General features: G+C 30.7%; 1 protein-coding gene and 1 long non-coding RNA gene across 5 annotated transcripts; one reads left to right on the forward strand and one right to left on the reverse strand.

Moving 5' to 3' along the window:
• Positions 1 to 29,447: 29,447 nt before the first annotated feature.
• LOC104646969 (uncharacterized) lies at positions 29,448 to 35,515 on the reverse strand. 4 transcript variants are annotated; one of them, XR_741129.4, is made up of 7 exons: positions 35,290 to 35,515; positions 35,060 to 35,191; positions 34,625 to 34,751; positions 32,561 to 32,661; positions 31,630 to 31,794; positions 29,868 to 29,939; positions 29,448 to 29,740 (listed from the first exon to the last, which is right to left on the reverse strand). It is a non-coding gene; the product is annotated as an uncharacterized lncRNA (long non-coding RNA). The 4 variants fall into 4 exon arrangements; XR_741130.4 differs by having other exon boundaries at positions 31,630 to 31,791; positions 35,060 to 35,194; XR_741126.4 differs by having other exon boundaries at positions 35,060 to 35,194.
• Positions 35,516 to 42,869: 7,354 nt separating this feature from the next.
• Positions 42,870 to 46,493, forward strand: CURL3 (brassinosteroid LRR receptor kinase). Its single transcript, NM_001309251.1, has one exon. The coding sequence runs from the start codon at positions 42,870 to 42,872 to the stop codon at positions 46,491 to 46,493; it is 3,624 nt and encodes a 1,207-aa protein (NP_001296180.1).
• Positions 46,494 to 72,089: the final 25,596 nt, after the last annotated feature.

Genomic DNA, 72,089 nt, shown 5'->3' on the forward strand with positions numbered 1-72,089 from the left:
CAAGCATACAATTAAGCATATAGAAGGGTTTACAACACTACCCAATACATATCATTCGCTATTAAGAGTTTACTACGAATAGCATAAAAACCATAACCTACCTCCACCGAAGATTAGTGATCAAGCAAGCAAATTCCCCAAGGCTTTGTTTTCCTCTTCGTTTCTCCTCTCTCTCGATCGTTCTTATCCCTCTCTCTATTCTTTCTATTTTTCTTATTCAACCCTCTTTCTTTTATCCTAATTAGCATATAATTAAGTATAAAAGATGATGAATTAATCCATTAATTAATTCAAGGTTATCTCCTTTAACCCTCAAGTAGTTAAATTATTAACATTAACCCACTAGATTTATAATTATAGCAGGAATAGTCCGAAACGCCCTTTAAAACAATTAACAGAAATCCGACCCAGCCTGGGATTACGCAGTCTGTGACGGCCCTTCGTGCCTGCGACGGTCCGTCCTGCTGCTTTCGTCACAAAGTTCAGAGACTCAATTTTCACCAAGGGTCTGTGACGGTCCGTCGTGCCCACGACGGTCCGTCCTGCCATGTCGTCACGAAGTTCAGAGAGTCGATCTCAGTGCCCAAATTTCAGAATTCTAAGTGTTTTGGAACGAGACCCCCTCGACGGTCCATCGTGCCCATGACGGTCCGTCGTGGGATCCGTCGACCAAGACAGTTTTTCCAGAATAAAATCTGCTGCTCAAAACGACTAAACAGGTCGTTACACTTACCATCATATTTAAGAGTCATACGTGACTCAGCTCGAGCATTGAAAGAGGAAGCATCACTTTTATTTCCTTTCCTATTAAAGGAATTTTGATAGAGCCTAACAAAATATTCATGTGTGTGACATTCATTCTTCCAATGGCCTTTCATTGCACAACAATGACAATTACTTCTTGAGGGGCTATTTTGAGAATTCATTGCTCTTTTATTTTGACCACCACCTCGACGATTGGTGTATCGCCTCTTATCTTTGCCACGTCCCCGTGCATTATTATTGCCCCAATGATCATCTCTTTTTTACTTCAAATTGATCACATGCTTCCACCACATTTGCTTTCTGTAATGGAGCAGCTCCAGTGGGACGATTGATTTTTTTTATTAAAAGGGCATTATGTTGCTCAACCACCAAAAGACTTGAGATCAGTTCATAGTATTTCTGAAAACCCTTTTCACTATATTGCTGCTGTAATATCACATTTGAGGCATGGAAAGTAGTAAGTGTCTTTTCCAACATGTCCACATCTTTTATAGTCTCCTCATGTAATTTCAACTGCGAGGTTATCCTGAATACAACAGAGTTGATACGGTCTTAAAATCTTAAAACCGTTAATAACGAGCTCTTCGCAACATTGTTGCCTTTAGGTGGTCATATCTCCCCTTTAAATCAGTCCATAATTCAAGTGGATCTTTTACCGTCAGATATTCTATCTTCAAGCCCTCATCAAGATGATGACGAAGGAAAATCATTGTCTTGGCCTTATCTTGGCTCGATGCTTCATTTCCCTGAGTAATTGTGGCATCAAGACCTTTAGCAGCTAAGTGAATCTCAACATCGAGTACTCATGAAAGATAATTATTTCCAGAAATATCTAATGTCACAAACACAAGTTTTGATAAATTCGACATAATGAGATTAAGAGAGAATATGTAAATTCAATAAAAATATTTATATAATACCTTTGCAAGTAGAAGGTTTGTGCTGATAACGTATTATAAAGAAAGCTCAGAGTAATATAGTATAATAATAAGAAGAAGACAAGCAGCATAACATGGAGGAGAGAACTTTTCTTATTCAAGTGTGTCTTCCAAATGGTGAGTGATTCTCTATTTATAGTGTTGAGATAACACTCCAAATCTAATTAATAAATACATAGTCATCTTAAAAGTTCTTATCACCTTGAAAATACCTATACATGAATCTAATTAATAGTTGAATAAATATTATGAATAATTCATATATACTATATAATGAATTTATGACAAATAATATTTTACTAATCAAAATAAAAATAAGTAAAGAATTCATATGAAAAATTATCTACAGGCATATAATTAATAGGTACATTTAGTTGATGTAAAAAGCTTCTCCCGATGAATGCTGACATTCATGTTTGGTAAACATTAAATATGATAAATATTCTTGTATTTTTATTGTTGTAATTATTTAGTGGTCCTTTAAATAAACATGGATGCATGAATTTGACAAGTGATGAAAATAGCCAAAAATAAAATAAATATGTATTATAAGAATCAAATTCTCATTCAATTTATACTCATGTGTGATTAATGCTACCATTTAATGGTTTTAGCAGATAACATACGCTCCCTCACTCCTTCGATTTTCTTTTTATTTCAATTTTTCGCTAGACAAGTTTTTATATTATAAGATTAAAAAATATTTTTAATATATTTTGTATATTTTAATTTAAGATTATAAGATTTAAAAGTTATTTTTACATTCATATCAAATCAAAATGAACTAGAGTGAGAGACTGTTTCCTTATTTTGTTTATTTTCTTTATGATATACGAAATATATGTATCAAATTTGAATTTATTTTACATGAATGAGATTTAATACAATTTGCATATAGTTAAAACATAATATTCAACTTCAAAATATCGCTTGATTACTCCATCTACTTTCAGAATGAACATTTTTTGCTTAAAATTCATAAAACTATCAAAAAAATTCCTTGTATATAATTTGCTTATTATACTATACCCAAAAAAAAAAAAAAGGAGAACACAAGAAGTTCAAGAAATACTTGTACCACTATACAACTTAAAAAGTTCTAACTTGTTAACTTATAAATATTTCGAGTATTATCAATGAAGCTAGAAAGTTGATCAACTTATAAAATTAATCAAACATTGTTTAATGAGTAATTTCTTGGAATAGCAAACACAAAAGACATTCTATAGGTTATAGTTTTGTTATTTACAATTCATAGTAAACGTAGTTTGTTATGCATTTGATTTGTATAAATTACGGAGATTCGTATAAATTGGACGTCTTTGACTATGAAAGTTGTGTTTGTATATGTATATGTTCTTTGTGTTAAGCTAGATGACGAATAAAATTAGGAGAGAGGTGAGCGAGAGAGAAGAGGGGTGAATTTTATATAATCTAGGTTAGATAATTGTATATATGTAATTACTATGTATATGTATCAATGATTATGTTTGTATATCTACATAAATTTGAGTTTATATACAATTGAATCGAATGACAATATTTGTATTTGTATATCAAATTTCTCTCTCATTTTATACAAACACAAATTGTATATTGTATTCGTATAATTTTTGTTTGTATAAAGCGAGAGAGGCAAAGGCAAAAGCGGGGTAGAGAAAGATTTGTATTAGAATTATAAGTGTATAGGACGGTGAGATATGTATTTATATTTGTATATACAGTCTCTGTCGCTTTATACAAACACAAACACAATTTATACATTTATTTGTTAAAAGAGAGAGAGAGACAAGGGAGAGAATTGAGAATGGCGACCGAGATTCTGGAGAGAGAGAAGAGAATGATAATATGTTTGCTACAAATTAGAATTAGATAAAATTATAGTAGAACATTCATTTCAAATTAATAATTTGTTATAATCCATAATTTTCCCCAAACTTAATTAGCGGTCCAAAAAATATCAAATTGCCATTTTCTTCCTAGATGAGATAAATTTGGGCCATGGGATTGCGTTGGGCCTGCAATGTTCTAGGCTTAAGATTTTGGCTATTTCTTGCTCAATCTTCAATAATACGATTCGATCAGTTCATGCTCATTTGTTCATATTTATATGATTCATGTTTTTAACAAGTTTAAAAAAGAATGATTTGACTTTAAAGTATTCATTTACTCTCACTAATAAGATTCATAATCAAATAAATATCTATTAATTATTTTAGACCATAAATTTCAGAAGTCCTTCTTTTTTTCTTAAAATTACACATATCAATTGAAAAGGAAGAAATATAAATCATCTCATTCATTGAAAATGAATTAAAATAACTACTAATAATAAATATTAAAAGTATATAAACTGATTAATTTTTCTTTTAAATGTTTTAATATAATAGACATGTAAATATGGACGAACAAGTATACTATATTGAGGAGAAATGATGTATAAACTGAACCAACCTTATCTTTTTCTTCTTTATTTTTTTTTAAAAACATTTTTTTTCATTTTCCTTGAAATAAATTATTTTATTTTTAGTTTAGATAAAACAACCAAAAGTTTAATCTACTTCTTAGATTGAAGAATATAATATTACATTTTGTCTTTCGATTATTGACAAATATATGATCAATTTATTCAATTTTTAGATAATAAGTTGAATATATGTTATTAGTCTCTTTATGAAGAAAAATTTTATAGTTGAACTACTTTTAAATATATTATTGTTAAATATTGAAATAATATTACAAGGTTAACATATAATATGAGTAATTGAATAGTAGAACGGTTAATAATTCTAAAAATTTGTTAGAAAAAATTAAAAAAACACATTTTAAATGATTAAAGATTAATATACTTAATTATATATCACAAAAAAATTAAATTTAGATATTTATTTATAACGAATCGACCAAAATCACTATAGCCCTACAACTAAAAGGAAATACAACATATTGATAGTAGGGATGAGTAGTGTCTAAGTATTCATTTGAGTCCCCTAGACAAAAAAATTACTCTCTATATATATTCGAACTTTGATCGAAATTGCTGTAACAATCTCAAATTTTGAGCAAAATCTATTACCTCTGCATTATCTGATAGTGTGTTCTAAAGCTACATAGGTGTCTACATGGACATCATAAATATTAGTATATCGTTATAAAGACAACTATATATTTTTAAAATATAATATTAGATAGTGTGAATAATAAATTCTGCCTAAAATTTAAAAATATTATAATATTTTCAATTAAATTTAAATATATTTCAGATATTTTGTCGATTATAGAAAATAAGATGACAATAATTCAGTTATAGAAATGACAAGATAAGTTAGGTGTGGAGGCAAAGACACAAGGGGCTACAGCTGCAAAGGGAGCCCACTTTTTTAAATTTTGTTTACATGCCATTATATTATATAACAACTAATTTTTAGTGCTTACTGAAATTCATGGAAAAAGTGAAGTAATCAAACTGTCCATTTTTTTTCCAAAATATAATAATAAAAAAAGGACTGTTTTTGGCTGTATATTGATTGGTTAAAAAAGTTAAAACCTAATGCATGCTTTATTATAAGTTATTTTTGACCTATATATGAAAAAATAAAATTACTTTGTATCATAGAAACTAGTTTTCTAGCTCTCTTTAGGCTCTTTTTTATCAGTTTTCTTTTCCATATTTTGTTTATATGATCATTTTTGAATTGGTTTTGTTTCCATATGTGACACATAATTCATCCTCTAAATTACTTTTTCCTATTCATAGACTAGTCATTCACCTATGTGTTTTCACATCATGAACAATTATTTGTGAGTGAATAACATTTTTTATTTTAACCATTTAGGGATCATTTGATAGGAGGTATAAAAAATATATTTAATAGAATGTTTAATTGTTAAATGATAATATTGAAATCAGTAATGTAATAATTAGTTATATTCATATTATTTCTTATCTAATATTTCTTTGTTCAATAACATTTGTCCATTTTATGAAATCAATTGATAATTTTATATTTACTTTTTAATTTATTCTTATTATTAATTATAGTTCTTTCTCTATTATATTTTTCAAAACATTGTATTTATGATATTCAAAGGGTGATATAGTAAAATTATTCTTTTATTTATAGTTTCTTAAGAAAATGTAAAGTCAATAGCAGACAAACATTGTTATACAGAAATAGTACGCTTTTGATGTGGTTTATTTAAAATAACGTCTAATCATGTATTATATAATTCTTTAAAGAAATATTTGCTTATAAAATACCTTCTACATTCTTTATATATTTTCGGAGATATTTATATCTTTAATCATTTAATATATGTATTACCAACCTTGATATTGTTAACATCGTAGCTTGATTTTTTGTCAAAGAAAAAGAGTCTTTTTTTTTTAATAAAACAAAATATGAAAGAACAACTATTTGGCTAGAGATAGAAGTAATTTTCACTTTAAATACTTACCTATAAATCATCTCAATTTATACATCACCAATGCACAAATAAAGAATACATTTTCGTTTCAATTTATTTATTTAGTTTTAACTTGATGCACAATCTTCTTTCATTTCAATTTGTTTGATTGATTTTGACTTGATACAGAGTTTAAAAAAATCAAAAAAAAATTTTGAATCTTGTGTGATCTTAAACTATAAGAATATATAAAGTATATCAAATTACCATCAATTTTATAATGTTAAATATATCATCTGAAAAGTTAAAATAAAAAGTTATCAAAAAAATAAAAAGGTCGGACTTTAAAGAATTAAAAATAAAGACAAATAAATTAAAATTAAAAAGTGATTATCTTAAAAAGTTGTGTGAATCTATATAGCATTTGAAAGTCAAATATTTTAGGCACTTAAACTTTTATCTTTAGACTTCAACAACAAATTAGTTGTTATTTATGTTCAACAACTTTTTGATATGAAGTTATATTGTTTGTCTTTTACTCTTATTTTTAAAAAAAATAGTAGCAACATATTTATTTTATTTTTTAATATAGAAATTCACATATTAGGGAACACGTTAAGGTCCATACATTACCAAACAAATTGAAATAAAATTACTGTAACCACATAAATAATACAGTAATTAAGACTTTTTGATATTTGGTTGTTTTGTCAAAATATTAGGCAATAAATAGGAGACCTAGTGTTGAATTTAGAAAGAGACAAAAAAAATTCCAAAAAGAAGAGACAAGAATATCGAATTTACTATAGTCTATCTATCCTGAATTATGTGAAATTATTATTATTATTTTATATATATATATATATATATATAATATTTTAAATTTTTTTATCCACCTTTAACGAAATATGAAGAATTCTATGATGGCTTCAAGTCATTAAGGAGTAAAAGAGACCTAACGAAGAGGAGTACAAGAAATTTAGAAAATATCACTAAAACATAAATTTAAAAAATATCACTAACAAAAATTAATATTATTAATAATTAAAGATGACTATCCATATAAAAAATTAAATTATTTTTCTTATCTCACTCCACCACCTCCTCCATATATTATTAATAATTAAAGATTACTATCCATATAAAAAATTAAATTATTTTTCTTATCTCACTCCACCACCTCCTCCATGTACCTCCCCCTCCCCCGCGACAACTCCATCCTTTTTTTAAAAAAAAAAAATTATTTATAAAATATTTTTAAAATTTTCATATTTCATCCTCCCCTCTCCCCTCCTCTGATAGAAATTGATATTATTTTATTTTAAAAAATCTACCCCATTATATTTAATTTTCCGCTCCTAATTTTTTTTTATATGCACATGTATATATTTTTAGAAAAAAAAATTCTATTAGTATACTGAATATAACATAAATAACTAAAAAATATAAAAAGTCTTGTGGCGGAAAGTAAAAGATATTTTCAATATGTATATCTAAACACTGGGAAAAAAATTGAAAGCGGAGGGTTAAGTGGGATGGGTAGAATTATATTTTCAAGAAAATAAAATAATATCTAAATTAGTAATTGGGGGGAGGAGATGAAGTAAAAAATGAAATATTTTTATAAAAGAAATTTAAACAAAATAAAAAACTTAAGAAAATGGTGTGAGGTAAGAAAAATATTTCATTTTATAAAGAAAATATTATTTTTTAGAATAGTTTTTAAATTTTTAATTTTTCAAGGTTGAATGTTTTGTCCATGTGAAGTGTGACGTGGAAATTCTTCAAAATAAAATAGAGAAAATATATTACACATACCATGATGAGAGTGGTATAAAAAAGACAAGTGTATTTCTCAAACTAAAAAGTGATAACTTAGGTATGAAACTCAAACTTTCAATAATTTAGGTATGGAACTAAAAAAAAAGGTATACTTTAGGTGTATTTTTAACACTTATCTCTATAAAATTTTACAGGTTTTGTCTAAATTTATATAACAGATCAAAAAAATAATGTCATCTTTCTCTATATGACTTGTTTTATACCATAAAACAACAATAACAAATTGATTGAAATCCCAGAAGTGAAATTTGGACAGAATGTAGATTTTATCACTACTTCGTAAAGATAAAGGGATTGTTTCAAAAAACAATTAATTTAAGTGCAACAAATCCTGAAAATGACAATGAAGAGAAATTGAAACACAATAAATTTCTTAAAAATCTTCTTTCTTTTTGTTCATTCAAACACCGTCAAAATAATATATTTAGAATAAAAATGGATTAAGTAAAAGTGAGAAACTGAATTATGAAGTTCGATGCTACTTGTAATAAATGGTTATTTAGGTAGTGAGCTGCATACAGGCTGGGCTTTGTTGGTGGGATGCTATTAAAATCACAAACAGGCCTCTCCCGGCCCTGAAAAAAAGGACAATGAGTTTCAGTACATGTTCATGTAGGCCTAATACAAATGCCCCCCACCCCCACCTTTCGTTTACCTATTTTTTCTATTTTAAACAAGATTTTATTCGTTCGATTACTTTTCAAGAATGGAAGTTTACATTTCAAAAAAAAAACTTAAACGATTGTATACAGGTCTAAATAATTTTACTCTCAAAATGTGAATTAAGTCATATAAATTGAGACGGAGAGATTATTTGAAATTATTTGGTGGGCCCACGAAACTCTCTCATGTCACTTCTTCTCGTGTGGCATTGATTTTCATTCTCATCTTTATCTTTTGTACTTCCTCTCTTAAAAGAAATTATGGCCCACTATAATATAAGCACAAAATTAGTGCTACTAATTATTAATCTTTTTCATTAAACACTACTAATAATATCATCATTAGCTAAATGATCATTTATAGTGAAGGTTTTTATATATCATGTACTACTCTTTTCGGCTTTTTCCCCATCTAAAAACCCTACCACCTCTTTTCTTTTGTTCATTATTTTCGACTGACTTCTTTTTTAAAATTATTAATGGAAAAAGGTTAAACATATACTTAAACTCTGCAAAATTAAGTAAATATATTTTTGTCAAATACTTTAGTACTATTATATATTTTGTCAACAATTATTTAATTTATTTGCATGTTTTATGTTTAAACGATTTATAAGCTAAAAATACTGACTTAATATATTCTTTAAAGTACGTAAAATTGAATAAATATTATTGATGGCCCACTTAATATAAGCAAAACTTTAATTATAAGGTACTTTATTAATCACAACTAATAATATCATCATTAGCTAAATGATCATTTAAATGGAAGTTTTTTTTTAATTATCATATAGTAGTACTTTTCTTTTTGGCTTTATCCCCATTCTAAAAACCCTACCACCCCTTTTCTTATGTTCACAACTATTTTTTTCTTAAATTCAGCAAAAATAATTAATCAAACTAGTACTCAATTAAGTAGGGCCCAAATTACTTTCTATCTCAATCATATAATTATTTCTTCCTTTATTATTTGGCTTTTTATTTCCTTTTTTTTCATTTTCCTCTCTCTAATAATTACATTTTTCTGTAGTTTTATTTTTGGTGATTGAGTTTGTGCACGTGTGATGTTGTTTTAAGTTTCATTTATTTCAATTTGGTAATAATGAGTGGTTTAATTATTTGTTTCGACATACATTTCGCTAAGTAATTTGTATTCGTATTCGTATAGTAATGATGGAAGGGATAAAAAAATTCTCATTTTTCTGAAATATTATATATTTTGAAAATAATTTAAGACAAAAGCATATGTTGTCAATTTCCTTTTTCAATCTATTATTATCCTAGGAAATTACAATGAAATAATTTAAACAAAAAGTGTTTTTTGCTTTGTTCCTTATTTTGCAATATAACAGTCATTCTTCTCTGAATGTCTCTATTTTTATAAGGATTGTTATTATTTTGTCGTGGTTATTTATTTTTAATAGTTAAATTATCACTCTTTAATTTTATTTTTCTTATTTAATAAGAAAATTGCAGGTTAAAATATCTTTAAATAGAATCAATCAAGAAAAACTTTTGTCTCTATGATATAGATTAGAGTTATGTAGTATTAATTTCAATGTTAAAGAATAGTCTATAAGAAATTAATATTTCATGATTAGTTAGAACAATTTTTTTATAATTAGAAAAACAAGTTATTTAAATTCAAGAAAATTATTTTTTCTATAGTAAAAAAAAGGTTTCATAAATAACATATCATATCGATTGTCTCTCCTCTTCATCAGTTACCCCGTGTAGACAGGGGTGGACTCACATGTGTTTCAGGGTTCACCGAACCCCCTCAATAAAAAATTACGATGTATATATAATGTGAATTTTTGTATTTATGTGAATATAGATATTTTGAGACCCCTTAATGAAAAGAAAAAAGAGATAGCTCATTGGTAGGTCTCTTTAAAATTAAGTGTGACGTTTAGGGTTTGAATCTCTAGACTAGTTTTACTTTTTACTTTTTTTAGTTTCAGTTTTTTTTTTAAAGCTCCAGTTTCGCTTTTTACATTTTTTTTATACATAAAACATGCCAAAAGTGTGGCTTTAAACTCAAACAAATTTCAACAGCCCCATTACTTGAAAAAAGATTATTAACTTATTTACACAATTTTATTTTTTAAATTTTTAAATGAAAATTATGAGTCTGTCACTGCATCCTGCTCCAACCCAAACCCTAACCACACTATCATTCCCCATCATAATATTTTTTATATATATATATATATATATATATATATATATATATATCTTAAAAATGTTTTTCATCAACTATATTTTTTTTTAATATTTAGGAAGTTACCTAATTTTTTTGTTCCATTTTTTTTTTAAAAATCATTTAAACAATAAAATAAGAATTTTTAGATAGTTTATCAACTAAATTGATTCCCCTATTACTAAGTAAGTTACACAAGAACGGTAACAATTAAATAAATCAAATTTCGAGGCCTTGAGGTTTTGGAATCTCAAGTTTAGCATTTTAAAGCAATAGAAGATGTTCAAGATCTTAACTTCTTTCCTTATTTTTCTTTCATATTTTAGTTTTTGATTTATCGAAAACAATCTCTCATTTTAAAAAGTTAAAACAAAATATGTATGCACACTATTCTCTTCTCATCTTGTGGGTTAGAAATGTCATATGTTCAATGACATTTCAATATTTGCAATGGTATTAACTTCTTCTTTTTTTCCAGATAATGCACAAGTATCCTTTTAATTTATATCCGAAATCTTAGAGAGACATTTATATTAAATTAAGGTTTCATTACCCCTGAGTTTATTTTATCAATAATTTTCTACCTTTTTCAGCCTACGTGAACACTATCTTGTGGGATCAATGGTTGACCTTTTTTTCAAGCATTACTTACTCTCTCTGTTTCAAAAAGAATGATCTAGTTTGACTTGGAACGGAGTTTAAAAAAAGAGAGAACACTTTTTAATCTTATAGTTCTAAATTAAAGTTATGTCAAATGTGTCAAATAATCATGTGGTTTTAAATATGCCACGTGGAAAATTAAAGTTAAAGTGTTACCAAAAAGGAAAAGAGTCATTCTTTTAAACAAACTAAAAAGGAAATAGAGTTATTCTTTTTTAAACGAAAGGAGTATAAAATAAGTTCGGAGGGAATAATAAAACTTTAGTATAATATAAATATGTCTCTAAAATTTTGAATATAGTATTAAGGAGATACTTGTGTTTTCTTTTTTTCAATGGTGTTATAGTTTTGGATTTGGTTGTATATTTTACAGTTTTATTGCAGTAATTGAAATTAATAACTCCCCTTCATGTTCATTCATACATTTTAAATAAATGCAAAATGAAATTGTTTTTTCATAAAAGAAACACTGGTAGTTTTGGCAATATTCAATCCATATATATAAATAGTGACATTTTGGACTTTTGTCGGCGAAGAGGTGTTGAACTTCGTAATTGAATTCGAGTCATAAATATGATTTTTTTTTTTTATAAAAAGTGTTATTCTTCGGATGAAATTTTATCCGATATAAATATAAATTAATCAAATTTTAATATAAATTTAATAAAAAAAAAAGAGAAAACACAAATATCCGTTTGAAATTGTGGGGCTAAGGGTATAAATATCCGTTTTTGGAATCATCATTTTAATTTCTATTTTTATTTTATAATATTTTTTTTTTTTTGTAAATTTACTTGTTTGGAGAATAATTTCATACGAACACAATTGAAAAAATGAAACGGTTTCTCTGTTTTACAAGATGAGAAAATAAAATTGCACATATGTTTATCTTCTTAAATTTTAATTACAAAATTACATTAAATATATTATTATCGACTTAAATCAAAAATATTTATTGAATACTTTCTTATTATTTTTTTCTTTTTAGAATTTGTTGACAAAGGCAAGTGTAATTTAGGGTTGGTGGACCCTTCAACCCCAAGAAACAAAGAAAATTTGGAATTTCTTTCCCCATATTTACTAGTTTTTCAGTGACCCTGTTTTTTAATAAATGCTCTATTAAGTTCATATATTGGCCTTTCATTTTAATTTAAAATTAATAATATTTTATAAAATAATTAAGAAAATCTATCCTTATTTATTACATATTTCGAAGTAGTTTCTCTCCAATTATATATTTTTATTATTTTTCCACACAAATTTGATAATGCATATCGTATTAATAATTACTATACTTATAATGATTATCACTTAGAAAGATACGAATAATTAAGAAATGCATATGATTTTTTCTTGCATATTTATTTTTTTGATTTTTTTTTTAAAAAATAATTTGACTTTTTTTATATTTACTTTAATCTGGTCATATTTTAATGTTATTCTCCTTTTAACCTCATTAACCTCTCTCTTCATTTATTCAATGAAAATACAACTACAATAAAAAATTTCAAAATATGACTATTATTTTGGATCAGCTATTCATAAATACAACAAACTAAAATAGACCAGACAAAATATATCAAAGACAAAAACATCAAATAATATGAATCAAAGATAGTAGTAGTACTCCCTCCATTTATTTTATTTGGCTCTTATATTAAAAAATTTATTATGATAAATTTTGAAAAAATTATTACATTCTAATATTATTTATAATTTTAAATAATTATATAAAATAATAATAACAACTAAATTTAGAAAATTCAAATATTAATCATATAAAATATACTCCCTTTGTTTAAAAAAAGAATGACGTCCTTTTTTTTAGTTTGTTTAAAAAAGAACAATTTCTTTTTTTTTTCTGTAACAACTTTTTACGTGGCATGTTTAAGATTGCACGATTAAAAGATAATTTTACATATTTAACATAATTTTAATTTAAGATGACATAATAAAAAATCTTCTTTATTTTCTTAAATTTCATGTTAGATCAAATTAAATCATTTTTTATAAAACAAAAAGAATAATAAACCAACACGATGAAATAATATAAAACAAAAGGAGTAGGATAACAAAGAAATGAACAAAGGAATTGGTTGAATTAATGTGAACACTCAAGTAGCACATCAAAAAATTCAAAGCTACTCACTTGGGAATTGTTCTGTGGGCCACGTAATACTTCTTCGGTCCAATAATAATTGTTCATCGTATTATTATAAGATTTTAATTTATTAATTTTATGAAATTAATAAATAATTTTATAATTAACGCTAATATCCAGGAAATTTAATAAACTATAATATATTTTTTTTTAAAAAAGTAAATTGATGTTTTTTTAATTAAAATGTTAAAAAATTTCTAAAAGGTAAAATAAAATAGGTGAAATTCCATTTCGGTCAAATTTTCTAGCCAAAAGAATTTTGCAAAGCGAGGTGAGATTAAGGCCATGCAAGTCGGGGCGGATTGAAGTGGGTATATTTTTAAAACTAATGTGAGGCGGGGTAAGTTGTGGATGTACATAATTTTATGTGGGTTCAAACTTAATTTTAACTATTTACATTTTATAAGAATGATAGAATATTATTTATTAAAATAATTTCTTTAAATTTACAAAAATATTCAAAATAGTAAACGAAAATAGTTCAATAAAAAATAATAATAAATTCTTAAATGTTTTCCAATTGACCTGTAAAAAATAAAATTTTAAGTCAACTATCCAATTAAATTAATACAACTTAATGAAAAATAAATTTATCATGAGTATCAAATTTAACTAGAAAAAGAAAATATTAAAAAAAATTATGCGAAGCGTATTCACGCGAGGCAGGTTAAAAATGAAGAAAGTTATTATGCGGGGCGGGACAGATTAAAATTTTTGCAGATTAAGCTCAACCACCCTCACCTCATTGCCATCCCAAAAATCAATATCTTGAAAAATGTAATAGCACTATATAAAAAATGAAGCGACAATTAATTAACGATAATAACTTGATTGTCACTACATATGATTTTTAGCGACAATTAACACTTTTTGTATATGTCGATAAATCATTTAGCGATATTAAATACAATAGCAACTAATGTCGATAAATAACACTCTTTATTTGTGTCTATATTTATTGCCGCTAAAATATGTTTTTATTGTATAATGTAAGAAAATAATTATAATTAGCAACTAAATATAAAATTATGTATTAATCTTATAAAATGAATAAATACTTAAAATAGTACGGTAGAAAAATGTTATTAAATAGAGGAAATATTTAATTGAATGAAAAAAGCAGGATATTAAAGTAGTAAGAGAAATAAAAAAGACAAGACGAGAAAGGAGAGTGTGTGAGACATAAAAACTAAGATGGAAAAAAGTGGGGTAAAAAGAAAAAGGGAAGAGTGATATTAATTGAAATCTAAGAAGAATCTAAGGAAGTGGACAGTTTTTTTTTTTTTTTTAAAAAAAATATAGGTGACATAACTCACTTTTTTTATAATAAAAAAACTTTAAAAAGTAAATATCCAAAATAACTGTAAAAACTAATCAAACAAGCCTTTCTTTAGAACTATAGAGTGGACCCTATGAAATGTACTATCTATATTACCCTTTCCTTTTCCTTTTTCACTTTTTTTTTAATGTGTCCTAACTTTAGTATTCCATGCGTGCAAATTCTAGTATTGGCATTCATCCTCAAATTCCAAAAAGTAATAGAATGATGAAGACTTGAGAGATATCTTTGTAAAGACGTGAATATATTTACGATCAATAGATATAGTGTCGTGAATGAAGTTATTTCTTTTTTATTTAAAAGTTTTGAATTTGAGTTTTGGATATGAACTTTTTTTGGTAGGGAGCGTTGATGAAGCCCTATTTAACGCAAATTTGATTTAGTCAGCCTCAAATGCGAGTACTTACTATCAAATGGAAAATTAAAAGAAAATATGTATATCTATATTCATTTGAAATTTCAAAATGAGTTCTTGAAATGAAAAGTAATTTTTGTTAATGTGTTTTAAAGTCAACCAAAATTTAAGTTGATCAAATCAATAGATTTTGAATACCAGCTGATCAAATAAAAAGAGATATATGAAAATGATGACTTGATGTTGTTGTTTATATTTCATCCATGTTTGTAACCTCAGCTTAAAATTATTTGTGACGTGAGGTTTAGGAAATAAATTTTTTTTCTAAATGTTGTGATTTTAAATTAACGATATGTAGAATATATCAAAGTATTCTTTAATCTTATATTTTTAAACATGTCTCGAATAAAATTAGAATTAAATAGTTATTAGAAAGGAAAAATACATTTTTTAAAACAAACTAAAAAAAAGTAAGGTGAACATGAATAGAGAAAGCACTATTTAATTGATCACAAGTTATATCAAATATGCAAATCTGATTTGTAATGTTCATTTGTTCACAAGTTCTACGGCAGTTTTTGTATTTTATAACTATAATAGTATTTCCGCCACTAATTTTAGTCAGTCTATAATGCCTATTAATTCATTGTGTTTGTACTGATACTATACATGTACTTCCTTTTGAGTGCACACTACGATCCAGAGATGTCTACCAAACCTTGCATATAGTTGAGTTTGCTCTAGATCTCAGGGTGAGCTACATTCTTTCGAGCTGAATAACAAATCTTCTTATTTTCTTATATATTTTTTTTCAGTTTTTAAGACTTCTTATTTATTAGGTCTTACCATTCTTATACTTATTAGTTAAATGTTTTAGTATGGTGACTTTTAAATTCTAGATTAAAATAGTCATATTTTTGCTTATTTATTTATTTATTTGTTTAAGATCCAGATTTTACTATGGTGGCCTAAACTATGAAAAAGTATGGCCTTTGATAAAAGATCACACTTTTTGATTTTAGGCCACGCTTTTTCGGGGATGACCGAAAGAAGTGTTACCCTAGAGTTTAGTAAAAACTTTTCACGTGTTGCCTTATCAGCTACACTTAAAAGCGTACCCTAAAATATAAAAAGGCCGCACTTTTTCAACTACGCTTAGAAGTGTTGCCTTATAAGCTACACTTAAAAGTGTAGCCTAACTTTTGCGGTTACGCTTAAAAGTGTTGCCTAATCAGCTACACTTAAAAGCGTAGCCTAAAAGGCAAAAAAGGCTACACTTTTGCAGCTTTGCTTAAAAGTGTACCTTATCAGCTACACTTAAAAGTGTAGCTGAAAAGAAAAAAAGACCACACTTTGCAGCTACGCTTAAAAGTGTGCCTTACCAGCTACACTTTCAAGTGTGGCCCTTTCTTCCATATTGCCCACAATTTGAAAGTGTTGCCTTTTCTATCTTATGTATGACAACATTTTGAAATGTAGTCCTAACTTATATGCATATCTTTCAATTTACACTCCTTTGGCTACACTTCTAAGTTGTGCTAATATTATTTTGGCTATAAAATATTTATATGCCACAATTTCTAATTAGAAACATCATTATTGTTTTGCAATAAATAATCTCAAGCATCAAATTAGCTCATAACTAGTTTAAATATACAAATTTGCAATAAACTTCAAAAGATAGCTTGTGTACATACACATACTTATAAAGAAATATTCTAAATATATGTATACACGTGAATAGTTCAAAAAGTATTCAACCTTTTGCAATAGTTCAAAAACTCTTCATTAATCATCCACTTTCACTTCAATGGATCAAATTAACTTGTGGTGATACTTCAAATTTGAGCACCTCTATTCCCCTATACACATTTAAAATGAAATATAATTAACAATCAAAACAAACCAACAAATCAGATTGCAACAATTTATATCAGTTAACTTTAAGAAAACACCAATAATTTACTATAATAAGAGCTAAGAATGCATCAGTTTGTATCACTGCACATTCAACACCAATATTTACTCTACACATTCACGTCTTTTCCCAGAGTTTTCAACATTTCAAAACACCATGGTGTATAAAACGACGACAATCCAAATCATACATGAAACAACAAGAATTGTGCAGTATATGACTCACTGCTTTTGTCACATCTGGGAAGCACCCCTAGAAGCAACATGGCGTACTTGACCTCTCGGAGGTCCTATACAAGCCCATAGTTATCATTCATAGTTGTGGAAAATTTAAAACTATCTTAGCATATCATATGCTAGAACAACACTTTTATTATATATAAAATATTGCCATCCTAGAATCAACATCATAAGAGTACTTTAGGTACACGACCCTTATAACATAATACATAAGTACAATATTAAGGAACTTTACAATAAACCATAAGTAGGGAATCCTTGGAACTTAAGGACCCTTTCCTTGAGCTTACGTTTCACAAATCAAGCTCCCCATCACTTAAAGATATACCTTAAGCATTCATAACCTACACTTTGTATAAAAAGTAGAGAAGAATGGGGTTAGTACAAGAATGCACTAAGTATGACAACCATGCAAAAACATGCATTTAAAAGGGATATTTTCTTGAAATCATACTTCATGCCTTTTTGTGAAAATCTTCATAAAACATTTATACAATAGCATTTATTCATTCACATACTTCATATAGACATATTCAAAGTCCAGACATCATATAAAATCACATATAGGATTTAAGCCACACTTGAGGTCACTTTACAGTAAGCTCCTTTCACTTTACAGTGAACTATTTTCCTTTTACAGTGGAGTTCTTTTTTTAGCTCATTAACCTCCCAAGTAACTCTCTAGTGATACTTGGTTTAATGCATCACCTTAAGGCCACATGGAAACCATACATACAACTACACAAGTCATCACATATCATTATAGAATTATAGCACATTACAAGTCACATTCAAGTTAAGACCATAAGGCATTACAGTGAACTTTACTTATTATTCACATATACGAATTTCACTTCACATAGAACATTCTAAGATCTTACTCATAATCCCAATCTAAGTCTACTAGTGCAATATACATGTGAATCCCCATAACCTTACATATACTTAGTAAACTTATCATGAGACCACAAGCCTTAACACTTTATTTCATACATCAACTAGGCCATATAGACAACTTCTAATTGCCAACAAGACCTTCATGTACATATGAGAACAAGAGCACATTATATGACTCATACCATGAACATCTTCAAACAAGTAGAAAAATACTACCATGCCATGCATAAAGACATAACCATAATCATACACCTTATAACACCTTCCTAGAACTCCCTAAGGAGCCACTTGTGCAATGTCTAGGTGGGTTCATTACTTCCACCTATCCTAAGTAACATCCCTTAGGTCATCCTAGTTAGGGTCTTAGTCTTTTACTTCCATTGTCCATTTTACTTTATGGAAACTATAGGTTTAACCAACACTAAGACCATGGGTGCTAAACATGAAATTTGATGTTGTAGAGCCTTACACCAATGGAAGGTGTTCTTACCTAGCCAAAGTAGAACATCAACACATGCTAGGATACTAAGTGAGATCACTTGCTAGATCCTATGTGGCAAGCATAGCTATGAAACTTGGTGGTCATCATGGAAACATTAACTCTATGCCCTTGGGCTATGAGGCTATCCACCTCATAAGGATTATGGTGACCTACCTTCCTTCAATGAGAAGGGACACCCCCCACTTCAAGTTCACTCGGTGCTAAGCTAAGTTAATTTTATTAAAAGCATTTATTACATTACTTTTTAAAACATAGGCTTTAAGAGATTCACTCCTCATATTATTAGCTCATAGTTTATAGATGAGAAGTCCTTTCATCAACCTATATCATGTGAGAAAATCTTTCACATGGATAGCATATTCAAACACCTATCTAGTTTAGGATACTCTTGAGAACACCTTTCAATAGCCCCTATATTGACTAGATCATCATAGATGGGTGTATGTACACTTACATGTCAGCAAACCTTTCACATAACACATAAATGTCACACATGGTCATATATCAATGCACCAGTCCATATGTATAACTATATGAGAAATCCTTTCATATAAACACACCAAGACACTATGCACATTTCCATTTCATCATATCATATACTTAAAATCATAGCATATAAGACATATTCATAGCTTGTCCATACATTCATTTTCATGTACATAGAAGCCAAGCCTCAGAACTACCCAATCAAGGTACACATGTGCAATGCATAGGCAAGTTCCTATACCCTTGCCCATACTAGTACACCTATCAAGTCATCCTAGTTAAGGAATACATAACATACTTCACATATATTTACCTTACATGCATAGTAGTAGACGTCTAGTGAATATGATAATACCTTTCATTAGACACTATGAACCTTTATTACATTGTAAGCATGCATAGTGTGTGAGTGTGTGTGTACATAGGTAAACATGATCACATAATGGCTATCAAAAACACATTGAGAAAGCCACCCTTTTAGGACCATATTACACTTTCAAGCATAGACCACATAACACAATTTAGCGTAAGAGACAAGACAATTTTCACATTATATTCAAGACTCCTAGCCTTAGCTATTCACATATTTACATAGGGGTACACAGGTAAGGAGCATTAACCATTTATACTCAACTAAGGCAATACCTAATCAAACCCCGACATAGTCATACACATGCATACACAATGGCCATACAACTTAGATCACAACTAGAATAGGAAACTAGACATGAGGCTTCACATCGGGTGATCACCAAAACACATTCATAATATAATTTGACTTCAAGGCCATGATCACATTACATATATATTGACAATAAAGTAAACACTGCCACCATAAGTGAACCATACCACACAATGCCATACATGGCTTCATCAACAATATTATAGAGAAGTAAAAGAGTAGAGCAATTCTTACCAATCCTTTAGCATTTGGTAATCATTGACCCTTACTAATATTTCATCAACAATTCAAGTATAGGGAAGTAGTTGAAGTACAATATTCATATATGAAGTCATGCATAAGCTACTACAAGACTATGTTACAACCGGTACAATACATCACCAACATACTAGAAAGTAGAAGGACATAGGCCATTAACCAATTTCACTTACATGGATCATAAATCATATTTCATAAATAGTATAAATATAGGTCAGTAGCTAAATATACACTTAACATAACGAAATCATGTTTAAATCCCTACAAGATCAAGATATTAGATAGGCACTAAATTATCAATTCAATAGAGAGTAGAGAAAATAGGCAATGCTACTAACTCCCTAAAGCCTTGATCATCAATCATATTTTAACAATAATGTACATTTTAGGCAGTATATAAATAGATAATTACTCAAAAGGAATCATGTTTCATCTAACCTAAAATCGAGATAACATCACTACATAGTATTATCAATCGATAGACTAGAAGAACCTAGATCAATTCATGCCAATCCTTCTTTAATTTGATCATACAATATTCATATCCATAATTCAACCGTGATATTAACCTAAATCAGTACCTACAATAATCTTAACATGATCGAATTCCACATTCATACATTATAAAAGCAATGTTACAGTGAATACATTGAGACAAAGGCTAGTTATGTTCAAATCTTCATACATCGATCCATATAGATAATTAATAAAAAATTCACCATCAATATACATAATAAACAATAGACATAAGAAATTCAACATAATAGAATCACAATTCAACTAATAACAAGCCATGATCACAAAGTCCATGCAAGGGCTAAATCGAGTTTGGAAAAGGGACATGGGTTCACAATGCAATTGAATTGAATTTCACGTTAAAACCAATACATTATCATTAATTAATCACGATTAAGCCTTTGAAAACTTTTTGATAAAGAACCCATGGCTAGATTGAAAGATCGAAAGTTTTATCATAAAATCTCTTCAAAAACTTTGAAGAGGACTCTCCAGATGGAGGATTAACTAAAGATGAAGAATCACCATACCTCAATGTGTAAGAAAACCTCTAAATATTGATGAAGAATCCATAGAAATCCAAGATCCAAGCTTTTCTTGAGCTTCACCTTCAATGGAGGTTCTAGAGAGAATATTTTTGGAGGGAAAAAATCTAATTTGTGTAGAAGGGATTACCATCGTTGGTGACTGCAACTCCTTATTGGTGGCTTCATCTCTTGAGGTTAAGTTTCAACCTACGCCCCTAGTCGACGGGGCATCGATGGACTGACGATGCATCAATTGAGCTCGTCGATTGACTCTGCCAAGGCAGTGTCTCGACAACATTTGGGTCCTACTTGAGAGCCTCTTGCGGGGCCCCTTGAGGAGTCGTATCCGGACGTTTCAAACGTGAATATAAAATTTAACATGTTGAAGACCTTCCATGCAAGTTTCACCCAAAATGATCATGTAAAACACATCCAAACATGCAAGGCACACTCAATACACACATGAACGTCTCAAGGGCTAACTTTTGAACGTGTTGAATGTTCTCTGACGTTTGACCTCCAAACCTCATGAAACTCAATACACTGCTTATAAACATCATTTTTAATCATATAAGGAACTCATAAGCTCATGACACACACATAATCACATAAAAACATATAAGACCCCTTAGGTGACTAGTCATCGAACGTCTTGGTCGTCCCTTGACATTTGACATCCAAATGGCTTCAAATCACCCAAGCATACTTTAAAATATTGTATTAACATGTTAACAAGATTATAGGCACAAGTGAGGCTCTAGACAACCTAACTTATTTTGGGGGTCTTACAATGAAATAACAGAGAGTCATGAAACATATAACATAACAGGTCAACAATCATACTGAAACAAATTTGGAAAATAATTTGGTAAGTTAGAACCTAGAAACTGAAGATGAAATTTTATGCACTTAGACAGAGAAAATAGAAATTCCTGTAAATTTAATGCTTCTTTGACGATGGAATCTTTGTGTTTTCGTTGAGTGAAAAGATGATGGCGTCCTATGAGTAGACAAAATGGGTGATTGAAAATGACTTCACATTTTCCTGAGAAGTGTGGTGGCGTGTGCAATAGAGACATCCTAGAAGATCAATGACGAAGGAGCACAATCTTTTCGTTGAATCCACGAAGGGAGTGGAATTGAGATACAAAAATGGGAATGTGTTGTTGCTATATATATACAGAGAGTAAAACATCTTATTGCATCTCAATTCCACACCCTTTGTGAATTCTAAGAAACGATCATGCTCTCTCGACACTGATATTCTAGGATTTCTGTTGCACATGCCACCACTCTTCTCTGGCAACTGTGTCATGAATTTTGATGTCCCCTTTATTCTGCCCATAGGACAACATCAGCTTGCCATCCAACTACAAACGACATTTTCCAGCGACCAAGAAGCGAACAAATTTGGACGGAACTACTTTTTTTGTCCATTGAAGTGCATATGATCAAGCATACTAGAGCATTTTTCAATGGAGAAAAAAAATAATTGCCAGTACAATTTATAAACAAAGCAATAACAATCACGATTTGAGTATAGGTAATGTGGATCCAAATCGAATAACTGCCACTACATTTATAGACAAAGCATTAGCAAATCAGGAGAACCAAGGCATTTTTCAAAGATAATTCAACCTTTACCTATGAGAGAATCTATAAGTAGATTGAAGCTGCCATTATGAATTATCAAAAAATCAACGACAATATCAATGAGGGATTGAAGCTCTATGTAACCCTTCAGGAGGCGACCACTAACGTCAAACAACAATGTAGTGATTTTGTGTTACAAGAAACATGTAGTGAAGAAAAATGATGTAATATGTAAAGAGGTAGATTTCCGGTCTCAGAGAAATGACAAGAAACATGTAGTGCAGAAACATGTTTGGATATACTCAAACTTTTCCTCTTTATAGTTCTCCACAAACGCCTTACCATTTCCTAGGTCAAGGTTCAGGACCACGTAAAATGTGAAACTTTTTCTAATAGAAGTACAAGATGGGACAAAGCTGTGTTATCAACTATTTCCAGAATTTCCATCACTATATAAACTGATCCTATAACATGTACACTGATTCTATACCTGCACACATAATATCCTAACAAGGAAGTTGTAGCCACAACTACACACAAATCAGCCACAACTGCACATACAAATTAACTATAATGATCTTGTTAGTAGGATCAACAAACAAGCCAGAAGAAAAAGAAAACTATCTTCACAATTTGATACTTCAATAAAGAACAGAGAAAGAGAAAAGCCTTAAAGAACAAAAAAAAATACTTTTTTTGAAGAATTGGATCATGGGTTGACCTTGAAGAATTTGGAGTATTGTGGCCTCTTCAAGGTTGTGCGCTACTTGCATCAACAGGTAAAACAAGGTTAGATCCAACAACCCTTGGTATATCTTGAACATTCAAGCCAGGGTTGTTTTGTAACAATTGACTAAAAAAATGTCGCATTTCATCTCTCATTTCATTCATTTTTTCATTCATTTTTTCCTTCAGAGAACTGATTTCATTAGCATGCTTTTGTTTGATCTTGTTAATTTCCTCATCTTCTTTCAGAGAACTTGTTTTCACTGATCTATCATAACACCTAAGACGTCCACACTGCTCCTTTAAAAACACTGCCGTAAAGGCATCATTAGTTGTTTCTTCAGAATTTTGACGATTCTTAAGTTCAACCTATTGAATAAAATTGACATTCATAGTTAACAGTAAGAACTATTTACTTTACGCAATTTATGATTCATTTGTTACCTTTCTTCCGAGCATACTGTTCCTGTAATAGAAATCAAGAACTACAAAAATCTAACAACTTTTCCCAGCAAAGAATTCAAAATAAAACATATTTAATATATCCTAGTACTTGCACAAGAAGAAGAAGAAGAAGAAGAAGGAGAATAAGAAGATGACAAACTTAAAAAAATAAAATGGACTCACACTATCCACAATATACAAATTTTAATTCTAAATCTAATTCACCAATAATCGTCTTTAAAAAACTTACTATTGCAGCTTCGCTATCGGGTTGGATTTTCTTTTCCGTCTTTGTACGAGTTGTGATAAACATTTAATTCTGTGATGGTTTCTAGTTATTTTATTTTGCTGCACGCTACCAATTATATCAAAAGAAATTTTAAAAAAATAACATGTTCTAATTAAATATGAAAAAAAGGAAATTCATATGCCTGATAAGTATTACCAATGTCACGCGTACTCTTGCAAAATTATTCGGTTCCATTTGATGCCTCCACTTTTGTTGTTTCCTACTTTTAGATTTCACCTCAATTATGGTATGTAATTAAATAATATTTTTTTGAATTGATAAATAAATTAGAAAACAGCGGTTATGATGCAAAATATGTCAAAGAGTAGAAATGCACTATTTTAGCTTTACTTGAACGGTCCGGTGTTGTCAATACTCGATCAACTGGCGGAATTGAACTTCAGGAATGTCATCAGGATGTTTTGCTAGCATATCCTCAACAGTACTATTTTTTATCAAAATATCTCTCTTTAATCACATGTGTGTGTTGCCTCTTAGCATCACGAAGAGCAGTCATCACCCACTTCTTTCCTTCTATTTGGATTAGGAATTTGGACTATGCAAAATAAATATATTTAGCTTCATTAGTAAAAACAAACAATAAAATATGTAATCTCAAAATTGATTGTTCTTACATTGATATATTTTCACATACTTTTTCAAATATCTTTTGGCACAGCATGCCAAGTAATGTACATCAAGTTGATGAATCTAGGATTCCTTGCAATTGTTCCAATAAAATTGGTTAATTCCGACATTATCTTACTAGTTGGACCAATTACTTGTCCTTTATCAAATGTCACCTCCTCTCTTTCTTCCGAATTTCTGCTTCGATAAACCTAGATTGATGTAACAACCAAGAGATAAGAAATTTCTTTTATAATGAGTAATAAATCGTACAAGAATTAAAAGATACCTTTTGCACTACAATCAATATCATCTTCCTCGTCTATAGCACACTCATCCTTGTCGATTTGTTCTTAATCCTCTAGATCATCCAATCCTTTATTATGTTTATGAATAGAATGAAGAGTATGCATACACTCGACATCCGCTTATGTGTGGTTAACCTATTTTCTTTTATCACCTATGACTATCCCTTATTGTTTTAAAAACTAATCAATATTAGTAGCTGGTATGACTGACTTCTTCTTTACTTGTTTTATGTTTGGTAGATCATGATCAACATCATCTTCTTTGTGTTGTTTTCTCAGTAGTAGATCCTGATTATCATGTTGTTTCTGTTCATTACCTAATGTTGTTCCAGTCACATGTACAAAAGCAGTAACACCTTACTTGGACGACGTTTGCACATTACATCCAACAACAAAAAAAGAGCAAAAATATATAAAAATTAAATCACCCAAAAAAAAGAAAATAACAAACTAGCTACATAGATTTGGAATGCACACACCACCATCTTGATGTAGTTGTTCCTTCCATATGCTTCCAGTAAAGAAAAGTTCCATGTTACTTTATCTCAATTAATATAAGTCATTCGTCTTGAACAAACTAGAAGGAGACTCAATTAACTTTAAGAAAACAGATCAATTCATATCAACTAAGAAACTGATACAAATTAGCAGCTCGTTATTTTAGTTGCAACAACTCACAACACTCTTGGTCTCACAAATAAGGAAAATTTATAGGTAAAGAGATCTACCACTCTTAGAGCGAGGAACTCAGGACAGAGAAGAAAACAGGAGCGACTTCAACCTGTAGAGTTCTGTGTTCTGCCTCTAATGCCCAATGCCTGAAAATAAAAAGAAACAAATAAGAATATAAATAACAAACATCCAAATAAAAAATATTCAGCTAGGCGTACATGTTCCTTAGTAATTTAATAATCAGACAAGAAACCAACATAAATCACTTGACCAAACAACAATTTGGTGCATAAAAAAAGGTAACAAAATACTTAAACATTGAAGTGATCTAACCTTCAATTCCACATATTAGATATCTTAAAGTGATTTTACAAAAAAAAAAATAATTAAATTACAAAAACAGTAAGCGACCACTATATGGTCATCACAAAAATAATGAAACTTATGGTGCGTCATGTTCAAACTCTTCTTCATACTCATCTTCAAGCTCATCTTCATACTCATCTCCATACTCATTTTGAGACTCGTATTCAAACTCATCTTCAAACTCATCTTCAAACTCATCTACAAACTCATCTTCAAACTTCTCTTTATACTCGACTTCAAGTTCTTGAGTAAAAAATTATTTTGAAGACACATAAATAATTGTTTCTGGTACATCAATCCTTGTTAACAACACCATTATCTTTTGGTATAGATGGTCCCATCAAATGTTCAAATGGCTCGTTGTCATAACTTTGTGAGAGATTAGATTTTACTTCATCACCCATGTTAAACAAATCTCTCGCAACAGTCTTCATAACATAATGTTTATCTTGATCATATGGATCTTACACATAAAAGCATTGGTGTACTTGAGATCCAAGCACAAAAGGCTCTTCATGAGAACATCTCTTGTTAAAATAGACATAAGTAAGACCATAAGCATCATTTTCAACCTCATACCAATTGCACTTAAATAGAACAACCTTAAAATGACCGTAGTAGTCTAATTCAACAATATCAACTATTCTGCCATGATAAGTCAAATCTGCAACAATCGGATTTTTTATCCTTTGAGCTTGAAAAGCTTGTAGTTGAGGCAACTACTGTAACACCACTATTTTGTGTTTTACGCCTTGTATCATGCTGCCTAACATGGAACTTATATCCATTGATTAGATACCCACAATATCTTTTTGCAACAGAATTTGGTCCTCTAGACAATTGTTTTAGCAAATCAGGCACATCCTCTTGCAAAACACGAATTTCAAACCATTGAGAGAAGTTTTGACAATGATTCTTGGTCTTGATTCGAGAACCTGACTTAGTAACTTGTCATCTAAATTATTGGATCAGTCTTCTTTGCTCCTAAAAGAACTCCTTTGTTAGGAAACAAACTCAAAGTTTTTGAATCAGTTGAGTCACATTCTTCATTATTTCGAGCTAATATGTTAAATCTGGTATGCACACCCCTATGATGATATTTAGAGAATAAATTCATAAAATCTATTCTCACTCGTGTCTCTGCTATGCAACCTTCTGGATAATGTTTGCTGCGAATGTATGATTTGAATGTACCCATTTATCTTTTGGTGAAATACATCCATCGATTTTGAACTGGACCTCCTAATCTCACTTCATTTGCCAAATGAATAGGCAAATGAATCATTTTATCAAAAAATGAAGGAGGAAAAATTCACTCCAACTGATTTATTATTTCTATGATCTCTACGTCTAAGCAATCCAGTTCCTCCAATGTGATTACTTTTTGACACGAACGACGGAAGAAGGAACTAAGATGAATCAAAGGAATAGTCACATGATCAGGAAGAATGCTTTTGATTGGTATTGGAAGCAAGTAATGTAACATGAAATGGGTTTTGTAATTAGACAATTTTCTTTCATCCATGTGCACACACCTAGATATATTGGAGGCACTACCATCAGGTAGCTTGGCTGTCTTTAAAAATCCACAAAAAATTGATTTCTCTCCATTTGTCATTGAGAAGCACGCCTTTTTGTAAACTTTGTTCTCTTACTATCTTCAGTATCTTTTGGATGAAGGTTCTGTATGATTCTCATATCTTTCAAATCATATCGGGCTTTTGCATGATCATTTGCTTTGCCAGAAATATTCAAAAGAGTTCCAAGAATGCTATCAACTATGTTCTTCTTTATGTGCATTACATCGAGGTTATGACGTAACAAATTATGCTGCAAATAAGGTAATTCAAAAAATATTGACCTTTTTTTTAATGGGCCATCATTTGATCTCTTTCTCTTCTTTCTGAACACATTTTCAAAATCCTGTAAGCTTTTAAGCAAATTAGTTCCCTTTATATAGGGTGGAGGAGGCCTGAATTTAGCTTTACCATTGAAAGATCTTTTACTAGACCTCCATGGATGATCCATGGGTAGAAAAACACGATGATCCATATAAAACATTTTTCGACTATGTTTAAGATAGCGAGAATTAGTGCCATAGTTACAACAAGGGCAAACAAACTTTCCTTTTGTACTCCAACCAGATAACATAACATATGTAGGAAAGTCATTGATAGTCCACATAAGAGCTGCCCGTATTTGAAAAGTTTAATTTCTTGAAGCATCATATGTTTCAACCCCAAAATCCCACAATAATTTTAACTCATCTATCAATGGTTATAAGTAAATATCAATGTCATTTCCAGGTGACCACTGCCTAGGTATAAGTAAAGAAAGTATAGAATATTCAGATTCCATGCATATCCAAGGCGGCAAATTATACATCATCAACATAACTGAACATGTGCTCACATTGGGACAATCTAGTGCAAAATATGGATGCAATCTATCAAAATATTTCCATGCTAGACCATCAGTAGGATGACTTAACTTTCCATCTTTGGAACGCTCCTCTTTATGTCACCTCAAAGAATATGCTGTCTTTGAGCACATAAATAGCCTTTTGAGTCTAAGAATTAATGGAAAGTGTCTCAAAGTCTTTGCTGAAACTCGATGTTATTTTTTCGAAGGCTCAAGCTCACTATTAACTTCAGGAGATCTAATATATCGTGAATCTCCACAAGTATGACAAAATTCATCATCCTTATGATCATTCCTGAACAATATGCAATCATTGGGACATGTATCAATTTTCTCATAATCAATATTCTTAACCATAAACTTGGTTTTATTGTAAGACGGAGGAATATTCAACTCGAGAATCACCCCTTTTAATAACAATAAAAGAGAATTGAATGATTCATTGATCCATCCATGTAGACACTTCAACAAATATAAATGAAGTATGAATGATAATTTAGAGAACCATGTAGTACAACCAGGATATAATTCTTGGCTTGCCTCTTCAACTAAGTTATAGAATTTTTTGGCATCTTCATTTGGACCATCATAAACTCCTTCAGCATGTATAACATTTATAAATTGACCATTCAACAACACATCAATATCATCACTCGAGCAATCCATATCATCGTCAACATTAAAATTGATATCACATTCCCCATGATTGATCCATCTAGTATAGCCTTTAACAAATCCATAAGCTATTAGATGATCATAGTCTACATTCCTTTGAGTCCAACGAATATTACAACATTTTGCACATGGACACTAAATCTCCTCCCCTTGAGGATCTCCATAGGAGTAAGCGAAATCTAGGAATGATTCAACACCATCAATATACTCTTTGCTATACCTTGCGAACTCCATCCAATCCTTGGATGAGATATTTGAATTCCTAGAAGAATATATCAATATTTAATATTTTGGTAACAGTTAAATCATGTACTACTTCACAAATAAATTTTAAAGTTCATGAGTAAGTTATCAGAACCAGGCGTTATCAGATGATAAAAGTTTCTTACCTAGCCATGGTACTTGTGCTAGTCGAAATCAAACCTTGAATCCTCCACGAATATTTCCGAATGTTGATTATACTACCAAGGAAAAATAAGTAAAATTAATAGGATAGACAGAATCAAGAAAGAAATTAAATTAGTAGAATAGACTCAATTAAATGAACTAATCAAGATTAAGAAATTCTATTGAGAAGCAGGTTCAAGTTGTTTAGCTAGCTCCTCTCACAATTAGTTTCTTAATTTTTTTCAAATTTTGACTTTTTTTTTATCGGGAAATGACTTAGATCAAGGATATAGCTATGTTTGCAGGTAGTCTCATATTCTCCTCTATAGTTTCTAGTCTTTAAGTATCAAAATCAGACAATTATGGTTGAAAAATTTTTCCATTCGAGGACACTTTTTAGAAACAAACATAATTATGTTTAAGTAAATATGTTTGAAATACATATTTCAATGTAATGGACCTAGATTAAATGGAGAGAACTAGCAACAACAACAGATACATCACACAGGTATAACTACTAATTCTACAGTCCCTACTTCTAATAATTTCATTGATCTTTCTATGCAGGATCAACCAACAATCAAGAAGGAGCCGAAAAGCAGAAATTCAATAAGTAAGGATACAATGGATACACAAATATATAATAAGTCAACCACTGATAGCATGTTGAGCATGAGAACACTCACATTGACCGTAGTCTAGAACATACATCCCCTTCCACCACCCTCAGCATCACATTCAGAAGAAACAACAAGTTCGAGAGAGGTCTTAGGTTAATACTACAAGTCAGGATCAGAAACTTTTCTTGCATTTTAAAGATTTTGCCTCAACTTAAATGTGGCTGAACCAACTTTGCCCACTACTCCTATAAAAAGGTTGAGACTGAGGTTGGGACTACTAAATATCAAATCCAAGGTATCAACAACCTGTTTTGGAAAGCTAACAAAAGATCCTATCAAACTAGTGGCTCGTGCTGAAAATGCAAAACTTTCAACTGCTGGTAAAGCATAGGAATAAACAGAGAGAAAGAGTGAGATCGGATCGCATTGCAGGCTAACTGCTGAGTATATTACTGCATACAAATTGGCGAACTTAATGCTGAAGAAATGAAAGTAAATACTGATAGTTATTGCTACAGAATCACTTCACTCAACATGTTTAAGAAAATATTGGCTGTGTGACCAATATCCCCAACTAAACCACACTACATCAAGGGTTAGTTTTAAAAATAATCATAAAATTTTAAAATAGTACTAAAAAAGTTGCAAAAACTATTTTGTCATAGGCAACGCTATGCGATTCGTCTCACAGCAGTACCTACACTCAACCCCACAACATCCCAAAAACCTTTTTCCTGAACCACTTCAATATTTTCTTCAATATTGCAACTTTTAGGTCCATCCACATTCAAAGTTCAAAGTAGTAAAATAATAGGGAAAAAAGTACAACTACAACCCAAAATCACTAGAGTCCTCCTTCAACACAATACCACACTCATACAACTAAAATAAAGTACATACTCTAGCTGCAAGACTCAGGCAATTCATGAGGCACATCCAACAACCATTGAAATAGTTACTCCTAGACAAACTACAAAACAAGGACATGTCCTCAATCACTTAAATTTACAAAGTTGCAAGACATTGAACAAGTTGTGATGCTAAAAATGAACATTAAAAGGTTCAATGAAAATTAAAACAAGCTATTAACGAATAGAAGGGGCATAAAAAAGTTGAATGCACTATGTACATGATATATACTTACTGATTCAAATGCTTCCAAGTAGTAATTCAATATATCTCGTCTATTGAATATGCATAGGAGTCACTTCGGTGATCACGATCTTCGCGCTTTCTTCTCGTACTTTGAAATTTTAGTTGTAACTCGTGATTTGTTTCATTTCAACAACTCCAAAGTAATCAACTCCTTCTAAGCACAAAACAAATATTAGTAGAAAATAAAAAAGAACCCCGACTGCAGAATATGAACTCATAAAATCTAATGGTGTTGATGACATACAGAGAAAACATATATAAAACCCCAACATAATTTAAATGAAAGAAAATGGACTCATAAAATTGATCAATTTTTCCACTATGTACTTCAACAATCAGACATTGTAGGTAATTCAATATGCAGTCGAACAATAACTTTATGACCCTTCAAGCCCACATTCTTCACAATAACATAACAAGTATACCCAAATTGGCCTCAACCCACTTCTTCCCCAATTTCATACTCACTCACAAATTGCTTAGAAAATCCAAAACTCAGTGTACAGTTAAGACTCATAAGAACTGTTCATCAAACAATTTCATGTTCTCTAGATTTATCTGAACTGTTCATTAAACAAAGTGAGTCTACTTTTAATGAAATATATATACTAGATTTTTTTTGGACAGTACTTTAAACTTCTAAGAGCAAGATCAGGAAGAGAAACAACAAAACAAAACTTTGAACGACAAGTAGGGGAATAACAACTATGAATACAAATTCTCGGATCTTTAAAGCAATATTACATCAGACCCGCAAAAGTAACTAATTAAGAAACACATCTCATATTGAATCAACATTAACTCAAAGATAAATCAAATAAAAAGAAACAAACTCATCAGAACAACTTTCAAACAGTCACAATATCACTCTCAAAATAAAAGCAGAGGCGAAAAAAGTACTATGAGTAAAATAAGATTACCTTTCTTCGGACAGCAAACTTGAAAGGAAAGAGCAGGGAGACGATCTTCACCACGAAACTCGAACACTAATGACAGATGAGAATTCCGGAATAATCTCACACTTGAACAAAGCTTGGGAAAATTAATCAGCGAAACGAACTAGAAATTGAACTTGGAAGGAAAAAACTGGACGATGAGGTATATGCAACTTGGAGAATGAAAATAAAGCTTACCTATAGAAAGAGACTTTCAAAACAGCCAATCAAATGATTAAAACGATCAATAACAAACATGATTTATGTATTCAAAACGGCAGTAAACTTCAGGGTAGTAAGTAGCATACTTCAGTCAGTGTATTTTGAAATATTGACAGAGTTATTCTACTTTCTTGATAATCTTATAATAGTGAACTTGTCGAAGGATCAGTTCAATGTTGATAGGTCATATACCTGGGACCTAAAGTAACCTTAGCAGTGACCACACATGAAAATATTAATGGCCTACACTTGAGTTCTTCAAGACTACCAAAAATCTCCAAATGCTAAGCAACTGAAGATGTTGACATGAGTTAGTTACACATGTTAACAAGTAGGTCAGTTAGTGTAGCTAGTATATAAGCTTGTACTTTCACATTCATTTCCATTTCAGGTGATAACATCTAACTATGACAATTGTTGTGAACATGAGTCCCACAGTTTCAAGAAGTTCAGCTGAAGCATATATAATATAGGAGTTTGGCTTCAATTACTGCACAAGTTGTTTGGGTTAAAAATTTGATCAAATAAAGGAAAGAAAGATAAGTGCATAAATATCACCAAAACTGATTGTGTAATATGAAAATGAACATTGATTAGGATATTTATTTCTTAGAACATCATGCTTTACCTAGGCATCTCCATTAGATGCAACACATGCATACTGGGATTTTAAAATTTTGTACTTTATAATATTGTTTATGTGCTTATTCGAATTCAGCCTAGAAGATGACGTCTAGTCTCTCTAAGCATCAGGCTTAGATGTTTCTTTTTTATGTAGATATTTCCTCCACACGATTGGCTCTGTCCAAATTGCACATACAAATTTTTTAACACCGGCAATACTATCACAGAGAAAGGTGAGAGAGCTGTAAATGAGTTTCTCTTGAGAAAAAATGTAAAGTTGTTTTGCTTTTGAAGGTTTAGTTGCTTTACATCTTCTATAATTGAGTTGAATTATTGAACTTTCATTTTGCAGATCATAAATCATGCAGTCTGTATATGAATGTTATATCATCTAGTTCTAATAATTCATTTGTATCGTTTTGCGGGCAGAATGCCAAGAGGTATTTCTATTATTCTGTTTGTGAGTTCTCCTGTATGATGACATATTAAGAATCACTAAAAAAAATCAATCTTCATTGTTCACTATTTTTCAATTGTTGTCCTGTTGCAAATTCTAATAGAGTTAACTGTCATTTACCTTCATATTAAACAAATAGCATTTGGCATAAAGTCCATCCATGTGTTGAAAAATGCAGTCAAAGCTGATCCAACTAAAAGGTTGTGGTCTTTAAAAGATCTGCTTGCCAAATATGATGCAGATACAACCAAAAAAGACGATATTTTGGACTTCAACCCTGAAATAATATAAGAATCATTTCTTCTTGACACACTGTTTTCAATGAACCACTTATCATTTAATTATCCTCAGCACTGTAATGTGCATATTTGTGATCTGAAGTTTGATATCATGGATTGTAAATTCTAGTAGCTCTCTTTTAAAGAGTCTGTATCTGTAACCTTCTACTTTTTAGTCATCTAAGTTCTTATATGATTGTTGTGGCATGTAAATTTTGAGTTTCTAATTTGCTTGAGCCAAAGATACCTCGTGGTACCAATTCTACATGTGACACAAGTTAAGGGACATTCCAAGAGAAAGATCAGGAAAAGAAACAACATAACAAAATTTTAAATGACAAGTAGGGGAATAAAAACTATGAATACAAACTCTCGAATCTTTAAAGCGATATTACATCAAACAGTCACAATATCACTCTTAAAATAGAAAGATAGGCGTAAAGAGTACTATAAGGAAAACGACAGTACCTTTCTGCGGGCACTGAACTGGAAAGGAAAGAGCAGGGAAACGATCTTCACCGCGAAACTCAAACACTAACGACAAATGAAAATTCTGGGAAAATCTCAGACCCGAACAAATCTTGGGAAAATTGATCTGCTAAACAAATTAGAAAATGTGATACTCTTATCGACAGTAAACTCTTCTTGCCTTGAATATGCATCTATATATATATATGAACTATTATCTTCAAATTCTCTAAATGTTTTTTCTCAAATAAATCTCAACTTTTTCCCAACCCCCAACAATGAAAAAGAGGTTTATATAGGAAGGCTAATACGAACTACACTCCCAAAAATCAACTAATGAAGCTATAATACTAGCCACACTCCCAAAAATTGTATAAGAAAACAAGAATCCAAACCTAAAGCTAAAACTTAGACTTTCAAAATAGAAGTTCTTACCTGATAAACCCTATTCCAACAAAAGCAGTCTGAAATCCTTTTCTTCGGTGGGAAATTGGAGAGAAAAGCTTCACAGAGAGACTATTTAACTTCATTTCATCATCTTGCCGACAACCCCAAAGTATCCAATTCCTTCTAAACACAAAACAAAGAAACAACCACTTCAGCTAATAGGAACACAATTTGAGTATTACACTTGATGAAATAGCCATCAGAAAAGAGAATCGGACTTGTAGTTCCAGAAATCATTAACGGAGAGACGACTTGAACTGTTAGTGACTTCAAATCTTCAACTCTTCAGCTCAGTTCTTCGATAACTTCAACTCTTCAGGGTGTTGTTCTCACAAATCGCAGAAGAGAATCTGTTCTCAACTCTCTTCACCAGCTGTTCATTATCTCTTTCGTTGTTCAATGAAAGAGCGTTGTTCAGTGATAGAGAAAGTTTCAAAGTGGAAAGTGAAGTCAAAAAGGAAAGCTGAAAAAGATAATGTTTATGATTTATTAATGTTTTTTTTTTGGCCAATAAAAATGGAAGGGAGAGTTAAAAATATTTGAGGGAATATAAAACTTTAGTGAAAAATTTTAGGGTAACACTTATAAGGTGTTGTTTTTTCAATTATAAAAATAGGACATTTTAGAAATGTGGTCATATCTGTAAATAGGTGTTGCCTATTATATTATATTGTAACAACACTTATAAAGTGTAGCTTATACCATTAAAGAGTACACTTTTGAAGTGTTGTCAATATTATTGTAGCTAAAAGTAAAAAATTCTGGCTACAGTTTAAAAGCGTAGCCAAAAATATTTTAGGCAACATTTTACAAACGTAGTCCAGATTTAATGTGGGGATAGGCCTAAAATGTTGTAGTGTGTGCTTTCACTTTTTAACTGAATTTAGATGTTGCATAATTTAGAATGTTAGGAATTGGTTCGCCTATTGGAGAATTGGTATAGGTGATAATCACAACGATTTGAGATCATGATTAAATAACTAATATATGGCAACAAATGTAGAAATCAAACATTTTTCACTTAATCTTTTACTAAATCATTACAAATTCTATAACCTGAAGCGATAAAGAAAAATCAACATTAACTTTTATTATAAACAAAATTCAATAAACTCTAGCGACGAAACATGTAAATATCGTTAAATCCATAGCTAATTTTATATCAGAGGAAACCAGCTTCACAATTTTTCTTTTCTCAATTTCAAATTCACACTACAACAAAATGACCATTAGCGGCATTTAATTTTTAATTGTCGCTAAATATGTATTTTTAGCGGCTATTGTCACTTTTTGTATATGTCCCTAAAGCCTTTAGTGACATTGGTTCTAATGACATTTAACTAATGCGGATAAAACTTTAACACTCTTTATTAGTGTCAATATTTAATACCGCTAAAAGTTATTTTTATTGTAATATGCTTTTTATCTCCTTTCTCTATTTCATAAAAAATTTCTTTCAGTTTCAAATTTATATTTCTTAATTTCTACGCGAAAGGCGTAAATGAATAGTGATTAAGAGTCACAGATTCAATTGATTTTTCATTTTAAATATAGAATTTTGTTTAATAAAGGGGAACTGGCCTATAGTAAATAGTTCCACAAAGCCTCCAATCCATAAACTAGTCCAAAGTTTATTAAAACTTGCAACTAGTTTGGAATTGTATTTTACTAACATCTTATAAATAGTTTGTTATTTCTGCGTAACTAATTCTTGTATAACTATCACATTGGTTGTAATTCACTAGTAAAAATGTCACCTTAATTGAAGGTCTCGGGTTTGAGTCTTGAAAATTAAGAAATCCTGTTAGAAGCTCGAAAGAGCCGCACAATTTAAATTTAGTCGGATCTTTAATGTGCACTTCAGACACCGAATCAATAATAAAAAATATTAAAAAAATCTTATATAATTAATACATACATAAAATAAATAATACATCGACATATTCATTACAATTTTTTTATTTTCAAAAAACCACTTGTAAGTTTTAGTATTGGTCTTCACTTGTAAGGCATTTTTGACCAATTTTCACCTAATTGAAAACGTTATTCTTTACGTTTCCAAGTTAAGCCTAACTTCGAATTTTGACTTCTTTTTTTTTTTTTTTTTGCGTGTCTTTTGATTTGTTAGTTTTACAACAAATTAAATCTAGAGATAACTCATATGGACTTTACATAAATTACAATTAAAAGATTATTATTTCCTTTTATTTTTATGTAAGATTTGTACAAAATATGTACTTATTTGTTTATCTTAAAACAATTATCATTTACATAAATAAAATACATATAGCAGATATCAATAAATATTTTATTATAATATCAAGTTTAATCAATCATTAATAAGTTTTCTTAAATTCAATGGGGGACAGGCTTGTGGATTTCAAACATCTATTATTTTTGACCGGATTCAATACATTACTTAAATATATATATATATATATATATATATATATATATATATATATATATATATATATATATATATATATATATATATATATATATTAATTTGCTATTATAATTAAATTCTTTTTTCAATTTTTTTAGATTTTTTTTCGACAACTATTTATAAATTTTAATCTGTCACTTTAATATAGGAAATAGAGAAATTATACGTCAAAATTCAACGAATCAAAAACTTTTGCTCTTCTCAACATTTTTTTATTTTTTACTAAAAAAAAGAAATAATTGGAGAAAGTTCTATTAGCCATCATTAATGTGCAATCAACTTCTTTATTAGTATGATTTTTTTTTGGTAGAAGATTATTTAATATGGATTTTTGTCACTTTGGTGCTTCAAATCAAATACCTTAATGAATCAATTTTAATGTTCATCCCTTTTGTTGAATGGACAAGTATTTTTATTTTTCCTAATCAAATAAATGATTTTAAGTCATTTAGAAACTTCATGCTAGTACCTAGTGGCCATGTCCAAAGTACAAAAAATTAATTTCTTGATGTAAACAAATAAATTTGGGCATTCATTTGCCTTTTTGTTTCTCTATTTGAAATGATTGTTATTCCAAAACTCTATCATTATAAACTATATAAATGCCATACTTTCATTATAGTATTTGTTTTTTGCATATGTACTTTTTTGCCTTTTAGATTATAATTATTTTAATTTGCTTTTTCTACAACTTAGCATTAAGGTTCAGAATCTGATTTATTTTTTTATTAAAAATAAAAAATATATTTATTATTTCAACATAATCTTTAGTAGTATATTTTTCTCCTTTTTCATAAATAAAAACATAAGGTAAGATCTCGATGATTTTAATTTCATGATTATTCTGACTATCCTCAAAATACCTTAATTTATTTTTCATTGGGTCATTGAAATACAAATAGAGGTGAAAGTTGCATTTAATTCGAAGTATCTAAATGAATTTTCAAAATTTAAGATTTTCAATGATTGGGTATGATTTTATCTAGAATATCTTCTTTCTTTTTTCCTTTTCTTAAAATATGGGGAATAATAAGAACAAATTCAATATAATTTTATTGTATATAAACTTATTCATACATTTGAAAAAATTAAAAAATTGTATCTAAAAGACCCTTGATCGAAAAAATAGTGAAAAAGAGACATTAACAACAAATCGAGAGACTAAAAATAAGGGAGATTTTTGTAAAAAAATTGTTGCTAAATATTTATAAAAATATATGCTAAACATTAACTATTTATATCATTTTTTTCCTTTTTTTCTTTTTTGAAAGGTAATTCGATACAGGAAGGGTAAAATAGGAAAATAATAGATAAAAAGGGCTTTATAAGAACAATGACATGTCCATGAGTATATGTTCGCACGTGTGGGCTTATTTTGGCTGTTTCTTTACCGCTTTCGTACTATCAAAATGACAAAAATAGCCCCCACATGAATAACGACATGACTAGTTTAAAAATACAAATAAAAAAAAATTGCAACTTTTTTTATTTTTATTTATTCTATTTCATTCACATTAGATACTTTACTACTTATTACCAAACAAGAATTATAATGGACCACATATCCTCAAAAATGGTTAAAAAAAAAATTACGTGCACACCTTTATATTTTTTAAGTAATAAATGAAAGACATTTATAAATTACTTAATCATAATTAAGTGGTATATTTTTTCTATCTTTATTTGTGAATTTTATAATTTGTTTTTAAAAATTAATACAAACATTATATATGAGGAAATAAATTTTTAAATTAGAAGGTGTTTAATTATGTTTATAAACTGATCAAGCTAACTTATATAAATATTTTTTATTATCTACATATTTGGCAACCACTAAAGTATATAAGCTAAAATCGACCAAACAAATCAACACATTTTTTTTTTGTTATCGAACACATTAACTATTTATCATCATAATTTTGATACTTTTATAGAATTACGTAAATATAAAATTAAATTCAACCCTTCAAAATATTTATCAATATATAATACTTATCAACTATTTATTATTGAGACTATTAATGCTTTTTTCTTTTTTTGTTAATTGTTGTTCATTAAGTAAAAGTTATGAAGAAAAAAAAAAGTAATCACTTCAATAGGTTTAATATTATTTTTGTTGAAAATTTAGATTGTAGATTTTCTATTTTCCTTTTTATAATAATAAGTTCTCTTTTCTACTTTATTTTTTTTTCCCTTTTAAACTCAGATTGGTCACGTTGGGAAGCTATCAAAATATAAACTAATTATGAGTACATAAATTCCAACTCACAAAAAAATTGTGTGGAAAAAAATAATAATCATGAATATAAACCCCCCAAGCAAGATTGTGGAAAATTCCATTTCAATTCACATTAACTCCATTTCAATTATTGCTCAAAGGAAAAAGAATGGAAATTCACAATATTTTTCCTTGTAGCTCCTAAATAAATGAATAAATAAAATCAACTTATATCTTTAGTTTATTGTATGGGGTAAAATCCACATTTGACAAATGGATGAATTAGACTATGATACATAGTTGAATTCATTTCAGATGATTGTTAGTATTTGCTTTTCTTCGAAAAAATTCAGATAAAAGATCGAATCGATTTATAATACGTGGTTAAATTTAGTTAGTAAACGATCGTCTTTTTTTTACAGCGATCTGAACAAATTCTGAAATTGTAGTTTTTAATGTGGCTTAAATCCTAAAATCATAGTCCCCAATGCAGCTTGAATTAGTATTGACTCGATACTACTGCACGTCATGTAATCAGATAAATTATCTTAATTAAATTTTTCTTAAAAGGCAAGCAAGAAAATATGCATTTGCAATAAATTTTAAAGTTATTTAAAATAAACTGTAATAAATAATAAATATAAATAAAGTATAATATTATTGATTAAACAATGTTGGCAAAAATCTGTTTGTTTCATGATTCGAGAATCTTAAATAACGTATTTTTAAACCTCCCTGCAATATAATTGATGGCTAGCAACATCAGACGATCGATTCGACAGAGGCAATGGTTAATGTCTTGATCTCTTAGTGAAATATATAACTCCTTACACCATTACAAATCAGAATATAACATCGAGTAGCGTCTACTAACCCTAACTAAAATCAAACACGCCTTATGTAATTTCACGAAATTTCAATTTCTACAATATAAAAAGTAAAATAAATTGAAACAAGTATAAGAATATTTTTACATTATCAAGTACAATATATTATTATTATTATTTTTTTTTTAAAAAAAATGAATTATTAATTTGAACAATTTCTGAAGAGCCATGCCTGTTAGAGAGGGAAACATCGTAGCAGGAACACAAGGGTCCCACCTATCTATATCTGTACAATTCTCTCATCACAGTTTATGGTCTTAATCACATTTTCTATTTTAATTAAAAAGTTTATTAATCACTAATTAATCCCTCATCATAAGGACTTAAAAGAGACAATTAATTTTGTTTAATTGAGGCAAATGGAATCTCCTATTATTAATGAATTAAAGAGTGATAGATCTACCTTTAATTAATCACACGTACGCGGAAACCTATACAGACAAAACACTTTGTTTTAATAACACAAAATACCTCAAACAGGTTTTTAAAAACCCAAAATTCCTAAATAGGGACAATTTTATTTTTTTTTTGAGAAAAATATAAATAGATCTATTCAACAATCTACTGAAAAATTAAGTTACAATGTACTAAACTTTTACTACGTGTATATTCAGAAAAGAATCTAATAATAGAGCTCTTTGGTAGCTTGTTAGAGTTATGTTGTTATCTGTTAATCTCTTCATTTCACAAAAAATGACGTGATTTAACTTGAGACGGAATTTAAGAAAATAAAGAAGTTTTTTAAATCTTTTGATCCTAAATTAAAGTTATGTCAAACTTACAAAATTGTTCTTTAATTTTGTGACCTTAAACATGTTACGTGGAAAATTGAAATTAAAATGTTATCAAAAAAGAAAAAAATCCATTTTTTAAAAATATATTAAAAAAAGTAAGATGGCCATTCTTTTTTAAACTGAATTAATTAGGAAAGATTATAGATGAATAATGAAATATTTTTTCATTAATGTAATCATAAAATAGACAAATGTGAATTGTAATATTTATGTGATATGTTTGAAATAAAAGTTTTCCCTATAATATTTCTATACTAAAAAAATGAATATTCTAATATTAATGTTGAAATAAGTTTTTTTCCTATAGTATTTCTAGAGTAAAATAAATACTGTCATTAATTGTAAATCATAAATAAAGTAGAATGAATTTAAATTGTACTAACATTTATGTGATATGGTGGAATTAATTTTTCCTCCGATTTACATTAATATTATTTGACTTGACAAATTTTTTTAAAATGTTTGATTTGATATAAATTTTAAAAAGTAAATAATTTTTTTAAAAATTTATAGTCTAAAACAAATCTTAGATTTTTATGTAAGTAAAACAAAATTTTATAATTAAATTATTTCTAATTATAGAAGAATGGCAATCATTTTAGGACAAATTAAAAAATAAAAAGTGTCAAATAAATTAAGACGATAAAAATATTATCCAATATTTTAGTAATATAATCTCATTTTATCCAATAATATTATTATTTGAAATCAAGTAAAAATTTCTTTTATACATTATTTATAATAATAAAAAGGACAGTTTTGATGCACTATAACTTTAGTTATGTGTGAGAGTATGTGATTTAGGAAACTTTTTTAACACAAGAATTTATAGTACGCAATCTAATTTAGTTTGCATTTCAATGGATATATTATTTTGATCATTTGAATTTGTAACTTGCTAATTATATAATAATAATAATTTTATGAATTACGTAAAGACTTTCAAAAAGACATGTTCACAAATTTTGGAAGTTTGGTTTCCCATATAGATAATTTTAGACAAAGAAAAAGGAAGACCATTCACATATAGACACATAAAACCAAACTTCAAATCATACTTTGAGGAGAAAAAAAAACACATATTACAGAGAGAAGAGCTGAAAATATGGGTCACATGGCATGTGGTGCACCAGCTGTGTCCACTCTTCTATCTCTCCTCTTCCAATATCCACGCCACCCCACACCCCCCTTCATACCCCCACCTCCACCCCCACCCCCATATACCCCAGAGATTAGAGTGTGTTCTCAAAATTTCAACTATACATACCCTTCTTACCTTCCTAACTCTGCCTTTTGACTCTCTTCACATTCTACTATTCTTCTCCCTTTCCCTATTTGTCTGTTAAAAACTTATCTTATTCTTTTGAGAAAAATATGGAACCCCATCAAGAACTCAAGCTATAGATTCAAGAAAATCACCATTTAAGCTATAAAGTTTCAATCTTTGAAGATGAAAGCTCACAAAACTGTGTTTAACCAACATCCTTTGAGCTTAAACAAGCTTTTCTTTGTTCTTCTTCTTATCTTTTTTCTTCCACCAGCTTCACCAGCAGCTTCTGTTAATGGTCTTTATAAAGACTCCCAACAGCTTCTTTCCTTTAAAGCTGCACTCCCACCAACCCCAACTCTGCTTCAGAACTGGTTGTCATCTACTGGCCCTTGTAGTTTCACTGGTGTTTCATGCAAGAATTCTAGAGTTTCTTCTATAGATCTCAGTAACACTTTTTTAAGTGTGGATTTCAGTTTGGTCACTTCTTATTTGCTTCCCCTTTCTAATTTGGAGTCTTTAGTGTTAAAGAATGCTAATCTTAGTGGTTCTTTAACTTCTGCTGCAAAATCCCAATGTGGGGTTACTTTAGACTCCATAGATCTAGCTGAAAACACAATTTCAGGACCTATTTCTGATATCTCTAGCTTTGGTGTTTGTTCAAACCTTAAGTCTCTTAATCTTTCTAAGAATTTCTTGGACCCTCCTGGTAAAGAAATGCTTAAAGCTGCAACCTTTAGCCTCCAAGTTCTTGATCTTTCTTACAATAATATCTCAGGGTTTAACTTGTTTCCATGGGTTTCATCTATGGGGTTTGTTGAACTTGAGTTCTTTTCTCTCAAGGGTAACAAGCTAGCTGGAAGTATTCCTGAATTAGACTTCAAGAATTTGTCATATTTGGATCTTTCTGCAAATAATTTCTCAACTGTTTTTCCTTCATTCAAAGATTGCTCCAATTTGCAGCACTTGGATTTGTCATCCAACAAGTTTTATGGTGATATTGGTTCTTCACTTTCTTCATGTGGGAAGCTCAGTTTTCTCAACCTTACCAATAACCAGTTTGTAGGTTTGGTCCCTAAGTTACCAAGTGAAAGTCTACAGTATTTGTACTTAAGAGGGAATGATTTTCAGGGTGTGTACCCAAACCAACTTGCTGATTTGTGCAAAACTGTGGTGGAATTGGACTTGTCATACAATAATTTCTCAGGCATGGTTCCTGAGAGCCTTGGTGAATGTTCAAGTTTGGAACTTGTTGATATTTCCTACAATAATTTCTCTGGTAAGTTGCCTGTTGATACTCTCTCCAAGTTGAGTAATATTAAGACTATGGTCTTATCATTCAACAAATTTGTTGGTGGTTTGCCTGATTCTTTCTCTAATTTACTGAAATTGGAGACTTTGGATATGAGTTCTAATAATCTCACAGGGGTTATTCCATCTGGGATTTGCAAAGATCCTATGAATAACTTGAAAGTGCTGTACCTTCAGAATAACTTGTTTAAAGGCCCTATACCTGACAGTCTAAGCAACTGTTCACAGCTGGTGTCACTTGATCTTAGCTTTAATTACTTGACTGGGAGTATACCATCTAGTTTGGGGTCATTGTCAAAGCTAAAGGATCTCATCCTTTGGTTAAATCAGCTTTCAGGGGAAATCCCACAGGAGTTGATGTACTTGCAGGCTTTGGAGAATTTGATTCTTGATTTTAATGACTTAACTGGACCAATACCTGCAAGTCTTAGCAACTGTACCAAGTTGAATTGGATTTCATTGTCAAATAACCAATTGAGTGGTGAGATACCGGCTTCTCTTGGGCGTTTGTCAAATCTAGCTATTCTTAAGCTTGGAAACAACTCAATCTCAGGGAATATACCTGCTGAATTGGGTAATTGCCAGAGCTTGATATGGTTGGATCTCAATACTAATTTCCTGAATGGATCCATTCCGCCGCCTTTGTTCAAGCAATCTGGCAATATTGCAGTGGCATTACTGACCGGGAAGCGATACGTGTATATCAAGAATGATGGGAGTAAGGAGTGCCATGGAGCAGGGAATCTGCTGGAGTTTGGAGGGATTAGACAGGAACAGCTGGATAGAATCTCAACAAGGCATCCTTGCAATTTCACAAGAGTTTATAGAGGTATCACTCAGCCAACATTTAACCACAATGGCTCTATGATATTTCTTGATTTATCTTATAATAAGTTGGAAGGTAGTATCCCAAAGGAATTAGGGGCAATGTACTATCTGTCTATATTGAATTTGGGGCATAATGATCTGTCTGGTATGATTCCTCAACAACTTGGAGGCTTGAAGAATGTTGCAATTCTTGATTTGTCATATAATAGGTTCAATGGCACGATCCCGAATTCCCTCACCAGTCTTACATTGCTTGGAGAGATTGACCTGTCAAACAATAATCTCAGTGGAATGATTCCTGAATCTGCACCATTTGACACATTCCCTGATTATAGGTTTGCGAATAATTCCCTCTGTGGGTATCCTCTCCCCATACCTTGTAGCTCGGGGCCGAAATCGGATGCAAATCAGCATCAGAAGTCTCACCGCAGACAAGCATCGTTGGCAGGGAGTGTGGCCATGGGTTTGTTATTTTCCCTCTTTTGTATCTTTGGTTTGATTATTGTTGCCATAGAGACGAAGAAGAGGAGGAGGAAGAAGGAGGCTGCTCTTGAAGCTTATATGGATGGTCATTCACATTCTGCAACTGCCAACAGTGCCTGGAAGTTTACGAGTGCTCGTGAGGCGTTAAGCATCAACCTTGCAGCATTTGAGAAGCCTCTCAGGAAGCTCACATTTGCTGATCTTCTCGAAGCCACCAATGGTTTCCACAACGACAGTCTTGTGGGCTCTGGTGGTTTTGGTGATGTCTACAAAGCTCAGTTGAAGGATGGGAGTGTTGTAGCTATTAAGAAATTGATACACGTCAGTGGACAGGGTGATCGAGAATTCACTGCTGAAATGGAAACCATAGGGAAGATCAAGCACCGCAACCTTGTCCCTCTTTTGGGCTACTGCAAAGTAGGGGAAGAAAGACTACTGGTTTATGAATACATGAAGTATGGAAGTCTTGAAGATGTCCTGCATGATCGGAAGAAAATTGGGATCAAGCTGAATTGGCCTGCAAGAAGGAAAATTGCCATTGGAGCTGCGAGAGGTTTGGCTTTCCTACACCATAACTGCATTCCACACATCATTCACCGGGACATGAAATCAAGTAATGTCTTGCTTGATGAAAATTTGGAAGCCAGAGTATCTGATTTCGGAATGGCAAGGTTAATGAGTGCTATGGACACTCATTTGAGTGTCAGCACTCTTGCCGGCACTCCAGGATACGTACCTCCTGAATATTACCAAAGCTTTAGATGTTCTACAAAAGGAGACGTTTATAGTTATGGTGTCGTATTACTTGAGCTTCTAACCGGCAAACAGCCAACAGATTCAGCTGATTTTGGTGACAACAATCTTGTCGGATGGGTAAAGCTGCACGCTAAGGGAAAAATAACAGATGTCTTTGACCGGGAGCTATTGAAAGAGGATGCAAGCATTGAGATTGAACTTCTACAACACTTAAAGGTAGCTTGTGCTTGCTTAGATGATCGACATTGGAAACGTCCCACAATGATACAAGTTATGGCTATGTTTAAGGAGATTCAAGCAGGGTCAGGCATGGATTCGACATCGACAATCGGAGCTGATGATGTTAATTTTAGTGGAGTTGAAGGAGGGATAGAAATGGGGATAAATGGAAGTATAAAAGAAGGCAATGAGCTGAGCAAACACCTTTGAATGCACTAAATGAAGAGTTTATTGAAAGCTCACAAATTTTCCAAAATCATCATATGCAAAGTGTAATTTTTAGCCCCCAATTATTGTATGTACCACTAGTTCCCATCCATAAAATCTTGTGTTATTATACATAAAAGGAAGGTTGTTTTTCTTTTTTAAAACATGTAACAGTGTTGTATATAAATAGTGTATGAGTTTGTTTTTGCCACTTTTAGCTTTTTGCTTCTTTTTTATTTGTTGAGAATTGAGGAGATACATTAGCATTAGATTCACATCTATCTAATCCTTAAAAGCAACTGTTACACTTCTGACCTCATTGATGGTGACTAAGTTGACACTATTTTTGGCCCTTTCTTCAATCATTTTTCATGTCTTTCCTCTTATTCTTGCATCTTTTTATGAATTTGTTCGTCTCACATATTTTTCTTCTTGATATGTCTATAAAAGATAGGAAAAGACCCTTGAACTTTTAATGAGTATGTTTGACCAATTAAATATCATAAAAAATATTTTTGAATTAAAATATTGACGGCAATAATATTTTTGAGTCAAACTATAATCCAAGTTTTTGACCCTCTTCCCATAAAAGAATGATATTTTATTTTTAATGCGATGATTTATAGGTCTAAAATTCATTTTGGATCACAAATACATAGTGATGAACATGTTAAACTTGTCTAGATATTTCATTTAGATATTTGAATTAAGTTTGTTCTAGTAACATCTCAATTTTTTATGATTTGTTCTAGGTCCGCCCCTGCATACCACAATGGGTGGAATTAACTTTTTTTTATCTAATGAACGCCTGAAAGCACACGTAAAAATTTTCTCAACATTTAAATACTTCTTAGGAGTCGAGACAATCAGGATTAAAACATAACTTAGTTCAAATGTTAGGCTATATATTAAGCTCCTAAAAAATTGTAGCATGTCAATGCATGTCTCTTGTTCTGCATGTGTGCAGTTAAGACATCATATCCTTCATTCAACTACAGGTTTTGTAGGGCCTTTTAGTCTCTTCTTCTTGCCACCTTCCTTCCTTTTTTTTTTGTTTAACTTAAATAATAATTATAGTTAATCATTTAATAAAAGTCAAATATGTAATCTAAGAAAATAAATTGAAATATGTTGTAGCAACTCAAAATATACTAATATTCTAGATTATTCAAATTCTTAAAAAAAAAATATTACAATTATCGTGTCATATCCTTTAAAAATGTGTTACTTTGAAAAAATTCAGTATATATATCCATGATATTTTTGAAAAGTTCAAGTAACATACATAATGCAATACTGCTCTTTTAGATATTTGGTATGTAAAATAACATTTTTCTGCCACCAAATATCAATAAATATTTTCGCTGAAAAATATTTTTTTTAAAAATTAATTATTTAGAAATACACCCTTATTTTTCAAAATTTGCTCTCCAATAATTAATAAGGGTCTATATAAAAAAGGAAAATAATACTTCCATAATACAGACAGCTAGCAATGCTTTGACCATTCAACTAACGTATTTCTCCATCACATGATTGAATAGTTTATTTATATCTTAATCAAAAGGAAATTGGAAAATTATTTGCATCCCCCCCCCCCCACCCCCAACCAAACACACACACAAGGTTGAATTTATGACATAACATTTCTTGCTTAATAAATTTGGGTAGAGTTCGTAATTTTGTTTTAAATTTATATTCAAAATTCATTTAATATATGTATATAAATACTTTTGAAATTTGATAAGTTACTGTTATTTTGCGGTCAAAATATATTTAAACAAAGACAAAAATAATTGGAGAAAAAAAAAAGGTTCCAAATTCATAGAAATTTGTGGTTTCTTATAGCTAGATGCGGACATAATAGCCCTTAAGACCCTAATAATCAATTTCAAGTCGTACGTCAACTTGTTTTATCAATATTTAGCGAGCATCAGAACGTAGATACATGCTATGAGATAATCTTTCTAATATCAAGTGTGTCTTCATTTCACGTTAACACGATAATTTATTTTTCTGACCTATTAAACGGGATTTTATAGAGAATAAAAGATATTTTAGAAATCCCCAAAAGTGGATTAATCTTTTTGTTGTCATCATTCCCTTAGAATTCCCATGGAATAGGCCTTGAAGCCTCCCCCTTGTACTATTCCTCTTCCTTTTTACTATTAAATATTAATCAAATTAACAAAGTTGATTTTTCGTGAGCTACGCAAGTTATCATTAATATTTCTATTTAAATAAATTATTTACATTACATCTTATAAGTTATGATCTTTTTCGAAATCTTATTAACACATAAGAATGCTTTATGCTCAAGACTAGTGCAAATAAATTTAGCCCTTTATTTTTTTACAATGAAAGCACAATTTATTTTTAACTATACATGTTCATTTTGATTATAATTCCCAATTATCGATAAAGTCTTGAATTGCACAATTAGTACTCATATTTAAATGTGATTTGTGACATTGTTATCTTAAATTCTACTTTTAAGATGACTAAATAGACCTCTCATTCATTAATTAATTCTTTTTTGCGTTTGCACGCTTCATGTAATGTGTGCATGTGCACGTTTGCTCTTTGCTTCAACACTATGCAATTCCCATAATAAAAGGACTTAGATTTTTCAAAAATTGTTGAAAACCTACCAAAATTATAGGTCCTATTTTCAAGATTTGGATCCAAAAACAATGTAATTTCATCCCTTTGTTTTTTTTTTTTAAATGATTTGGTCGCTTATAAGCTGGTTAAATCAGCTTATAATAATTTATAAATGTTTTATTATTTAATTGAATTCATGAAGTTTATCCCGATTAATTATACTTTTGATAGTAATGAAGTATGCACAATATTGAAAAGGAAAATCGATCAATCTTTACTTAATAGAAGTTCTTAATAAATTATACCTTGCATTTATTATTTCTTAATGAATATGAAACAAAGGGACGATACACTTTTAAATAAGTTTATTAACTAATCGACTATGTATCCTAAATGACTACTTAAACTATTTTTACATAAAAACACAAATTATATTCAGATTCCACACTTCCATATAAACATACGATCACTTATTTATAAAATCAGATTCTAACACTTCGATATTTTTCAATATTTGGATGCTTATTAATTACTACTACTACTACAAAAAAAAAAAAAAACAAATCTTCCTCCCTACCCATATATATATAACAAGAATATATAAAAAGTAGAGGTATTGAATTCCAAGGGTGGACCAAATAAAAAAAGGGTCCCATTATTATAAATTCCGATGCATGCACGCAAAACCAATTGGATGTTTATAAATATCACTTGGATTATAAATTTTCACCTTATTTTAATTTGATGAAATTCAAAATTTGTCCCCTTCTTATGGACAACTTGCCATCACATATGCTTAATGTTATGTGCTTTAATTTGTGTGTTTCTGTGTGCTCTAAAACCTAAAATAGGTTCAATTTACATACCACTAAATCTCTTTATAACGAAAATAACAATTATTAAAACATTTTTTAATCATTATAATAAAATGTTGTTATAAAAAAGATATATTATGTAATATAATATGAAAAAATGTTTTGAAAAAAAAAAGAGTCATTACAAATGATGAAAACTACATTATTTGCAAGCTAAATGTGTTACTTTTCGAAATGTGAAATTGATAAGACAAAACATGTAACGTGTAAATTCAATTTTTTAAAAAATAATATGTTTAATTTCATTAATTTTTAATTATACTAAAGTACTTTCTCTCCCTCTGTCTCAAATACTCTCATTTTCTATTTACATGTCTCTTACGAAAACATTAATTAAGAAGATTTGGTTATTTTGCCCTTAGTTATATATTAAAATATATTTTGTTGAATATCTACTTTATTTATGAATTATAATTAAGATTTTTCTAATTTTGTAAAAAAACAATTCCTATTACAAATAAAATAAAAATAATAATTAAATTTTATCTTATATTTTTAAAAATATGATAAGTATTTTGAGGTAAATAGTTTTACAAGGACGGCAAATATTCAGAGATTGGAGTTTTCTTTTTTTTTCTGACTTTATAAGCTATCAAAATAACTACTTATAAATAGAAGGAAATTTCTTCCTTTTTTTAATTATTATTTTCTTTTGGCTTGTAGAGTGTAGCAGTAACGTATGTAAATAAATATTCTTTTCGTTCAATAATAATTATTATCTATACTATTTAAGTATATCTAACAATATCCACACATTTTAGAAAATATATAATATCAGTAATGAACAAATATTTTGGAGTACTTATAAAAGAAATATATTATACATTTCCCAAGGTTTTTATATTTTTGGGAGGTAAAAACCTTGACTCTTCTAAAACAGTCAGTACGTATTATACTATTAATTACAAATACCTAAGCTAAAGTATTTCATTCAACAAAATCGATGTGTTTTATTTTATTTTTTATTAAAATCGATGTGTTTTATATTACTAGTGTTCACATGCATGTAAACTTCACTTTTAATAAAGTTTTTTAAATAAATAAATAAACCTTTTCCCCAAGAAGTTGCATTATGCGTGTATTTAAAGGTTGTATTTCAGACAAAATACTCAAATAGTTTTGATTCGAAAATGCAAATATTATATTTATAGGTTAGTATTATCTTTTTGAGGTTACACTCAGTATTCGATATTATTTTAGAATCTCAAATTATATTATTTTAATTTAATAATAGATATCATATACATTTAAATGAGTTAAAATTTTTAAAATTATTTAATAATAGATATCAAAAGTATATCAATTATAATTTTTTCTTAATATTTTAAATTACTAACTATTTATAATTATATTTATAATCGACTAATACAAACGGAATCCATTTTCTTTGACAGAGATGCATCCAAACACCTTCAACGTGCAATATTCTTGTTTGACCAAAAAAAAAAGAAATAACAAATTGTTTTATTTTGTTTTAAATAAGTTCAATGAATTCAACCATGAGAATTTTCAAATCTTAAAAACAACTATTATTTAAATTAAGACATCTCACCTTCAATCACAGTTACACGAAGAAATAATAAAAAATAATTTGATAATTAAAATTTATTGTTCTCCGAATTTTTTTTATTATTCTGTGTTACCAAATCTTAATACTTCTCTAATTAATTAAAATTGATATAGAATAAAATTAAAACATATAAAAATAAAGAAATCTCAATCTCAATCATCCTCGTTAATTTTGACTTCTTTTTGTTACATAAATTAGAAATAATGTTCCTAATATAAATATAGGTTGAATTCTTAAATATATTCATACATGAATATACAATCATCATCTAATTAATTCTTTTTTATATATAATATTTTTTAAAATTAAAACATCAATCGAAAATGGTCTTTCTATTCGTCGCTTCTTCTAAATGACAGATCCTAGGAAGGAAAATAATTATATTTTTCAGTCTAGCTCACTGACAGCTAATATAAATCTACTTACCAACATATTTAATTAATAAGATTATTATTATTATTATTAACTCAAGTTGTTTTTTTGTTTAAAAAATAAACAAAATTTTTATTGAAGCATGCCACACGGCCATCTATTGTCGGAAAAAAAGGACATGAAATTAATTTTGAGAGTGAGTCATGTGTGTTTGTTTTTGTCTAATCATGTGGATTACAACTTAGCTAACATTAATTAATTAAATAAATTTAAGATTAATTTGTTATCTGTCAATTAGATGTCCTTGTAAACGTACGAACAAAAATAGTACAATTTGTTCGATTTTTTTCGTAATTAACACTAATTATTATAAAGAAAATGCCTTATAATTAGTGATAACAACTACTATTACTTAATTGAAATTTTGTACTAATTTTAGTCCCTAGCGGCTAGCGGCACAAATGATTCATGAGTGATTTTAGATCATAAATTTCTACTTCCTTTTTAAAAAAAAAAAAAATTATGTCAAGTACCACATAAAATATTTAAGAGGTTACTATAAAATACGATTACAAATTTAAATCTCATGCTATATATAATTGTTTAATAAGACTTTCCCTATTATTTTTTTACTAGTTATATAGATAATAATAATATATAATGATAAGTAAATCATTATAATTGTTCATTTGACGCGAGACTATTCAATATCCCACCTCATAATAAGGATTGAATTAAGGTGTTTAAAATTAAATTGAAATTGATAACTTAAATTGAAAAAAAGATATTGGCTTATCAGTAATGAATTATTGGTTTAGTGGTTCAGATAAAGATTTTTGTTTTTTTTATTATCGAATTATTGATTCTTAACAGTTTAAAGTTTTTTCTGAATGAGTTAACCTATAATCGATAGTAAATTAAATAATGATATGCATATCATTTTGTATATATAGTTCTTAACAGTTTCCTAATTTTATTTCTGGCTATCTCAAAATCTTAGTTATTCTACAATATAAAAGTGTTTGCTTTTAAACAAATTGCAACTTGTAAAACTCATGTACATGATTCATTTAATTTGTTAACTTATTTTAAAATAACTTATTAATTAATAACCACCCCAAATATCTGATGCGTGTGCAATTTAATAGAAAAACCCAATAATTGGTCTTAAATAGGCCAATTTCAACTTAATTGTCACATCCAAATTGTTCACCATTGAAATTAAATTATACTATATGTTTAAGCAATTTCCTTTTTTTTTTTTGTCACATAGCATATTTATTTATGCATTTTTTTTCAATATCAAGAAAACTTTGCTTATTTTGAGGGATATAGTAGCCTATTTTCAAAGATTTTGCTCACACCATTTATTGTCTCTATATAACACAACTTCTATCTAATTAGTGAATTATAACTTCAGCTTAACGAAATGGAAATTGACTTTTGCCAATACTTGCAATTATTTTGAACAAATTGAAATATTATAATTAGCTTGTATAAATGAAAGGAATAAAATATATGCATACACGTGCACACAAATAATTATATTGCCAGAATTAATTAGACAGCTATATGTATATTTCTTATCAGTACACCTTTTGTTTACTTTTATTTATTTATTTATTTTTAGCTTGATATATTTCTTAAAAAATAATAAATAAAGATATAATTTTATCATATTATTTTTATTAATTATATGTTATTTAAATATTAAAAAATAAATAACTTAATAGGAGTATCAAGAATTGAATAAATAGAAAATGATATTAAATTTTTAAATTGAATATATAAAATTCAATAATTATTTTTAATATATTGGAAAAGTAAAAATGAAAGAAGTGAGTAATAGTAATTCTAATTAAAAAAGGTGGTTTTAATCCCAAATACTTGTTTTCCTGGTTAAACTCAGATGATTTCTAATATTTGTCATTTTAAGAAATATTAATATAGTACAAAAAATTTATATAAAGAGAAAAATAATTTAATTAAATCATCTGTAGGTAATATTTTTTTCACGCAAACATATCCTAATAAAACATGACAAATATTTAAAAACGAAGAAAGCAACAACTAATTTTAAGATAAATACAGCTGGAAGCTTACTCATAATTAATATTGGGAAACCTTTCATTTGGTGAGACAAGATTAATTAAAGATATAATCTTGATACTATCTCGTAGGACTTAGACTTTTCTATGTGGACAATAATATTATCGCTTTGTCTATTATTAATTGCAATTTAAAAATTATACATCTCAAATTAATGTTATTTAATATTTAAAATCAATATTCGCTATATATATATTTTTTACATGTTATCCTTATAAATAGTAAAAGTTTATGAAAATTACTAAGAACTCGATCATTGAGGAATGAGGACCAACACATCAATAAAGAAAATATTCTAACAAATGGAGTATATGTTATGATATAGAACTCTACTTTTTAACCTACGATAACAATTATTTTAAAACGAAAGAAATTGATTATTCTACCTAGGTTATAGCACTACCAAGGGCGTCAGATAAAGACAGGGCAAACCTACACAATAAATTATAAATTATTTGAAACATGAGTAGTTTTAACTCATATTTTGTACTTGTGATAAATTCATTCAATGTATATATAAATAATCTTATAATGAATTCAAGTATTTTACTATACATAGAATTCATAAATTTAAAATTTTAGATTATTTTCGTTACAAATAGTCGTTTTTGTGGCTTTATCATTTTAGGAGTTGACCATATTTACAAAGTTAAACCACTGACGTAGCTCTAATATTTCAGAAACAATAACTTTATTTAAAATTTAAAACTGAAAAATCAATATTCAGATGATTGATTTTATTTTATAAAAATGATCATCTCATATGAATAACACTCTATATATTGATAAAAAGCGTTTTATCCTCAATTTAAATTAATGAGATCCGCAACTTCTGACTATGAGGTCTAAAGAAAAAAAGTTTAGAGGTGGGGGTGGGGGAGAGACAAACAAAACCACATGGGGACATAGTTGTGTGGTTGAATGGAAGAAGAAGAGTGAGAGGGGTAGGGTTTAGGGTTTATCCCAAACATATGGGCCAATGTCATTGCTGGTTTTGTCTCTAAAGGGTTACCCTACACAAACATTTCTCTAACTTCTCCTCTTATTTTGCTCTCTATCTTTCATCACAATGTGCCAAACCTACAACTACCATACATTTCTAATTTCTATAATTGATGATACACACAAACATACCTCAATGGAAAAACTAAAATTTAGACCAATTAATGTAAAGTGTCATTGTACTAATGAGTAGTACTCTATCGTTTCAGTTTATGTATTATTATTTGATTTGATACGAAGTTTATGAAAGAAATAAAGACTTTTGTTTGTGCATAAAACAAGTTATATATGTTTGTGTGGCTGCAAATTGTCTCACTAAGGATATAATTGACATTCTAAAGTTAATTTGTTATTAACTATAAATATGCGATATTCTATTTGAGATTAACTAAAAAAAAAAGGTGTATCACATAAATATAGAGAAAGTAAGTATTTTATGTAGATTAGTATATGTGCTTTACTTTCTTTTCTAACTTGTTTTAAAAAGGGATTTTATCACTTTTTATTCTCAATTTATTTTTAATGGCATTTCCATGTAAACTCTATTTTAATCTCTTAGTCGTTTAGATTTGTGAAATAATACTCCTTTTACATTTTAAATGGATAATAAAATCTCTCAATCTTAAATCTAAGTAATTAGAAATGAATTGGATCAATCCATGTAAAGAACCAAAATTTAAACTTATTATTAGCTATTTTAAACCAAAAATAAATTTACTCACCTCTCCAAATATTTATGTATTTCATAGAGAAGTATTGAGAACACTCATGAATTTGATGTAAATTATTAGTTTTATGTCGAACTGTTGAAAGCCTTAAAAACGTCCTCACTACTTGATTAACTAAAACTTAGATACACCTCTTATATACCTCAAATCTGCTACATGACTAGGGAAGTGATCTCAACCTGTATAGGAGTTTGAAACTCTAAAAAAAATAGAGAGAGATGTCGAAAATATCCCTTAAATTTGACAAGAATATAACAATATATTTAGTAATGTTATATGATCAGGACTCAAAATTTTTATTTAATTTCAATTAATCAACTAAATTGACATTTTTAAAACTATTAATAGTTCAAAAATAAAAACTAAGAATATGGCTGAATTTATATTTTTTGGCTACTTTTTTCACTAAATATTTTTACCCTTACAAAACTTAAGTACATACAAACAATAAAAAATCATGATTGTCATTTGTCATCAAACCCAAAATATATGCCAAACAGTATCCAATAGTAAAAATGGCCCCCACATAATTTTACATGTATGACGTGTACAGTCAGTGATATCCACGTCATCAAAGTTAAATGATGTCAGATGTTTGACACGTAAGCAGCATCTTTTGCATCTTTTGTTGTGAAAATGACAAAAATAACCTTAGAAATTGTCAGCTAATTTGATGTAATATATAACAAATTTTCAACCTTATTACTTCACCCAATATGGGGTTTTGGCGGCTGGCTTAGAATTCAAGAAATAATTTAGACGTCATAATAGTTTTTTTTTATGACAAAATAATTGAATATTTTGAAATCGTATAATTGGACAAAATGGTCAATTTGGTGGTAAAGGGCAAATATGTCATTTTGTTGGAGAAAACAAATTCCAAGAAGGGTCGATTTTTCAAATAAATTATGTTCATTTCTTTTTGTTTTATATTTATATTGACCTATAAGAGTGACAAAATAATTTCAAAAATAAATAAAATCAAAATTTATAATGTTAAATATGTCATTATATATAAGTAAAAGTATATTAAACAAAATAATATTACATAAAAATTAAAATGAAACAACCAAAATAATAAATAGCCTCTCAAGTAATTATTTTCTTTTTCAATTCTAAATTTGTTTTTGGTCATTGAAATGAATGACTAAAGAAAGGATTTAATAAAAATAACATCAATAATTTTACGATAATTCTGCAATAACATTTGGTAAAAATATGATATCATTCACAAACATACCCTTACCATTACCATTATCAACTTCAACGCACAAATAGAGCATTACTCAAATTTATTTAGAAGTAGGAATAAAAAAAATTAAAATTAAAATACACACATCGTGAGGAATATTAATATGAAAATATGATACACCTTATTAGAATATGTTTATCGAAGATGATTATTAAAATTTAAGCGTTGAGTCAAACTAATAAATGTAATCATGTATTTCATTTACGTGATACTCTAATAATAAATAAATAAAAATATATAGAAAAAACTTATGAGTTGGGCCAAAAGAATAAAGCGCCGAAACTCTTTTACTAAAGAAATAAACATAAATGATATTTTTATCATGCTTTACATTTTTATATAATATTTTGATTTTTGATATTTATTTAGTGTTCGATATCTACATTTTTTTTGATATCTACATTGGAGATTCACTATTTAGAATCACAGAATCATGCTAGGCAAGGCCCCATTCGAAGGGTGGTGACTATAAAAAAAAGTTATATTTAGAATTCAAACTCAAGACCTCTGATTAAATATAAGACAATCTCATTTACTCCACCACATTCATCGGTGGTGTATTATGATTTTTTAAAAAAAATTTCTCTTCAATGATCGGTACCCATATTTAAGTATAACTAAATCTAAATTTACGAAGAAAAATTCAACATTAGATATCGCTCCCTAACAAAGATTATAATAAGGAGTTACAATAATTGTTACTTATTAAACTAACAACCAATTAATAATTCGCCAACCAATAATTAATAATTGAATAAACTTAGTTGAAGTTCTTTATTTTATTGTGAGTCACATGTATTCTTCTTTCTTACACATTTAAGAATTACATAATTAAAAGTATTATAATTAATTAAAATATTTAGAGGATATGTAACTAAGATTATGATTTAATTATATTTTTATTTGACTTTAAAATTTAAATTCTATCGAATTTTATCCCCCACCTTGTTCTAACAGGAGAATTGATAATAGTTTCACTCTCTTTAGCGTAACTTGGATTTTTAATCAATTAATAAATATTAAAATTATGCAAACCGAATCAATTAATGAATATTAAAAATGTACAAATTGTATCTTGTAAATTGGAACGGAATATAATACTTTTATGCATGACCAATGAAATCATGCAAGCAGGACGTGGGCTGCCATTTTATTGGTCAAACATAGACAACCAATTTACTAGTATACATTTCGTAGAAAAATAATAATAATAATGTATTCACTTGCATCAATTAAGTCACGTTTTGCATTTTTTTTGGTTCAATGATTCATATTGTGCCTAAAAGAAGAACGTCTAATATTTATATATTTATTAATTTTTTTTAAAGAAAGATCTGATATTACTTAAATATAAAAAAATCAATTATTCATTCATTTAATTTCTTTAAAAACAAATTGAATAATTGGGTAGGTAGAGGTGCATTTCAACAGCTAAAGTTTATGTTTAGGAAAATATATAAAATAAAAAGAAATATATCCATATATTTTTTTCCAAATGATAGAGGAGGTGAAAGACATAATCTAATGTAACGATCTGTTTAGTCGTTTTGAGCAGCAGATTTTATTTCTGGAAAAACAGGCTGAGAAGACGGAACCCACGACGGAACGTCATGGGCACGACGGACCGTCGAGGGTGTCTCGTCCCAAAACACTTAGAAATTCTGAAATTTGGGTGCTGAAATCGACTCTCTGAACTCTGTGACGGACCTGCAGGACGGACCGTCACAGGCACGACGAACCGTCGTGATCCACCGTTTCAAAACACTTCAGCTCTTGAGAATTTGGTACAGGGAACGATTCTCTGAACGTCGTGACGGAAGTGCAGGACGGACCGTCGTAGGTACGACGGGCCGTCACAGACTCCTTAAGGAAATCGAGTCTCTGACGAACCTGCATGACGGACCGTCGCAGGCGCGACGGGCCGTCACAGGTTGTGTAATCCCAGTTGAAGTCGGAATTCTGGTCAAGTTTTAAAGGGGCGTTTTGGACTATTCCTGCTATAATTATATATTTCGTGGGTCTATATTAATAACTCAATTTCTTGGGGGATAAAAGAGGTAACCTTAAGTTAATTAGTGGGCTATTATTGTCATCTTTTATTCTTAATTATATACTAATTAGGGTAAAAGAAAGAGGGTTTGAATAAAGAAAATAGAAAGAACAAGAGAAAGAGAGAGAAGGGAATCGATAGAGAGAGAGACGATCGAGAAGGGGGAAAAACACAAAGCTTTGGGAAAATTTGCTTGCTTGATCACGAATCTTCGGTGGAGGTAGGTTATGGTTTCTCTTACGATATTCGTAGTAAACTCTTAATAGAGAATGATATGTATTGATAATATTGTAAACCCTGCTATGTGCTTAATTGTATGCTTGCATGAATATAACTATATAATTGTGATTATATAAGCATGATGAAGTTATTGAATCCCAAATCTTGCAAAATCCTAATCTCTTTGTTAATAATGAGGCCTTGGTATAAAAGAAGGCGTGATGAACTAAAATAATGGGATTGATGATGCCTTGCTAAGAAAGAAGGCTTGATGAATTGATGGAAGGAGATTAGGGGATCGGGTGTCACGAACCGACACGTAGAATTAGGGGATCGGGTGTCACGAACCGACACGTAGTATTAGGGGATCGGGTGTCACGAACTGACACGTAGAATTAGGGGATCGGGTGTCACGAACCGACACGTAGTATTAGGGGATCGGGTGTCACGAACCGACACGTAGTATTAGGGGATCGGGTGTCACGAACCGACACGTAGTATTAGGGGATCGGGTGTCACGAACCGACACGTAGATTTAGGGGATCGGGTGTCACAAACCGACACATAGATTTAAGGGATCGGGTGTCACGAACCGACACATAGATTTAGGGGATCGGAGTGTCACGTACCGACACAAGAGGATTAATGAATATTGAGGGAGCGGAGTGTCACGTACCGACACAAGAGAAATAAAGATAATGAATCTTGAAAGATGTTAATATACTCAATCTAATGAAAATGATTCCCAAATGAGTATGGTATTGAGGCTTGAGTCCTCATGTGTGAACTTGACGGTAATTGTTAATGATATAGTATTTGTTGTTGCTACATGTTGAGTATCATAGTTGATTTTATGATATTACTTGGTATATATTGATTTCTATTTTGAGTTGGCCGATGATATCTACTCAGTACCCGTGTTTTGTACTGACCCCTACTTTTATGTTTTCTTCTTGTTTATTTGTGGAGTGCAGCAAACGTGCCATCGTCTTCAACTCAACAGTAATTCAAGCCAGTCTTACTACATCGGAAATTCAGGGTGAGCTAATGCTTCTAGCTTGGACTGGATCTTCTTCTTCAAGTCTTGATGCCTTGAACTTCCGGCATGGACTAGCTTCTTATGTATTTTTAGCTTTTAGAATACTCTTAGTTTAGTCATTTGATCGTAGATGTTCTTGTGATGATGACTTTCAGATTTTGGGGAATAATAGATGTTGAATTTTAGAAGTTAATGAATTGGTCTTTATTTAATGAGTTTAAGTCTTCCGCATTACTTTCTGTTGATATTATATTGAAATGTTAAGGTTAGATTGGTTGGTTCGCTCACATAGGAGGGTAAGTGTGGGTGTCAGTCGCAACCCGGTTTGGGTCGTGACAAACTTGGTATCAGAGCATTAGGTTCGTTGGTCTCATCACACAAGAACGAGTCTAGTAGAGTCTTAAGGAACGGTAGGGGGACGCCTTTACTTTTCTTTAAGAGGCTATAAGACTTTAGGAAAATTCCATTCTTTCTTTCTTTCTTTCGTGCTATTACTTGGGTCCAATTGGTATCTAGGTGATACAAATCGGTATCTGACCATCTTCACTCTATTTCTCAAATGGTTAGAACTAGAGCAACGACTACGCCAGCACCAACACCAGCACCGGCGGGATAGGGTGCGTCTGAGCCAGCCACTGGGGCTGTAGCTCGAGGAAAAGCAGCGGCAAGAGGCCGTGGTAGAGGTCGTGGGAGGACGTCCTCTAGGGGAAGAGGACGAGCACCTAGTCCATCTGATACTAGGGCAGTGACTCCTCCACCGATTGAGGAGGTAATAAGAGAAGGGGAGGATGAGGAAAATGAACAAGTGCAGAATGAGGGATTGCCACCCCAGCCTACCCCAGAGATGATAAATCAGGTGCTCGCTCATCTTAGTGGGTTGTCCGATCAGGGTCAGGCACCTCCAGTGTTTTCTGCACCAACACCTCCGGTTTCAGAGGTACAACATGCAGCCACTATGGCTCCTCGTATGGATGCCTCATTGGACATAGGCACGTTTCCACGTCTGACTACTGGGCCTATAATGACAAATGATCAGCATGAACTTTTCAGTAAGTTCTTGAAATTGAAACCTCCAGTCTTCAAGGGTGCGGAATCTGAGGATGCTTATGATTTTCTGGTTGACTGTCATGAGCTACTACACAAGATAGGTATAGTAGAACGGTTTGGTGTTGAGTTCGTGAGTTATCAGTTTCAAGGGAACGCCAAAATGTGGTGGCGGTCACATATTGAGTGTCAACCAACAGAGGCACCACCTATGACTTGGGTCTCATTCTCTAGCTTGTTTATGGAGAAGTATATCCCTCGGACATTGAAGGATAGGAAAAGAGATGAGTTCTTGAGCCTAGAGCAAGACAGGATGTCGGTCAATGCATATGAGGCTAAGTTTCGTGCACTATCCAGATATGCCACCCAACTTTGTTTCAGTCCACAAGAGCGGATTCGTCGTTTTGTGAAGGGGTTGAGGTCAGAGTTGCGGATTTCAGCCTTACAGGTAGCGGCTACGGCCAAATCCTTCCAAGAAGTGGTAGATTTCGTGGTAGAGGTGGAAGGAGTGAAGCCAGATGAATTCACCATGGCATCGACATCAAAGAGGTTTCGAAAGGGAGGTGAGTTTAATGGTTCTTACTCTAGAGGACAGGGTTCCGGAGGTTACTCAGTTCGACCCATTCAGTCTTCACTACAGACTGTAGTTGGGGGTCCACCTCAGACCGGTCAACACTTCTCTGAGAGACCTATGCTTGACTTTAGAGAGTGTTATGGATGTGGGGAGACTGGACATATTAGGAGAAATTGTCCAAAACAGAGTTATAGACCTCCAATGGCTAGAGGTAGATGTGGTCATGGTAGAGGCCGTTATTCTGGAGGACGTGTCGGTCGAGGTAATGGTGGTCACCAAAATGGCCGAGGTAATGGGCAAACTGGAGCCGCTACATCACAACATGGTAGGGGCAATGGACAGACAAACGATAGGGCCCATTGTTACGCTTTCCCTGGGCGGTCTGAAGCGGAGGCATCTGATGCTGTCATCACAGGTAATCTTCTGGTTTGTGATTGCATGGCTTCTGTATTGTTTGATCCTGGATCTACATTTTCTTATATATCTTCCTCATTTGCTAATGGTCTAAATTTACATTGTGAATTACTTGATATGCCTATTCGTGTTTCTACTCCGGTGGGTGAGTCTGTGGTAGTTGAAAAGGTATATAGGTCTTGTTTGGTGAACTTTGTGGGGAGCAACACTTATGTAGATTTGGTTATCTTAGAAATGGATGATTTTGATGTAATTCTGGGTATGACTTGGCTTTCTCCGCAATTTGCGATCTTGGATTGTAATGCTAAAACGGTGACGTTAGCCAAGCCTGGGACAGATCCGTTAGTTTGGGAGGGTGACTACACTTCCAATCCGGTGCGTATCATCTCCTTTCTTCGTGCTAAGAAAATGGTTAGTAAAGGGTGTTTAGCTTTCTTGGCACATCTCAAGGATGACACTACCCAAGTACCTTCGATTGAGTCGGTTTCGGTGGTCCGTGAGTTTCTGGATGTGTTCCCTGCAGATCTTCCTGGTATGCCACCAGATAGGGATATTGATTTCTGTATTGACCTTGAACCGGGTACTCTCCCCATTTCTATACCCCCTTATAGAATGGCTCCCGCGGAGTTAAGAGAGTTAAAAGCCCAACTTCAAGAGTTGTTAAACAAAGGCTTTATTAGACCAAGTGCATCTCCTTGGGGTGCTCCGGTTTTGTTTGTGAAGAAGAAGGATGGGAGTTTTCGAATGTGTATAGACTACAGACAACTAAACAAGGTAGCCATAAAGAACAAGTATCCTCTTCCTCGCATTGATGACTTGTTCGATCAGTTACAAGGTGCTTGTGTCTTCTCTAAGATTGACTTGAGATCCGGTTATCATCAATTGAAAATACGGGCAACGGATGTGCCAAAGACTGCTTTTCGAATGAGGTATGGGCATTACAAATTTGTAGTGATGTCTTTTGGTCTTACGAATGCCCCTGCTGCATTCATGAGCTTGATGAACGGGATTTTTAAGCCATATTTGGACCTCTTCGTGATCGTATTTATTGATGATATACTGATATACTCAAAGAGCAAGAAAGAACATGAGGAGCATTTGAGAATGGTATTGGAAATGTTGAGGGAGAAAAAGCTTTATGCCAAGTTCTCTAAGTGTGAGTTTTGGCTAGATGCAGTGTCCTTCTTGGGGCACGTGGTTTCTAAGGATGTAGTAATGGTGGATCCTTCTAAGATTGAGACAGTAAAGAATTGGGTAAGACCTACTAATGTGTCAGAAATAAGGAGCTTTGTTGGGTTAGCTAGCTACTACCGCCGATTTGTCAAGGGATTCTCTTCTATTGCTTCCCAACTGACGAACTTGACTAAGCAAAATGTTCCATTTGTATGGTCGGATGAGTGTGAAGAAAGCTTTCAGAAGCTCAATACTTTGTTGACTACCGCATCCATTCTCACCTTGCCAGTGGAAGGTAAGAATTTCATTGTCTATTGTGATGTATCCTATTCGGGTTTGGGTGCAGTGCTAATGCAAGAGAATAATGTGATTGCTTATGCTTCAAGACAATTAAAAGTGCATGAACGTAACTACCCAACTCATGATTTGGAATTGGCCGCGGTAGTGTTTGTATTAAAGCAATGGAGACACTATTTATATGGGGTTAAGTGTGAGGTCTATACGGATCATCGTAGCCTACAGTATGTCTTTACTCAGAAAGATTTGAACTTGAGACAGAGAAGATGGATGGAACTACTGAAGGACTACGACATCACCATTTTGTATCATCCGGGGAAGGCGAATGTTGTAGCGGATGCTTTAAGTAGAAAGGCGGGAAGCATGGGAAGTCTAGCTCACTTGCAAGCCTCTAGACGCCCATTAGCTAGAGAGGTTCAGACTCTAGCTAACGACTTGATGAGATTAGAAGTAAATGAGAAGGGAGGATTGTTGGCTTGTGTGGAGGCAAGATCTTCCTTTCTTGACAAGATTAAGGGAAAACAGTTTGATGATGAGAAACTAAGAAGAATCCAAGATAAGGTATTGCGAGGAGAGGCTAAGGAAGCACAAATCGATGAGGAAGGTGTTTTGAGAATCAAGGGAAGGGTATGTGTGCCCCGCGTTGATGATTTGATCAACACTATTCTGACAGAGGCTCATAGTTCAAGGTATTCTATACATCCGGGTGCAACCAAGATGTACCGTGACCTAAAGCAACACTTTTGGTGGAGTAGAATGAAGCGTGATATTGTGGATTTTGTTGCCAAATGTCCAAACTGTCAACAAGTAAAGTATGAACACCAAAGACCCGGAGGAACACTTTAGAGAATGCCCATTCCGGAATGGAAATGGGAGAGAATCGCAATGGATTTCGTGGTTGGTCTTCCAAAGACAATGGGTAGGTATGACTCTATTTGGGTGATTGTTGATAGGTTAACTAAGTCTGCTCATTTTATTCCGGTTAAGGTGACTTACAATGCCGAGAAGTTAGCCAAGATCTATATCTCAAAAATCGTTCGATTGCATGGGGTTCCACTATCCATCATATCAGATAGAGGTACGCAGTTTACTTCTAAGTTTTGGAAAACATTGCATGCGGAATTGGGTACTAGGTTGGACCTTAGTACTGCGTTCCATCCTCAGACCGATGGTCAGTCTGAGCGAACGATTCAAGTGTTGGAGGATATGCTTTTTGCGTGTGTGATAGAATTTGGTGGCCATTGGGATAGCTTCTTACCCTTAGCGGAATTTTCATACAATAATAGCTATCACTCGAGCATTGATATGGCTCCATTTGAAGCATTGTATGGTAGGAGATGTAGGTCCCCCATTGGTTGGTTTGATGCGTTCGAGGTTAGACCTTGGGGTACAGATCTCTTGAGGGATTCGATGGAGAAGGTGAAATCTATTCAAGAAAAGCTTCTAGCGGCGCAAAGTAGACAAAAAGAATATGCAGATCGAAAGGTTAGAGACTTAGAGTTCATGGAGGGAGAACAAGTCTTGCTGAAGGTTTCGCCCATGAAAGGGGTGATGCGGTTTGGAAAAAGGGGTAAGCTAAGTCCAAGGTATATTGGACCATTTGAAGTACTCAAGCGAGTAGGGGAGGTGGCTTATGAGTTAGCCTTGCCTCCAGGGCTGTCCGGGGTACATCCGGTATTCCATGTGTCGATGTTGAAAAGATACCATGGGGATGGAAACTATATTATCCGTTCGGATTCAGTTTTGCTTGATGGGAATTTGTCCTATGAGGAGGAGCCTGTTGCTATTCTAGATAGAGAAATTCGCAAGTTGAGATCAAGGGAGATTGCATCCATCAAAGTTCAATGGAAGAATCGACCCGTTGAAGAAGCCACTTGGAAGAAGGAGGTTGATATGCGAGAAAGATATCCACACCTGTTCACAGATTCAGGTACTCCTTTTCGCCCTTATTCTCCTTCTTGTGATCGTTCGGAGATGAACGATGGGTAAATTGGTATCTAATGTAACGACCTGTTTAGTCGTTTTGAGCAGCAAATTTTATTTCTGGAAAAACAGGCTGAGACGACGGAACCCACGACGGAACGTCATGGGCACGACGGACCGTCGAGGGTGTCTCGTCCCAAAACACTTAGAAATTCTGAAATTTGGGTGCTGAAATCGACTCTCTGAACTCTGTGACTGACCTGCAGGACGGACCTTCACAGGCACGACGAACCGTCGTGATCCACCGTTTCAAAACACTTCAACTCTTGAGAATTTGGTACATGGAACGATTCTTTGAACGTCGTGACGGAAGTGCAGGACGGACCGTCGTAGGTACGACGGGCCGTCACAGACTCCTTAAGGAAATCGAGTCTCTGACGAACCTACATGACGGGCCATCGCAGGCGCGACGGGCCGTCACAGGTTGCGTAATCCCAGTTGAAGTCGGAATTCTGGTCAAGTTTTAAAGGGGCGTTTTGGACTATTCCTTCTATAATTATATATTTCGTGGATTTATATTAATAACTCAATTTCTTGGGGGATAAAAGAGGTAACCTTAAGTTAATTAGTGGGCTATTATTGTCATCTTTTATTCTTAATTATATACTAATTAGGGTAAAAGAAAGAGGGTTTGAATAAAGAAAATAGAAAGAACAAGAGAAAGAGAGAGAAGGGAATCGATAGAGAGAGAGACGATCGAGAAGGGGGGAAAACACAAAGCTTTGAGAAAATTTGCTTGCTTGATCACGAATCTTCGGTGGAGGTAGGTTATGGTTTCTCTTACGATATTCGTAGTAAACTCTTAATAGAGAATGATATGTATTGATAATATTGTAAACCCTGCTATGTGCTTAATTGTATGCTTGCATGAATGTAACTATATAATTGTTATTATATAAGCATGATGAAGTTATTGAATCTCAAATCTTGCAAAATCCTAATCTCTTTGTTAATAATGAGGCCTTGGTATAAAAGAAGGCGTGATGAACTAAAATAATGGGATTGATGATGCCTTGCTAAGAAAGAAGGCTTGATGAATTGATGGAAGGAGATTAGGGGATCGGGTGTCACGAACCGACACGTAGAATTAGGGGATCGGGTGTCACGAACCGACACGTAGAATTAGGGGATCGGGTGTCACGAACCGACACGTAGTATTAGGATATCGGGTGTCACGAACCGACAAGTAGAATTAGGGGATCGGGTGTCACGAACTGACACGTAGTATTAGGGGATCGGGTGTCACGAACCGACACGTAGTATTAGAGGATCGTGTGTCACGAACCGACACGTAGTATTAGGGGATCGGGTGTCACGAACCGACACATAGATTTAGGGGATCGAGTGTCACGAACCGACACATAGATTTAGGGGATCGGGTGTCACGAACCGACACATAGATTTAGGGGATCGGAGTGTCACGTACCGACACAAGAGGATTAATGAATATTGAGGGAGCGGAGTGTCACGTACCGACACAAGAGAAATAAAGATAATGAATCTTGAAAGGTGTTAATATACTCAATCTAATGAACATGATTCCCAAATGAGTATGGTATTGAGGCTTGAGTCCTCATGTGTGAACTTGACGGTAATTGTTAATGATATAGTATTTGTTGTTGCTACATGTTGAGTATCATAGTTGATTTTATGATATTACTTGGTATATATTGATTTCTATTTTGAGTTGGCCGATGATGTCTACTCAGTACCCGTGTTTTGTACTGACCCCTACTTTTATGTTTTCTTCTTGTTTATTTGTGGAGTGCAGCAAACGTGCCATCGTCTTCAACTCAACAGTAATTCATGCCAGTCTTACTACATCGAAAATTCAGGGTGAGCTAATGCTTCTAGCTTGGACTGGATCTTCTTCTTCAAGTCTTGATGCCTTGAACTTCCGGCATGGACTAGCTTCTTATGTATTTTTAGCTTTTAGAATACTCTTAGTTTAGTCATTTGATCGTAGATGTTCTTGTGATGATGACTTCCAGATTTTGGGGAATAATAGATGTTGAATTTTAGAAGTTAATGAATTGGTCTTTATTTAATGAGTTTAAGTCTTCTGCATTACTTTCTGTTGATATTATATTGAAATGTTAAGGTTAGATTGGTTGGTTCGCTCACATAGGAGGGTAAGTGTGGGTGTCAGTCGCAACCCGGTTTGGGTCGTGACATCTAAAATTCTAAATTCACAACTAATATGATTGTTTCATACGTATATATTTTAAATTCGTTCTTACGTAAATTTACGTTATTCAAGTTTTTGCCTGTATTGTAAATATTTAACAAATCACAATAAACATTATTTAGTATCAATAAATACCCCTATTTATTAGGTTTTATACTCTATCGAATGATGAGAATGATAAAAAATACCATTTGATTCTCAAATTATTATTCACTCATTCTTGTATTGATGAATAATGTAGGTATGTTCCATTCGAGTTGGAACTTTATAAGATTTGTTTAATTTTAATTAGGATTTTTGGAGACTACTAAACGTTATATACTAGTTCATGACTGTATAAATGGTACTATATTCTTGTTAAGAAGTTCCACATCGGTATATGGACTCGGACAAAACTCTTCTCATTAGCTATTTGGGATTGACTTATGTCTAGGTGTCATATTATATAGTATCAGAGCAAGACCCATCTCAATTTGTTGTTCACCGATGTTGGACCCCCATTTAGAAGTGTTCACGCTCCAGTCGAGGTCTGGGTGTGCGGGTGAGTGTTATGAAGTCCCACATCTGTAGAGGTATGAGAATTTGGTCTTCTTATATGGACTTGGACATTCCTCCCCTCATGAGCTAGCTTTTGGGGTTGAGTTAGCCTCAATGTCATATCTTTACAATCCCTGCATCTTGAATATTTCACAAATGCATGGAATAAATCTTTTGAGAGAAGAATCAAAGGATAAACAGATTGTAGCCGCAATGCTTATCCATAAATTATGTCTCTCATATTTTATTTGTGCTTAAAATTAATTGGTTTTATTCAATTTTAAAATTTATTGCAAACAAATATTTTCGATGTAATTTCATAAGTGAAGAGTAAGATATTATACACTTGTTATTGATACAATTTGCCTACATAAGTGTTGAAGTTGGTTAAAAAGAGTGATATTGTGATATAGTGGTGAGACCGTTTCACATTGACTAAAGGTCTCGAATTGAAGCCTTGAATATGGAGAAAAATTCTATTAGGAAAATCACCCTTAAGTGAGTTACGCATCTAAATTTAATCAGAACTTCAATATGAATACCAAACACCAAAGCACTAATACGAATATCACAATTTAAATATTAAAATAAAAAGGGGGAGAAAAAGTGAGAGCATATAATGCATTTCTCTTTAATTTCATTTTCTCCAAAATGAACAATAACTAAATAATTTTTATATATATATATAACATCAATGAAAGGCAATAGACAAAAGAGACACGCGTGGAGTTGGTGATGCGCACATAAATGCTGAGGTTGACCGCGCACGTGGGAAAGTGACCAGAAGAGTTACGGGCAGCAGACAGCTGACGGGCAGTGTATGGACATCGATAACGATTTCTTTATACATAAAAATTAAAAAAATATCCGCATCGAATGATAATGAATGCATTTACCAAGTTAGTATAATTTTTATTATTACGTTTTTAATAAAGTAAATCACATATTAATAAATTATTTTACATAAAATAAATTATAAATTTAAACACATAAAATACATGTATTTGACTTAGTACCTAATACGGGTTAGTTTTACTTCATAAAAATTGAAATAATATTTTTTAACAATTTAAACTTTTTTAAAAAATTAATCAATAAATTCATAATAAATTAATAAATTATATTTATAACATTTGATATGTAAAGTAACTTTCATTTCTAATTGTCTCTAACTCTAAACTACTAGTTATTAGTCCTTGCTTTTGAGCAAGAATAAATCTATTAATATAAAGTAATTTTTAATAACTTTTTTGTTACGAAATTGTAATGTTAATTTGATAATGATCAATAACTGATACCTTAATAATTCTATAATTATTTAACATATTTATAAAATTAATAAAAATAAAATTATATTAATCGATAAATTAAGTCTAATCAACTAATATATAATATAATTTCATACCAATTCAAATAAAATAAATAAATAAAAACGAAAAAGCAAAATATGAATGAAAACAAAAAGAAAAGAGAAGTTGATTTTAGGCCACGGGAACTAACATAATCTGTGGGTCCCGCAACCTTGTATCAACATGTATTTCTATATTAAAAAATATTTTTTAGTGATAATTAATTAATAATAAGAATAGTTTAATTATAATTAAATATATATTTTTAATAATAATTAATATTTTTTGTTAATATATACATATATTTTCTATCGCTAAAATATACTTTTATTTTTATATATGCAATATCTATATATGCAATATCGTTTCTTAATTGAAACGATATGAATAGAAAATGTGATTTTATTTGTATGTGTTCACTGAATATATGCGTAGATATTAATTGAATAAGTGGTCAATTGATTAGATATGTATGCTTCAAAATATATTGCATGAGCGAATGAGACTATAAGAGAAGTAAATTTTAGGAATAACAAATATAAAAATTGTATTAGTGCTTTGTAGTTATAGTTAAATTATTTGTGTTTTATAGTTAAGTTATGTTTTCTATGTAACATTTGATTTGTATAAATTGTGGAGATTTGTATGAATATTGTGTTGGCTAGAGAGGTGCGAGATTGAGAGAGAAAGAGCAGAGATGCGACGAGAGAGAAAGGAGAATGGAGAGAGGTAAATTATATACGTATATCGGTTAAATAATTCTATATATGTAACTACTATGTATATGTATCAATGATTATGTTTATATATCTACATAAAATTTGAATTCGTATACAATTGAATCCAGTTAAAATATTTGTATTTGTATATTAGATATCTCTCGCTTTATACAACACAAATTATACATTGTATTTTTCTATATTATGTTTTGTACAAAACGATGGAGTGAGAAAGACAAAACATAACCGGGCAGGAAAATATTTGTATTTGTATGATTATAAAATGTATAGGACTGAGAATATGTATTGGTATATATATATATATATATATATATATATATATATATATATATATATATATACAGTTTTTCTCGCTTTATAAATACAAATAATATTTATGTTTGTATAAAGTGAGAGAGGCAAGGGAGAGAAGAATGAAAGAGGAAAGTGGCAAACAACATTCATAGAGAGGGGAGAGAGGAGAATGACAAGAAGTTTGCTGCGAATTAGAATTAAATTAAATTGTAGCAATTTTATTTTGAATTATTAGTTTTTTTTTCTTTATAAAATGGGCAACTTCCGCATATAGTCACTCAAAAATAGTTTAATTATGCTTCATAATGATAGTTTGATAATTCATAGCTACTTGTCATAAGGTGGAGAATGGTGAGCGAGATTGAGAGAGGGTGGAGAGAGGCAAATTGTATATGTATATCGTCGAATATTTTTTTATATATATAACTGATATACATATATATATATATATATGATGAGAGAGATTGAGAGATATGAAGAGATGCGAGCGATATTGGGGGAGATAAGAGAGAGGCAAGCGAGAAAGATCAGAAAGTAGAAAGAAGGTAATTGTATTCGTATATATATGTCATATATTTGTATACGTATAAAATAGGACATCTGATGTAGTAAAGCTAAAATTAAGCTGCGCGCCATAATTAATTCAAAACTATAACTATATTGGCTAATTAACTTGTTTATGTTTATTTTTTGCGTAATTTTCTCTTTTTAAATTAGGGCAACTTTCACATATAGCAAACAAAAAAAATCATATTTGTATAATATAGCAAACTTTGCATAATTGTGTTCCATAGCAAACATAAAAACTGTATAATTCGCTATACATATAAAAGTGTATAATTCGCTGGCCTAAATTGTATAATTCGCGGCAATTGTATAATTAGCTTTGCATACAGTTGAATCGAATTAAAATATATGTATATTGCATAATTATAAGTGTATAGCAAGAAGATATATGTTTTTCTCGCTTTATACAAAAACAGAAACACAATATATACACTTCTGTTGTATAAAGCTAGAAAAAATTGTATTTCACTGCAATTGTATAATTCACAATTGTATAATTCTTTGGCCTTTTTCTCTGCAATATTTGAAGTAAAATATTTGTAAATAATATAATTAAGTGTATAACACGAAGATATACATTTTTGCATGTGTATATACAATTTTCTCTCACTTTATACAA

Source organism: Solanum lycopersicum, chromosome 4 (genome assembly GCF_036512215.1).
Source record: "Solanum lycopersicum chromosome 4, SLM_r2.1".
In the NCBI taxonomy this organism is placed as follows: Eukaryota; Viridiplantae; Streptophyta; class Magnoliopsida; order Solanales; family Solanaceae; genus Solanum; species Solanum lycopersicum.

Coding starts and splice junctions, on each gene's coding strand:
- CURL3 (NM_001309251.1), top strand. CDS start 42,870: ATGAAAGCTCACAAAACTGTGTTTAACCAACATCCTTTGAGCTTAAAC.